The sequence below is a fragment of the Anarrhichthys ocellatus genome, unplaced genomic scaffold (assembly GCF_004355925.1).
Source record: "Anarrhichthys ocellatus isolate YVR2014 unplaced genomic scaffold, GSC_Weel_1.0 scaffold244, whole genome shotgun sequence".
Lineage (NCBI taxonomy): Eukaryota > Metazoa > Chordata > Actinopteri > Perciformes > Anarhichadidae > Anarrhichthys > Anarrhichthys ocellatus.
Window position 1 is genome coordinate 47,796 of NW_022280274.1, and position 64,679 is coordinate 112,474.

At 44.7% G+C, this 64,679-nt stretch overlaps 1 protein-coding gene across 2 annotated transcripts; it reads right to left on the reverse strand.

Annotated features, from left to right (window-relative positions):
* Window positions 1–33,427: 33,427 nt before the first annotated feature.
* Window positions 33,428–58,665, reverse strand: LOC116401085 (whirlin-like). Of its 2 annotated transcripts, none has more exons than XM_031879308.1 (7): window positions 57,737–58,665; window positions 56,910–57,101; window positions 54,902–54,976; window positions 51,077–51,794; window positions 45,407–45,579; window positions 43,333–43,461; window positions 33,428–35,291 (listed from the first exon to the last, which is right to left on the reverse strand). In XM_031879308.1, the coding sequence occupies exons 1-7, from the start codon at window positions 58,022–58,024 to the stop codon at window positions 35,115–35,117; spliced, it is 1,752 nt and encodes a 583-aa protein (XP_031735168.1). In that variant the 5' UTR covers window positions 58,025–58,665; the 3' UTR covers window positions 33,428–35,114. The 2 variants fall into 2 exon arrangements, with proteins under 2 accessions (XP_031735168.1, XP_031735167.1); XM_031879307.1 differs by having other exon boundaries at window positions 43,333–43,464.
* Window positions 58,666–64,679: the final 6,014 nt, after the last annotated feature.

Genomic DNA, 64,679 nt, shown 5'->3' on the forward strand with positions numbered 1-64,679 from the left:
CTGTTTACGGCTATACATTTGAGTGCATATGTTCTGTTGGGTTGGATTATCTTGTCTTTCAGTTCCATCACCCATCCAGATGTCTTCGGTGCCACCCTCACCCCACACTCAACAGTTTTCCACGCTGACACACCGGTGACATTATTAATACTCCACCCACACAGCTCATTCTGCTTCTCTTCACCCTCTATCATCTCCAATACATGGATTTCTCTTTTCGCTAAGTTAACTGTCACCCCTTGATATGGGATGCGCAACTTTATGTTGTTGTTTACCAATCCATACGCTAGTATTATCATGGGTTTAGGATCACCATTATCCACTCGTACTAGTTCATAAGTCATTCAGACTCCTTGTGAAGTGTCAATGTTTTTTATTTCCACATGTACATATTCGACATGATTTGGGTTCCACAGTCGGCTCGTTCTGACCTCAACGTCAAGCTGATCTCCTGCCGTTATGGTAATTAAACACTGGTCCAATCCCCACTTTAGTGCTTGCTTACCTTTACTATGCCTGCACAGTTTTGACACTTCTACTTTATACTGTTTTTCTCCTTCGTCGTCTCTTTCTACGTGTATTAGCGTGCAACTGTCTGAACGCTGGATAGGCCGGTTTGACCTTAAATGGCAATGCTGGCATAGGTCCTGGGCTAGCATGGGTTGTAATATGTGTGGTTGCATCGTACTCATCTGAGTCATGGCTTCTGGATCTCCTCCAGGATGGCTGAGTCACCGTCTGGGAGCTGACCTGCATGCTCTGTGGTGTCACAGGTTTCAGCACCGTCAGTCTCTCCTGCCCCACGCTTCCTAACAGCATCCACATCAGAACGCCCATTAGTTTCAACACATGTTCCAGGCTTACCGTGTTTGTCATTTTTTTTCTCACTTCGCACTGCCCTTGGTTTTGTCCTGGACTTTCGTGCAATGACTCAAGTGATACCATGTTGTACTTCTTTCGACCTGGACCGCTGTTGGCATTGCTCGCACCACTCTATAGGGACCATCCCGCCTTGGCTCGTGCCACTTTCGTCAGAAGACTTTAACAGTTTCTCTGGCTTGTGGTCGGACCCTGGCTCTTTTCCCTTCTCCTGCAAGTAGGTGGATCTATGTATGGCAGTGAGTTGCTTCATATAGTCCTTTAACTTTATTTGCAGCTGCTGTACTGGGGGTTCCTTGTGGTGGCCTCTAAGTTGAGGTGTGGGCACAGGTCTACCTGTTAGCATTTCATGTGGTGTTAGGTGCATGCTCCTGTGAGTTTGCATGCAATAACTCATTAGCGCAAGTGGCAAAGCATCCACCCAGTTTAGCTTCGTGCTTGCACAGATCTAATTCAACTTCGCCTTTAACGTTGCGTTAATCTGTTCCACTGAACCTTGACTTTGTGGGTGGTACACAGCCCTCAACTGTTGTAAAATCCCCGTGGCTACTTTCTGCACAAATGCTGAACCATTATCTGAGCTTATTTCTGATCTTATGCCAAATCATGGGACGACTTCCTTTGTCTGAAACTTGACAACAGTTTCAGCTCCTAGGTTTTTTGATGGAGTTGCTTCCACCCAGGGACTGAATTGATCAATTACCACTAGCATGTAGCACTTTCCATATGCTGATTTTATCATGTCTACATAGTCTATGACTAAGTGTTTGAACGGCCCTTCTGGGACTGGGATATGTCCCATCTGTGTTTTTATGCTTTTCCACACATTGTTTTGAGCACAGATTTCACTTAACACCGACCACCATATCCAGTTAGACGCTATAGGGCAGCCTAGAGGGATTGCAGAGGAGTTCCAAGCGTGAAATGAGATTAAGGCTGGATTTGAATCTATACTGCCCTTAAGTACTATTAAGAAGAGAACTAAGGTATAAAAGTCAGGCGTAAAAACTCTGACATTTTGGATCTGTTGTGAACTTGTCATTGTGAGTGTTAGGGCCGCATCTTTTGAACACAGCGAGAAATCGCCCCCCTCCCTGCCTCCATGTGCTCTCAATCGCCTCCAAAACACAACAGCAGGTTTAAGTCAAAATCTTAATGGATTTATTATCCAAGAAACATGAAAACAGTTATAAACAGTTACAAACCAAATCACACTATTAATAACAAAATAAACATATATATATATATGTTGGGAATAACATAGCCTCAAAAAGGGGGCAGCATTATGTTGGGAATAACATAGCCTGACATGGGTTATCAGCAATATGTTGGGAACGTAAAGGAGCGTGTTTGGGTTATCAGCATCTAAGAAACTAAATTCTTGACATCAATAGAATTATTAATGTCAGTAACAATTATTAATAATTATTAATAATAACGGGGCACCACCCTGCGAACAGGGACCAATAACCAAACGATAAAACTAAGTCTCATAATTAGTGTTCACTCACAATGTCAACAGTCTGAGTACTATTACACATTCAGAGTGAAAGTGAAGGTTTAAGTTCGAGCACAGACCACATATACAGCTATCATCACAATACATGCACAAAGTAATCACAGACAGCTGCTCTTTAAAATATAAGTTTATTACGTTCTAATACTAATGATCTAGTCAACTAATATCTAACACTAACAACAACTATACAAGTATACAACTATACATTCATGAGCAGGGTGAGGAGGGAGGGAACAGCTCAGCGACGTATGACGTAGTTGGGACGTGGTGACGTCTCTCATGCGCGAGACTCAAAATGGCGGATAGCCAACAGGAGACCCGGCGTCTAGTGCCGGTAGCCGTTTAGCACGTAGCTACATTAGCTCAAAGCTATATGTGTGTGTGTGTGTGTGTGTTAGTAAGAGAGAAGGGAAAGGAACAAAACAAAATGAAATAAAACAAAAGATTAAGATCCTCTGCGCCGCGCGGGAGTACGGAAGATTGCTCTCTCAGCCAGGGGAGCAAGAACCGCGACTCTTTGTCTCAGCCGGCGGTTCTGACCTCCTGAACTGATGAGAAGCAACTTCGACCTCACTAGGCGGCTAGCTCAACACAGATCACGGTAGCATGAAATACACTAGCTTCTCCACAACCCCAACGATCTCAGCGACCGTTAGTGTCGGCGATTATTAAGCATACACCACGTTATAAAAATGAACAGTACTTTAAGCACACAAACAAGATAAAATAAACACAAATGAACCCTCTAACTCTGCCCAGAATCTATTTCGCCTTCCGGTACGATGCAATCGTGGTGATTGAGGGGGGTCCTTCTGAGGGGTTGTCCTGAGCTTTGGTGGGCTCAGGCAGCGTGGCTGCGGGCCGCGGGAGGTGTTCTCTCGGTGGGAGAGAATCGCTTCGTCTGGATAAGGGGCGTTCGCGTCCTTATGACCGGAGAAAACGAGGCGCTTGGTGGAGAGTGGAAGTTCTCTCTCTCTCTCTGAAGAAGTCTTGCTTCTTCACTTCTGCAGGAATAAAAGGGTTCGCTTCGTGGATACGAACAAAGATAAAATAGACAGTTTGGTGAATTCGGCCAGCGAATATAAACTGTTAGACCTAGGATTTGGTTAAAAGGGGGAAACAACGTTGGTGTGCTCCCTAGCTCGACGGAGGTCGAAGGGAAAAAGCATTGAGGTGGGGGTTGCAGGTAGTTTTGTAGAACGGTGGCTGAACCACAGGGGTCCTGGGGTGTCTTGGCTCTCGGCCAATTAGATTGCAGCGCTGCTTTCAGGTAACTTCAGGAACACAGTTTTTTTGGGGGGAGGAAACTCACACCCTAATGTGAATTTCTTCAGAGCTGGGGGTTTGGTGCTCAAACTACAATCAGGATGAAACCTTTGCTTGCAAAAGAGAAGGCCTGACTCTCTGTTCCACAGCACATGTCGAAGCCATATAGTCAGATCCCAACATATATAATGAAAGTGAGGCCCCGTCCGCATCACACGACAGACTGCTATGTCTGCCCCATGGTACCGAGGAGGTCTGATGATCTCCGGGGATTCACAGTTCCTTTTCCCCCCCAAAGTCTCTGAAAAGTCTCACATTACATATCGATCAGCTCAATGATTGGCTGAAGTCCAATTAGCCCCTCCTTGGTTCTTGACCTATTGTTCCACTCTTAACACCTCACCCAGCCACTTTCCAACCCCCGCTCTAAGCACATTCCTTAACCTGATCACACAGACACTCAAACACACTCCTTGGTTTAAAACTTCCTAAGTAAATATACTGTATCACATAACATCCATAATTAGGAGTGCTTTAAAACTTAAATTCCTCACAATTCCCCCCTTACTCACTTTTCACAGTGAGTATATTAAACAGTTGTATCTATCAATACATCATCTACTCATAACTGGTTGCCCTGTATATTTGTTTCACTAATTGTCAATTAATCGCTTCAGGAATCCACTTGAACATCTGCATTAACAATTCATGAGGCTAATACATTTAAAAGCATTTTTAACAGTTCTCGTGAAGCATTACTAAATAAGTACAAGCTGTGGAGGGAAAAGGATCATTCTTTACACATAGGTGTCATCATGATGTATAAGAAGAATAGGTGTTACAATTTACATGCTAAAAAAACAGTAGACAACACATTGTGCCTCTAAGGCCACATAGTTCTGGGTGTTTCATCGTCGTCCAATGGTGGTGAATTTGCTTTTCACTCGTGTAGGTGTGTATCACTGTCAAAAAGTTCAGGTGAGTCTGTCAGTGCAGTGACTGTTCAGGTAGCTCGTTCTCGTGTGGGTGGTGAGGAGAACTGTCCATGCCACCGCTCAGCTTGCCAGCGCTTTGTACTTTCCAAGATGGATTTTCCGGTTGGAGGGTGTGGAGTGGTTTGGGGAAAGGGGGGTTAACACAGCCGCTGTCTCAGTGGGTGTAACTAGCTCTGCTGCCTGTACTGAGAGATGATACACTAAGATATTGATAACCTGATGAAGAAAGGGATTATAACCTGCATGGTACAGTTACCAAAGTAAAAGTATAAGATTTAATCTCCTTCCTATCCTATTTTCTATATTCCTAAGGTCCTATCACTGAGTTAGAAGACTTAGATTTTGCCGTATTTTAATTCAAAAGTTGTGGTTTATCATGACGTTACTAAATACCAATAAAAAATGTGAATAGCACATATACTAAAAACTGTTCTAAATGTGGATCTATCTCTACAACAAAATTACACATTACATATCCCCCCTTTGCCACGCTATCTCTGCTGTAAACTACTGTAGCGTAACTATGGAAGCGATCATGTGGCAATTGTCTAGGGTTATTCATTCATAACTTTATAAGAATTGAATATCACAAATAAGGTATATTTCTGCAGGCACACTTAACCTAACAAAAAATTGCCTGCATAGTCACAGCATCAAATGCAGCATTCCCCTTGTTACTGTCCAGATTACTCAAACACACAAGTTTTAAACCACACTTGGTTTAAAACTTCCGAAGTAAATATACTGTATCACATAACATCCATAATTAGGAACGCTTTAAAACATAAATTCCTCACATGAGCACAAGAATAAACGGTCCCCGCTGGTTGCAACAACAATTGCGTCTCTCCTCTTCATTCTGCCACAACACCTCCACCAGGGTTGTCCCTTGTCACCAATCCTTTGTGATTTTCACGGACAGGATTTAAAGGCACAACCGGGAGAAAAGAGTGTTTGGTTTGGGGACCTCAGAATTGTGTCTAAGCTCTTTGCAGATGATATGGTTCTATTGGCTCCTTCAGATCGTGATCTTCAGCATGCACTAGGCAGAGCACCTCAAAGGGCAGGAGGAGGCAGATGTCACCAGGTTCCTATTCAATACTGTGCTTTTGAAGATTGAAGATGACGATGAGATACCTCAGTCTTCACAGCTTCATCATAGTCAAAAGGAGGATAACAGAGAGGCAGAGCCTCCAGCCAACAGCTCAGCTACTGATGGAGAGGACTGTGGAGGATTAGGACCAGCTGGGAACCTAGATCCAGATTGTCTTGCACAACCGAATGCTAACAAATTGTTGGAATGCTTAACAGCATTCCAACAATTTGTTCTTCGAATCTTTATTGTTGGAATGCTGTTGTTATCCTGTTTCTCTTTATTAAACTTCTTATATTTCTTCCGCCCGTATTTTGCTACTTAACTCCTTCCACATTTTTTAAGCTACTATTAAGGACACGTGTGCTATGACTTTTCATATTTCTAACCTTTAGACTTTTTGAATTATTAAGCTTTTTGCACAACCATTTGGTTGTGATGTTTGTAGGAAAAAATTTACAAAGCAGGGACATCTGAAGACACACGAGAGTTCACACAGGAGAGAAACCATTTGGATGTGATGTTTGTGGGAAAAGATTTACGGACTGTCACAGCTCTGTCACTTCTATCCACCTTTCACTCACCTAATTAGTTCATTCAGTGCACCTGCCAGTCACACTCACCTCATCAGCTCATCACTCTCACCTGCTCACTCTGCCTCTTCACTATTTAAACCCCTGCCTCAGACACACTCACTGCCAGATCGTTCTCTGCATTCATGCTCAACTTTCCCGCACTCACCCTGTTGCCGACCCTGCCTGTCTCGGACTACCTCGCCTTGCCTCTGCCCTGGTAACTTACTCAGCCCTTCTGTCCTTGACCCCGAGAAACCTGTCGTTGATTCTTCCAGAGAATATTCTGCCTGTCGTGCGTTGCAAATAAAGAACTCAAATCATACCAGTCCTGGTCTTGTCGTACTGCTCCTGGGTCCTAACTACACCCGTAACAGTACGATCTGGCCTCAACATGGATCCAGCAGACGACGCCATGGCATGGGCCCGGCTCGAGGCGATGCGACGAACCCAGACCATGGTGGCCACCAACACCACCGAGGTTCGCCAAGACCTGGCGAATCAGAACCAGGTTCTCATTACGTTGATATACCAGGTACGACAACTCACGGCAGCCACAGCTCTGGCCAACGTGGCTGCTTCGCCGCAACTCGCTCCGGTTCAGCCGGGAATGGATCCAACAGCATCTACGGCGGTCTCGGAGCCCCGGGCGGGGGAGCCCGAACGTTACGCCGGGGACCCTGAGGGTTGCAACGCATTCCTGCTATGCAAGGTTTTCGGGGCAGTTTCCGGAGGACCGGACGTCACCGGAGGGCTTATGAGGCTCCAGCAGGGCCACCGATCTGTCACGGACTACGCCATTGAATTCCGGACCCAGGCTCGATTAAGCTCATGGGGGATGGACGCCCAGTGTGACATATCTGCTCGGGTTAGCGGATTACATCAAAGATGAACTCATCTCGATCGAGCTACCCATGTCCCTGGATGGACTTATCGAGACTAGCTCCAGAGTGGATCGCCGCATCCAGGTCAGATGGCTGGCAAGGCGCCAGGGACAGCCAAGTCAGGGGCAACCGTCTTGCTTTCCTCGTGCTACGGCTCTGGATTACACGCCGACGCAGCCGCTTCCTCAGGCGAGCGAACCCATGCAAGTGGGACGTACTGGGCTATCCACGGAGGAACGGGAGCGACACAGACGGGGAAACCTCTGCATGTACTGTGGTCAGGTGGGTCATTATGCTTACAATTGCCCGTTAAAAGACCGGGCTCACCAGTAAGGAGGGAGGTACGGGTGAGCCGAGCAGATTCCCGATCCTCCGCCTGTCAACGACCACTTTTCCACGCCCAACTACTATTAACCGGGGGCTGCCATACTATTTCCACCTTCCTGGATTCTGGAGCAGACACGCCCATTATGGACGAGGACCTTGTTACCCAGTTGGGAATCGACCGGAGACCTCTTCCACAGGCTGTTCCGGCCAGCGCCCTGGACGGTCATCTTCTGGGAATGGTGACTCACCAAACCATCCCGGTACACATGCTGTTATCCGGCAACCACCACAAGACCATCAGCTTCCACATCCTGCAAACCCCTCGCATCCCCCTCATTCTGGGATACCCCTGGCTGCGTCGACATAATCCGCACGTCGACTGGACTACGGGAGCTTTTCGGGGTTGGAGCCAGGCCTGTCACCTAGTCTGCCTGAAGCAAGCCGCCGTTCCACAAAGTGCCGCGCTCTCCAGGTTCACGCCTGAACTTACGGGGGTTCCTGCGGAATACTTGGACTTTAGGGAAGTATTCAACAAGTCCAAGGCCCTGTCTCTGCCTCCTCACCGTCCGTATGATTGTGCCATCGACCTCCATCCTGGTACATTTCCACCTAAGGTGTGCCTGTATTCCCTGTCAGCTCCTGAAAGGGAAGCAATGGACAAGTATATTAACGACTCCCTGGCTTCCGGTATCATACGCCCCTCGTCCTCTCCCGCAGGGGCTGGATTTTTCTTTGTGGAGAAGGACAAGACTCTCAGACCCTACATCGACTACCGGGGCTTAAATGAAATCACGGTTAAGAACCGCTACCCCTTGCCTCTCATCGCAACGGCCTTCGAGCTACTTCAAGGGGCCACCATCTTCTCCAAGCTTGACCTCCGCAATGCCTATCATCTGGTCTGGATCAGAGAAGGGGATGAGTGGAAAACAGCATTCAATACACCTAAAGGACATTACGAGTACCTTGTGATGCCCTTCGGCTTAACCAACGCCCCCGCCATCTTCCAGGCCCTGGTTAACGACGTGCTCCGAGACATGTTGGACCGGCACGTATTCGTCTACCTCGACGACATCCTGATCTTCTCCAAGAACCAAGAGGAACATGTGCACCACATCCAGTCCGTGCTTCAACGCCTACTGGAAAACTCCCTGTTTGTGAAGGCGGAGAAGTGCGAGTTTCATGTTCCCACGGTTTCATTCCTGGGATATATTGTCTCCCAGGGCAGCATCCAGATGGACCCTGCTAAGGTTGCCGCGGTCACTACCTGGCCTGTCCCAAGCTCCCGCAAGCAACTTCAAAGTTTCCTGGGTTTCGCCAACTTCTATCGGAGGTTCATCAGGAATTACAGCGCGGTCGCTTCCCCACTCACCGCCTTCACCTCCTCCAAGACCCCTTTCCGTTGGACTTCTGCCGCTGAAGAGACCTTCCAGAACCTGAAGTCCAGGTTCACTTCTGCACCCATCCTCTGAGTCCCGGATCCTGACAGACAATTTGTGGTGGAGGTGGATGCCTCCGACATAGGAGTTGGGGGTGTCCTGTCCCAGCGCTTGGCCACTGATCAAAAGCTCCATCCCTGTGCCTTTTTCTCGCGACGGCTTTCCCCCGCCGAGAGAAACTATGACATTGGTAACCGAGAACTACTAGCAGTGAAGCTGGCCCTGGAGGAGTGGCGGCATTGGTTGGAGGGGACCAAGCTCCCATTCCTTGTTTGGACCGACCATAAGAACCTGGAGTACATCCGCACAGCCAAGAGACTCAATTCCCGACAAGCCAGGTGGTCGTTATTCTTCACCCGGTTCCACTTCACGCTCTCCTATTGCCCCGGTTCCCGCAATGTCAAGCCTGATGCCCTTTCCCGTCAGTTCCAGGGGGAGGAGGAATCCACCTCTGGCTCCTCATCCATCCTCCCTGCCTCATGTCATTGACTTCCTCTCCCCAAACTCCCATCTGCTAAGGAGACGGCTGAACTCATCTGTCTGCATATCTTCCTGCTGCATGGAATTCCAGTCGACATTGTCTCCGACCGAGGTCCTCAGTTCATCTCCATCTTTTGGAGGGAATTCTGCACTCTGCTGGGGGCCACTGTCAGTCTGTCTTCGGGGTTTCACCCTCAGTCCAACGGTCAGACGGGGAGGAAGAATCAGGAGATGGAAACAGCCCTTCGCTGCATGGTCTCCCGGAATCCTGCCTCCTGGTCCCGCCAGTTGATGTGGGTAGAGTACGCCCATAACACTCTGACCAGCTCCGCCACAGGCTTGTCACCCTTTCAGTGTGCTTATGGGTTCCAGCCACCCCTGTTCCCGGCATTGGAAAGGGAAGTTTCTTGCCCATCTGTCCAGACATTCATCCGCCGCTGCCACCAGACCTGGGCTAGGGCCTGAGCAACCCTGCTCCAGTCGGCGGACCGCGCTGCTACAGTGGTGAATCGACACCGCACTCCAGCCCCCAGCTACCAGGTGGGTCAGAGGGTGTGGTTGTCAACCAGGGACCTACCTTTGCGGGTGGAGTCTAAGAAGCTGGGCCCACGGTTCATCGGGCCGTTCGAGATTGTGAGGATCATCAACCCGGTGGCAGTAAGGCTCAAGCTCCCCAGATCCATGCGCATTCACCCCACGTTCCATGTATCCAAGTTCAAACCGGTCTGGGAGAGCCCTTTGGTGCTGGCTCCTCCGCCTCCTCGCCTCATTGGAGGAGGTCCAGTTTACTCTGTTCATCGCCTGCTGCGCTCCCGCCGCTGGGGGCGAGGGCTTCAATACCTGGTCGACTGGGAGGGCCACGGTCCGGAGGAGAGGCAATGGGTTCCGGCTCGGAACATCTGCGACCCTCGACTCATCGCCAGATTTCATCGGCAGCACCCAGAACAACCGTCTAGGACCTGGACGACTGCCAGGAACCCCCAGCAGGTCCCCGGTGCGGATGAGGGACCTTCCTCCGTGCCCAAGAAACCCTACCACCTGAACCCCTCCACCCACCCGGATGGGGATTCTGACTCTGCGGCCTCGCCTTGCCTCTGCCCTGGTAACTTACTCAGCCCTTCTGTCCTTGACCCCGAGAAACCTGTCGTTGATTCTTCCAGAGAATATTCTGCCTGTCGTGCGTTGCAAATAAAGAACTCGAATCATACCAGTCCTGGTCTTGTCGTACTGCTCCTGGGTCCTAACTACACCCGTAACACAGACCAGGGAAATCTGAAGACACACATGAGAGTTCACACAGGAGAGAAACCATTTGGATGTGATGTTTGTGGGAAAAGATTTACACAGCAGGGATATCTGAAGTCACACATGAGAGTTCACACAGGAGAGAAACCATTTGGATGTGATGTTTGTGGGAAAAGATTTACAGTGCAGGGATATCTGAAGAGTCACATGAGAGTTCACATGGGATAAAAATGCGTCTTTTAACTTTTTTGTGAAAGATGAATTACCTAAATTTGTTGGTAGGAACCACTGTAGTTTACAGTGTCTTATATTTTCATCTTTGTTTGTAAATGAGAAGAAAGGGGAAGGTTTTTCCAAACATATATCTTAATTACATTCCAAGCAATGACAACACACAGTAGGTCTGTGATGGTGGAAATTAAAAAAAGGAACCAAAGACTTTATTCATCAGGGGAAATATGTCTATTTAAAATTGAGTTTAATGTCTAATCAATACATATTCAAACTGATTGTATCTTAAAAGTGTAATAGGGGGAATAGGAGACCTTCTGTTTGCTTTTTCTTTGTGTTACTGAAACTTCTGTAACATTTTGACAGACTCATAACTTTTTGTATTTCCTAGAAATCTGATGAAATATAATTCCTGTGATTCTTTAAACCAGTTTGTGTGTCTTTGTGCAGAGCTTGTTACATTGTTTGGCTTTGGTTTTTGACTCTTTACTCAACGTGTGTATTACGCTGGATGCCTGTTTTGCCTTGTTTGAGACCAAGCCTCAGTAAAACTTCGATTTTGTCTCCACCCATTCTCTACTGCTTATTCTTTAGCAATATCATACAACTGAAGTTATAACTTTATTATTTAGTAAACTGCTAAAATATGTATTTGTGTGACATTAAAGTTACTTTTTGAAGTCCCCTTCCGTCATACTCATTTTGCTTCCTAGCAGCTTTTGTTTCACAGGGACAGTTATAAGTGTAACGGTGACTGTGAGAGGGAAGGTGGGTGTTTATTATCTCACCTACTTGCTTTGTTCACTGGAAGACAAACTGCAGCCGTGACCACGATGCTCACAGCCAAACAGCGCCTGAAACTGTTCAGGAACTTTATATAACTTCTCACCTCAATAGACTCAACCAGTTGTCTGCTTTTGGGTGGAGACAGTATGTAAACTTTGCGCAGTTTGCAAACTTCAATGTATCCCAGAAGATGTTTGTGTAATCACATGAATTCATCTTTCATTATTGTCTTTCTGAAGTGTCTCCTGGCTGTCCACATTTAAAGCTGTCATCGGGTACACGGTGAAATCCCTTAAACACCACTAGAGTTATTGTTCTGGTTTATAAGTGAGCAGGAGAAGCAAAGCAAATTGTATTTGTATATTTAAACACAAGAGACAATTTCAAAATGTTTTATATGAGGCAAAAATGCACCAGAACAACATTAAAACAGAAGGATGAGGAAATTAAAATACGATAAATAACTTCAATAAAATAAACCTCGGTCTTCACAAAATGTTTAGGCAACACAACCATTTAGTGAGTTTTAGGTAAAGAGTGTGGCTGACGTTAACGTGTGTTGGTTTCAGTTGCCGAGTAGCATTGACCGAGCTGCTTTTATTTATTATTTATAGATTTAGTTCGGTAGATAGAAAATAGTTCTGACATAAAACTGCTCACAACAATGTCTGTGGATCATCTTCAGTAACTGGTTCATGACTTCTAGAGAGAGGCGACTGTGGCCAAGTGGAGAGCAGGGCCGTCCTTCAATCAGAGGATCGGCGGTTCGATCTCCTGCTATGCTAGTCGCATGTCGATGTGTCCTTGAGCAAGACGCTTAACCCCAAAATTCCTCCTACGGTGTACGAAATGTGCTAGAATCTGAATTGTAAGTCGCTTTGGATAAAAATGACTAACGTGAGATGTTATATATTAGAGAGACGACAGACATCTCTACGGATGATAATCTCCAATACCAAAGGTTTACTTTAACAACAGGAGCAACAATCTAGACAATAAATATGAGAACAATCACATGAACAGGAGCGCCACGCGGGATATCATCTGAAATGATAAAACACAAAACAGCATTGTATTTATGTTGACGTGAAATAAACAAAAGCTGCTTCAATACATGTTTAGGTGTGCAGTGTTTTCTACTTACAAACAGAAGTACTGGTGAACCGCTCGGAATACAGCGCCTGTATGCGCCATCATCGTCAAGTTTCAGTGAAATGTTTCTCGGGTCAGGTCTCGACAGCTCCAGGGACACGAAGACAGCATCCTCGGAAGGTTCCGGGAGGCATGGCAACATGATGTCATTGCCCAGCGTCACCTGAGATGGACCGATGAGCTGGGACTGACCTAAAGGAGAAACAGGATTCCTCAGTGTGAAAAGTCTTTTCACTGGCGGCTCAGAGAGATTAACGCAATTTAACCCTTCACCACAGATATGCTATACCTAAGAAAAATAATGCGCTGTAGGAGCGTGGAAAGAAACAAGGAGGCGAGTATTCCCTTTGGCTGCACCTTGTGGCCGTTTATTTCCATCCATACAAACATGTCTTCACATTCACTTCCTGCCACCCTTTAACCCCCCGTCACCAGGGTTATGCGCCTTTCCTTAAAGGGGCCCCGTGAATTCGGTCGTCCCCTACATGCCTCCCCCCAGAATTCACCAACTCCTGAGATTAGTCCCAGGTTCCGCCAACCGTACCGGTTGGTCCAGGTCTAGATGTGCTGGTTTAAGGCAGTCAACCGCTACGTACTCCAGCTTGCCACCCATGTCGACCTTGCAGGTTTTGTCTCTGGTCTCCAGCACCCGAAATGGCCCAACGTAGGGGGGTTGAAAGAGTCCACGGTGGCCGTCCTGGTGAATGAACACATACTCCGCTGACCTGAGGCTGGACGGGACGTATGACTGCGGAAGGCCGTGCTGCGACGTGGGCACTGGTTTGAACAGCCTGGCTTTTTCCAGGAGCGTTTCCCGCTGCTGGGTTGCAGACCAGGGGTCTGTGACTTTGGGGATAAACTCCCCCGGGACCCGCAGTAGCTGTCCATAAACCAGCTCAGCCGATGAAGCCTGCACATCGTCTTTGGGGGCTGTCCTAAGCCCCAACATGACCCACGGAAGCCTGTCCACCCAACTGTTGTCTTTGAGGCTGGCCCGGAGAGCAGCTTTCATCGACCGGTGGAACCGCTCGCATAACCCATTAGCCTGCGGGTGGTAGGCGGTAGTGCGGTGGAGCTTCACCCCTAGGCTTTCTGCAACTGCATTCCAAAGCTCTGATGTAAACTGTGGGCCTCGGTCTGAGGAAACGTCAGCTGGGGCTCCGAACCTGGCGACCCAAGCCTGAATAAATGCCCGTGCCACCTCATCCGCCGTTGTTGATGACAACGGGACAGCTTCTGGCCAACGAGTGGTTCGGTCTACCATCGTGAGGTGGTGTGTGAAACCACGGGATGGGGGAAAAGGTCCTACTAAGTCCACATTCACATGATCGAACCTCCTTTCTGGAACCGAGAACTGTGCTAAAGGGGTCTTTATGTGACGGTGCACCTTGGAGCGCTGGCACACCACACAAGTCCCGGCCCACTTCCGTATATCCTTTTTCAGCCCGTGCCAGACGAACTTTGCTGAGACCAACTTCTGAGACGCCCTCTTGCCAGGGTGCGACAGTCCATGAATAGCATTGAAAACCTGTTGTCTCCATTCGTCGGGAACAACCGGCCGTGGCTGGCCTGTGGAGATGTCACACAGGAGCGTAACGCCAGTTTCGCCAAATGGGACCTCCTCCAACTGCAGTCCCGTAACTGCCGTCCTCAACTCCTGGACGCCAGGGTCTGTAACGAGATCCTCTGCCATCTTGTTATAGTCCAATCCTAACTGGACAGCCCCGGTGACTGCCCTGGAGAGACAGTCTGTGACCAGGTTTTCCTTGCCCGCTACATACTGTAGATCCGTGGTAAACTCTGATATGAAGGAGAGCTGGCACTGCTGGCGTGCAGACCATGGTTCGGTGTTCTTACTCATGGCAAACGTCAGTGGTTTGTGATCCACAAACGCAGTGAACGGCCGAGCCTCCAACAGGAACCGGAAATGCCGAATGGCCAGAAAGAGGCCGAGGAGCTCCCGATCGAAAGTGCTGTATTTCCGCTCATTCGGCCACAACTGTCGACTGAAGAAATCAAGCGGTTGCCACGCCCCTTTCACCCACTGCTTGTGCACCGCGCCCACCGCGTAGTCCGAAGCGTCCGTGGTGATGGCAATCGGAGCCTTAGGCGACGGGTGTGCCAGCATTATTGCGTTTGCCAGAGCCGTTTTCGCATCAACAAACGCAAGTTCCCTCTCTTCAGTCCAGTCCACAGCCTGCTTGATGGCCTTGCCTTTCAGGGCTTCGTACAGGGGCTGCATCACTTGCGCTGCTCGGGGAATAAAGCGATGGTAAAAGTTCACCATGCCTAAAAACTGCCTCCACCTTTGCCGGAAGGGGAACCGCCCCGTCCTTTGTGATGCGGTGACCCAGAAAGTCAATGGTGGTCAACCCAAACTGGCACTTAGCCGGGTTGATGATCAACCCTAGCTGGCTGAGTCGCTCAAATAGAGTCTGGAGGTGAGACCTATGCTCCGCTCTTGACGAACTGGCCACCAGGATGTCATCCAGGTAGACGAACAGGAAAGGCAGGTCCCTCAGCACCGTGTCCATTAGACGCTGGAACGTCTGCGCTGCATTTTTTAGGCCAAACGGCATCCTCAAGAACTCAAACAGGCCGAACGGAGTGATCAGCGCAGTCTTGGGAATGTCCAGCGGGTGAACGGGCACTTGATGGTAACCTCGTACCAGGTCCACTTTCGAAAACACCACGCTATCCGACAAGTGGGTAGAAAAGTCTTGAATATGTGGAACCGGATAGCGGTCCGGGACTGTTGCCTCGTTGAGCCGGTGATAATCTCCACACGGGCGCCACCCGCCCCCAGGCTTCGGGGCCATGTGCAGGGGTGAAGCCCACGGACTGTCGGAGCGGCGAATGATGCCCAGGCGCTCCATGTTTTCAAACTCTGTCTTGGCGATGGTGAGCTTTGCCAGATCTAGGCGCCGGGCCCGGGCATGTACCGGTGGGCCGGTGGTAGAGATGTGATGCTCCACCCCATGCTTGACCGTGGAGGAGAATGTGGGCTGCGAGAGGTCTGGGAACTCTGCCAGCAGATGCAGAAACTCATCCGCCGCTGCAAGCATGCTAGTCAACCTGGGCGAGCCCGCTCCACTTAATGTACATGGGTAACAACAAAAAGTCACAGCATTTATCAGGCGGCGGACCTTGACATCCACCAATAGTCCATAAGCTCATAGGAAATCCGCGCCAAGCAGGGGAATGGCAATTTTGGCAGGAACAAAGTCCCAGCTGAAACGCTGCCCCATAAAACACAGCTCCAGGCACCGTGTCCCAAAAGTGCGTATGGGGGTACCATTCGCGGCTTCCAGAGGGGGGCCCTGCCCGTTTGTCAGCATGTCCACCCGCGATGCAGGCACAACGCTCCTCTGCGCCCCCGTGTCGCAGAGAAAGCGCCGCCCGGAAACGTCGTCCCGGATGAACAGCAGCCTGCCTTCCCACCCGACGCTCACGGCAGTCACTGAGCGCCGGCCCTGGCATTTCCCGTCCTGCCGAAACTGCATGGTGGACGGCACCTTGTAGCCCGCGGCCCAAACCTTGCGTGGTAATAGCACAGACCGGTAGATCCCTGCCGTTGACTCGCTGCTGCTGCTGCTGCTGCGGCGATGATCGTTGTCTCCCCCGGCCACGCCGTGGCTTGGGCCGGCCTCAATGCGGCCGTGTAGCTTTGTTGGCCAGCCAGAAAGAACTTATCGGCCTCCTCGGCCAACTCCCGACAATCGGTAATCCTGGTGTTGGCCAAAGCGGCCCGCACCTGCAGCGGGAGCTGCTGCAGAAAAAGTTCAGTAAACAGAAACTCCGGCTCGTGTTTACCTAGCAGAGCTAACATTTTGTCCTTTAGCTCCGACGGCTTGCTGTTGCCGAGGCCATTCAGAGCAAGCAACCGGCGAGCCCGCTCAGAGTCCGAAAGCCCGAAAATGTTCAACAGCCGGTCTTTCAAGGTATCGTACTTGTCCCTCTCTGGAGGATTTTCAAGAATGCTCACCACTCTGCCTGCTGTCGAACTGCCGAGAGCCGCCGCGACATAATAATATCTTGTCGCGTCCGCTGTAATGTCTCTGAGGGCGAACTGCGCCTCAGTTTGAGCGAACCACACTGCCGCTTGCGTCTCCCAAAACTCCGGCAGTTTCAGCGAAACTGCGTGCGTCGACATCCTTTCTTCTGGAAACGTCCAGGAGTGTCAGGGTCACCAATGTAGGAGTGTGGAAAGAAACAAGGAGGCGAGTATTCCCTTTGGCTGCACCTTGTGGCCGTTTATTTCCATCCATACAAACATGTCTTCACATTCACTTCCTGCCACCCTTTAACCCCCCCTGTCACCAGGGTTACGCCCCTTTCCTTAAAGGGCCCCCGTGAATTTGGTCGTCCCCTACAGCGCCCTAATTTGTAGATATCCCACACAATCAATTTGTATGTAATATATGTGTAGTGTTCTCGTTCAGTGTGTCGAAACTCTGATTTATTAAACACCGAGCTAAACCATAGTTAATGAAGACAGAGTCGTAGTAATTTTCACTCTTTTTGTCACTTTGTTTCTTTAACATGTGTTGTGAAAACTGAAAATACAAACAATACAAAATATTCAGTCTGATTGTAAATACAAACATACATAGATCATTTGTACATCATCAAACATTCATGGCTTTGTTCCAAATTTACATATAATACAAACCTATTTAAGTGACCCATCCAACCCATTAGTCAAGAAACGCTTTTAAAGGCAACACAATATGTAATCATCAGCCAGGAAGTTTAAAGAATACAAAAACCCATATCGGATGGGTGGGGGGTTAGGTGCATGGGTCTAACACAAAAAAGCTTTTTCACCCAAGAGACCATAACACAATGCAGTTATTGCTTGTAGCAGATTCAATAAATTATAATATCAAAATATGTACTGATTACTAAAAAATTCAATTATGAGTCATAAACGCCTAAATTTAGAATAGAAAGATTAGGTGCACTATACACATGTAAGAGTATTGATAATTAATGAATGAATAGCTGGATAAATATTGTGTGTGAGAACATCTTACCTGCAGAAGAAAGTACGAGAAGAAAGAAAATCACAGTGTGACAAAAAAGCAAATCTCTGAGGTCTGAAGTCAGGACTTGAACCATCCTGGAGATCTGAAGATGAAAACAAGATCACAGAAAATCTAAACTCAAATGAAGTAACTACAGTGAACAGCTAGAAGAATCTTTAGCCTATATACAGTGTGTACTGACACTATGAGCTTCACACTGTCTCTCTCTCTCTCTCTCTGTGTGACGTCTCTCACTCTTTGACCTTCCTGTTTACCAACTGCACGGAAAGACAAACTAAAGCAGAGACCACGAGAGTGTTCCAGTTACAGCTTCTTGTACTTTCCCCACAGTGCTACAGTTTATTGGGGGGCTTTTGACTTAATAAGCATTACATTGCATTTAAAAGAAGATGGACACGACTCATTAGACTTCTTAAAACACACTTTTACAGACTGACTTTTATGTCATGTCGTCACTTTTCTGTTTTATTTGTATTTGTTGATTTAAATTATTTTACAAATTTAATTTGATTTAATTATAATTTATAATCTTTTTTAAATTTGATTTATTTATGTATTTCTTACTGTCTCACTGAGCTTTCTGTTATTAGTATTATTGCTGCTTTGTCTGTCAGAGCACTTTGTAAACTCTGTTTTTAAAGGTGCTATATAAATAAAGTTCTTATTATTATTGCTATTATTATCATCATCTTCATCGACCATACAATGTACAATTATGACAATGGTTTCGTACACTAAAATAAAGGAGTTAATCATCTACAGATGAACACATTATAGTTGAATCCCTTCATTGTTATAATCAGTCGTTACTGTGCAGCTTTACTGGAACACACACTCTGCAGAGCTCAGCATCCTCCTCACAAGTCAGTCACTTGAACTTCATAAAAGGATCCGTAAGTTTCACTTTAGTTTTTTTTGCAAACATTATGCGAGCGAGAGGAAACAGCGCTCATTGGGGACCATTACTCTAGTGAGCATCTGTGGCAACATCTCAAAAACAAACAAGCATTTAAAGGGTTAACATTTTGACTTGTGATCAGGCCTGATGATGGTTAAAACATTGAACTTGATAAAATTGGAAAATCTGATGCTGCAATAAAAACATAATCATTGACACAACCCAGACTGATAGTCCAGCACCAGCTCTACTTCACTAAACAAGGAGGCGCTGGAGCATGAACGCTGAGGCGTTTATTGCAGGAAATGAAGAAGCTTGTGTTTGCAGGTTATCATGAAACCAACTGATCCACCTGCAGCACAGCTGCTCAGCTGTCGACGCTGATGGGAAATGTGAAAGCAAACATCAGCTGGTGACGATCACATCTTGTTGGCGCGCACACGTAGCTCTTCCATTCTAAGCAGCTAGAAACAGAAAACACCCCATTCAGTGGCATCAGGAGTGCAGAGTAAAACATCCTTTTAGTGGTTTAATAAACACACTGTCAGCATTTTTAACAGACGTTTCCTGCTTTGAACAGACAGAAAATGGACCTCATGCAGGAACATTTCAGTCTTAAAGTGATTGTTTCAACTTGATTACGGTCACCTTTTCAGCAGTAGATGCCTGTTCATGTTAAGTGATGAACTGTACAACTTTCAGGTTGTCCTCAAGGATTAAACTGAACTCATAATGCTCTCGTATGTTGCTGGACAACCGTCTCAGCATCTCACCTCATCTTTCCCGGGTTCACCCTGTCCTTGTTTGCACTCTAACCGTCTCCCCTTTGTGCTTCCCTCAGTGTTGTGTGTGTCAGAGCTGAGCGTCCCTGTGGACGTGCCAGCACTGCTGTCACAAATGTTTGAATCACAGCGAACAGAATTCAGCGGGGAAAATATTAAGCTGTGACTTTTTGGCGCTCAGTCACAGTGGAATTAAAGAGGTTTCAATGATGTCTTTACCAATCATTTGGTACACGTTCATAAGTACTTAATATAGTATATACAATGTTATGTAGTGAATAAATTATAGCATAACTAATAAATAGCAAACGTTATGAATGATCATTTCATTGTTTGTTAATAGTGAAATAGCTTTTAACTGAAGTTTAATTAACTGTTACCATTTATTAATGATTGTTTTTATAGAGTAAAACAGAAATATGTATCAGAACCCAATAATCATCTCCGGACCCCTCAGATTTATCTGGTGACCCTCCGGAGGGGCCCGACCCCTAGGTTGAGAACCACCATCTGACTGTATATGAAGTAACTAAAGTAGCTGCACCCGGAACAGTGACGCTTCAATATTAACTATCTATTAATGTCACATATAATCAGATATCTGTCATAAGGGGAAAACACACATTATGACTATACTTCTGTACCTTTACTTCTGAATGCAATACTTTACTTGTATTTACAGTATTGAAATAGTACTTCTACTGAGTGTGTAAGAAGAATATGAGCAACAGCAAACCTGAGGCAAAACATGATTGACAGTGTGTGTGTGTGTGTGTTGGGGGTTTATCGGGGGTTGGGTGTTCATAAACATCACAAACATGATTTAATCCCACCGGTCTGTAGAGTCTGAAGATCCTCCACCCGTCTCCTGTTTAACTTTAAATGATTAATATTAATAATAAATCACTAGTTTCTGCTGACTCAAGTCAAGAGATGGATGAGGTAAGAGTTCACTATTATTTGTAAGAAACAGCTTTTCTTCTGTGTATAAAACCCTTTTAAGAGAATTGTTCTCTTATTTTCTTAATTATTTGATCTCATTTATGCGGTTTTATTGTATAATTGTCACTCGTTTCCTTTGTTATAGTTATTATTCTCGTTATATTATCATCAATGGTCATTTTTCTAGAAACACCCAAATATTCTACACAAATAAATTACATTTAAATTATTGAGATTATTGATTTGAATTGTTAGAGTACACACAGTACACACATTCTACATGGTATTTAAACTATTGTCTAAAGATGTAGATAATGTTACAACTATTACTTAAAAATAAATAAATTAATATGATTGATACAATGACTATAAATAAGTTAATATATTAATATTACACTGTAGGTTATTTTTTGTAATTGTTTGTTACTTTTAATTGTGTTTTTGTACTTCACTTTTTTCACTCATCTTTAAATTGTCAGATTTGTTATATTGTAAAGCTCTTTTCTAAAATGACTTAATGACTATTATTATTAACATTAAAAGAATATGACTCATTATTTCGCTCTGCAACACAACCCTGTTTATTAATCGACTCATTGTTTCATGATTCAGTCAGGTGACATCTCTTTCTGTGCGTCGGTGTTCATTGAATTGAACTATTGATCTTTCAGGAGATCGGACTGATGAGCAGAATGAATCAGAACCCTGCAGGTCCTGTTAGGTATTGTACGTGTTAGCTTTGTGTGTGCTTCTCTGCTCACCTTTTTTCCACAAATTGACATTTTTAGTCAGTTTTAACCACACGCCCACTCCCTTATTACATCATCATAACAAACAGCATGTGAATCCAGCCAACCTTATAACCCTCCCCAAATCCTCACAACCAATCACAATATACTCCATGAAACTTGCTCTGTTCAGCACCCGGTCACTAAGCAACAAAAGCCCAATCATCAATGAATTCATTCCTGACCACAACCTTGATATTACAGACAAACACCCGCGCACCATCACTGTCTGTAATATCAAGTCTGTCTGCCCCTCATCCCTGTCATCCTGTCTCACTGACAAATTATCCACCAAAAATGGCTTCACAGTTCACACTCTGGCTTACAAGGAATACATACAGCAATACAAACTGGCTCTCTATATCGCACGCTCCACCTACTACTCTGGCATCATCCACTCCGGTTCCGTTAACCCCAAGGTCCTCTTCTCCACTATAAACAAACTCCTCAAACCTATGGACAATCTCTCCCACTCCTCCACAGCAGAGAAATGCAACTCCTTCCTGACGTTCTACAAAGCTAAAATTGACACCATCTACAACCAACTGGCCACTTCCAGCCCCGCCACCCCAACCCTGTATCTGTAAATCCTCCACTAACTGACCGGTCACTCTCCTGATTCTCCCTGATCTCCCCCTCAGATCTCAATAAATCACTTTCTGGCATGAAGACTCTGACCTGTGACCTCGACCCTATCCCTTCCACTTTAGTCATGACTTGTCTCCCGGCCCTCTGCCCGCACCTCCTCTCTGTCATCAACTCCTCCCTGTCTACTGGCTCTGTCCATCCAGCCCTCAAACTGGCCTCAGTCACACTAATCCTCAAAAAGCCTGGCCTTGACCTCGACATCCACAACAACTACAGACCCATCTCCAACCTCCCTCTTCTGTCCAAAATACTGGAACATGTGGAAAATAATCTTTTTAAGCTCCCTGTGAGAAATGACCGAGATGAGAAACTTTTTAAAGTATTAAAATCATATTTAATGAACAGACACTTGTAATAATAATTCAGCTGAATAGACAGAGCTCTTTCCCCAAAGTTGGTTTGGAGGTCTAACAACAATGAATAGTTTAAAACAGAGTATATATGCATATTATCTCGCCCCCCCCCCTTTGCAGACGTAGTCCTCCTCTGTCTGCTGATGCACCCACCAAGGCCAGGTTCCTAGCCTTTTCGTGGGAAGAGGGTTAGGTGGTGAGATCAGGATGACGCTACAGCAAGAAGGAAATGCTAAAATACCTTCGATATGAGATCGTTTATCATTAACTTTTAAATGAGTCTGGTTGGCCTCGTCTGCATATATGCAGGTTTTAAGCGATACAAGTTATAACAAATAGAAGGCATGATAAATTTCTCCAACAGAACGCACTGTTGACCACCAACTCAAAACTCACCAGGACTCGAACCAACTGCATGAACCATTTCAATCTGTATGGCTCCACTGTTCCTGCTTCCACACATGTCCGTAACCTTGGAATCATCTTTGATCAAACTCTCTCCTTTGAACGCACCATCAATCACATCACAAAAAACGCCTTCTTTCATCTCAAAAACATCGGCCGTCTTCGCCACCCCCTCTCCTCCACAGGCGCTAAAACACTCATTCTCGCTGTAGTGACTTTAACAAATATCCATTTTTATATATTAAAGCCACTGGGGGGCGAACGTAAGAACTTGTTCGGACGCGTGTTCCACAAACATTTCAATGTCCAATGCGCTGTGTTTCTTTAGATCCGTTGATCCATTTATTCAAATGTTATTGACACCTTAACAGAATACCACAGGTTACTTGACAGGATGATATAAACCCTTGAAACTTCTAACTGACATGCCGGTTGACACGCCAGCTGCCACGACACGTTGACACGGTCAAAAACTGTTAGCTTCCCGTCCACACACACACACCAGATCCTCATTACCAGGCACTTACATATATGCACTTTTAGGTTAATGTGCCACCCACTGTTCAATGTCAGAACTGCATGTGTACACACCCCATGTTTCCCTCAAAGACATAAGAAAACAACAAAACCACATTATGGCTCCAACACTCGCCTCCATCACCTCTCGACTGGACTACTGCAACATCATCCTGTACGGCTCATCCACCAAAATCATCACCAAACTACAATACATCCAGAACTCAGCTGCCCGTCTGCTCTCCCACTCCACCAGAGACCACATCACCCCAGTCCTTCAGAACATCCACTGGGTCCCCATACAGCAAAGAATCCAGTTCAAGATTCTTCTCAACACATACGAAGCCCTTCATAGCATCACCCCTTCATACATTTCTGACCTCCTGCATCGACACACTCCCACCCGCAACTTCAGATCCTCTGCCGCCAACCTCCTTACCCCCCCTACTCTGTCCACGCATCGGACCTGGGGGGACAGGGCCTTCTCCATCGCTGCCCCCTCCCTCTAGAACTGCGAGAAAGGTCACCTTTTCACCCGGCACCATGTCATCTTATGCGGTCATGAATGAGAACTGGATGATCCTTTCATGGGTGATGGTGCAGTCTGAGACAGCGAAGTCCCTGAAGCCCATGTACGAGGGAATACCACACCTTTGACAGCGTTAATAATGCTGCTAATTCATTGGCTGCCGATGAAGGCAAATCACTGTCAAAATCCGAGAGCGCAAATGAGATCCACGCGCGCGTATATTACTTTGACGAGCGCTTTTACATCACTCAGTGAGCAAAATTCGCTCTCGCGCTCGCGAAACTTTACCCTGCTCGCTCACGAGTCTTTTACCTGCTCGCTCTCGAGTAGATTTGCTTTTTGACAGTAAGTGGGCGGACCCAGTCACCATTGTATCTCTACATCTAATTGGACTACAGTTGCTAGTAGGCAGTATAAATGTGGTTTGCGATCGGCCTATAATTACAGAAAGCGGGGGAGCCAGTACTAAGCATGGCCGACCACAAAGAGGTAACGTATATCTTCTAAAAGCTATTTATTTAGTGCGTCATTGGTGTAACATAGATTATCATGTTCTTTGCTTTACAGTTAACTAAGATTATTTTAATATCATACATTAACTAGTCATCTTCTGACTACACGCCATCAGAAGACTGTGCAACGGCTATCTGTCTGCAACATGAAGCTAGCAAATCTGCGTAAAACGACGTTAAATAGCTAGCTAGGTAGCTAGCTATTACGGTTGGGCTTACCTAATCTTAGCTAACCAGCGTGTATTTATGTTGTGATTGTAAAAGTCTACTATATTTTGATTATATCCGTATAACAGGCAGAGTTACAAAATGCTGCCAGGCGTGTTGTAGACTTGTTAAGAAGTACCTTGGCTAAAGTAGATGAGCCGTGAGTATTTGGACTGTGACGCTCTTACACAACTCCAGTGGGTTTGAAACTAATCAGTCAACATGTGGATGAAGTGAAGACTTTCAGCTTTAATTCAATGGATAAAACTCAAACATCACAATAACCGTTTATGAATTACAGCCACTTCTACACAGTCATCTACATGTTCAGAGGCTCAGAAGTAATTGGACAAACTAACATAATTGTGAATATAATCATTATTTTTAATACTTGGATGAAAGTCTGAAGTGTGGCACCACAGACATCAGCAGCAGGGGGACATGCGGGACGCTCCTCTAATGTCCTCACCTGATGATTGAAGACTGTCTCAGCTTCTACACGATGTCTCTGCTGAACGAGGAGCTTCAGCTGAGGCTCAGCCAGCAGGATGGAAGTCAGACACATTATATACTCTAAATATCTCCACCGATGTCACATTAATGCAAATAAGCTGTTTAATGTAGAATTATAGGACAAGTTCCATCTTGCTGCCTCGTTCTAACATAACAGAACAAAAGTAGACTCAAAGTATATCTCGTCTAAATGAAGCAAATATCTCAAATGATCAAATACTCTAAAAACAATCAAATAAAACCACAAACATGAATATCTTCTACACCTTCATCACATCATCTCTCAAACACTCAAATAACTCTCAAACAGTCTTCATGCTGGACTGAAGAACATGTTGTGTAGAGCTTCTAATTGATTAATAAGGATTTCTTTTTGCTTTTCAACTAATCATCGTCTTTGTTTCTGTCTTTTCTTTTTAATGAATCCTGCTTTCACACACGTCATCAAACAGACACTTGCATGGTTTCATCTTTCAGCATGTGTTACACTGTAACAATGGTCACCGTAGGTTACTCTTCATTATGGTTATTGTGAATAGAATAAGAGGTTATGAAGTCACATCCTGTCTCATGGTTCACAAACTCATTACACTTTTCAGAAGCCAAGCTAGGAAGTCACAAGCAATACCTCTTATTATATTATGAGTCTTATTCATGTTTATATTCATGCACATTTGTTCTTTGATGGTTTAAATGTTTTCTGTTTCTCTTTATGTTGTTCAATGATAAGACAGGTTTGATCCTTATTGTCAACAACAAATCACATGAAAAACTGCTTCAAATATAAAGTTTCATTATGTTTAAAAACAGCTGCAGCTGTTTAAAGCTAAACTGTATCACATGTTATCAGGCTTTGGGTTGACGTGGATTTGTTGTTAATGAGAATAAATGGAGTTTTTCCTTTTAAATGCCGTCAAAAAGTGCAACGTGTTAAAGGATTATTAACCCGTCAGCCCGTCAACAGCTGTACAGTTCCACCTTCTTCCTCTCAGAGAAATACGAGCTTGTTCTTTCCTTCTTTAACCCTTTAACCCTTTAACCTTTTACAGATCTAGAGTCCAGGCTGCTCCTCTGTTGTTGGTGGATCAGTCGTGTGAATCTACAAACCTGAAGTATTCTAACGAGCTCAACAATTCTCCAGCAACTCCTCACAGCTTATTACTTTTCAAGAAACATTCAACATAACATGTTTCCTTTAGCTTTATAAGACTTCTTTATTGTGTCTCTGGATATCTCTTCAGGGCATATTTGGAAGTATTTCATCTTTATGCCATGTGGAAACAAAGTGTTAAGAATCAAAACAATAAGAAGTGAGTTGTTCAGAGTGATGTGTTGATAGGATGGGGAAAGGAAACACACAGAAGATGTTAGCAGTTAGGCACAAAGGGGTTACATGATTGTGCTTAACAAGACGCTCTAACCTCTCAGCATATATATACAGTAGATATACAGTAGATATACAGTATATATACAGTAGATCTACAGTAGATATACAGTACATCGCTATAAATGCTCGGCAAGATAGTAAGGTCTGCCATTTCTTTTCTTAATTTTGATTTAATTGTACCATTTGTTCTTTCAATCAACCCTGCTGACTGTGGGTGATAAGAGCAATGATATTTCATGTTTATTCCAAATACCTCAGCCAAATGTTTTATCACCTTGTTTACAAAATGTGTATCATTTACCACACTAAATTCTTTCGTAACATATCCCAAAACGTTAAACACACGTATTATGTCTTTAGTCAAAGCTTTTGCTTCCGTAATAGCATCTCGATCTTTTTAGAGTATCTGTCAATTATTGTCAAACAATATTTCTTCCCTTCATATTAGTTTAGTTCAATGAAATCCATGCAAATATGTTGAAATTAATTATATTTTGCACATACAGTGCATGCTAGACCAAAAAAAATTTTAAGTAGCTTTTTGCAGCTATATGCTGCAAAGACCCTCTTTACCTTCCCACCTGTTGAGCCATGGTTTACCCATGGCTCAACAGAGCCGTATATCTATATAAGGTCTTAATTAATATTAGTTTGCCCTCAGGTCATTCCCAGAAATGTTGTTGTTTATTTTTTGCAGTTTTGTTTTATCCAATAACTTTTTCTTGCTGTGCAGCATTTGTTTGAATGTCTTTTAAGATCTCGTGATCTAAATGTTGCACTTCAAAAGAAAATTGGTCATTTGGTATCAATTCTCTGTGTATAATAGGTTTGTTAGTTGATGTCACCATCTCTCTATTTTTCCACTGCTGAGCAAACACATGTAAGCATAAGTATGCATAGTTACTATCTGTATAGATAGTGATGACCTTGTCTTTTCTCAGTTTGCCTCTGTGAGAGTGATTAGTTCTGCAGCTTTGTGCTGAAAATAAATGTTTGAGATTCAAATTTTAACACTTTATTATTTGTCACTACTGGATATCCCATTGCATTTGTACCATCTAAATTATTTTTACACGAGCCATCAACAAACAGTCACTTCTGCATCTTCAAATGGAATGTAAAACCCCCTCTGCAGTCTACTGTTTGTGTAAATGACTTGTCATAATTTGGCAATCCCAACACTGATGAACTTGTTAACATCTTTTTTAATATCATTAAAGCTTCGTCTGCTTCTAGAGTCCAGCACAATTTGTGTGCTGCCATAGGTTTATCATAAATCAATTTTGATAAAGGTTTAGCTAATTCAGCGTAATTAGGAACCAAACTTCCTAAGAATGACATCATTTGTCTTTTTGTTTCCTTTGAGAATGGCTTCTTTTCTTTTGTATCGGCCATTCTTAGATAAATCATAACCCAAATATTTTACTTTTTCTTTCCAGAGCTGGAGTTTGTTCTTGCTTACTTTATGACCTTGTTCATCCATATAAAGTAAGATTCTTCCCCTGGTGGGTCGAATTTAGCTATTTTAGTTGCATTAATTGTTTTCAAAGCCTCTTCCTTTGCAGAGAAGAGAGAAAATGTCTCCCTTATTTTGTTTAAATTTAGATAAGAGCACGGCCTTTGCTGTGACCGTGACCCAGTTTATCAAGACTAGTAATAGTTTGGTGAGTTAGAAACCTCTTGCACACAACAGTCAATTGTTTATTCAAACCACTTTCATTCTCCGAATGGTACCGATAGATATTTTGTTTGTACATGCTCCAAAATCACACAAAAAATACTACCTCACACCCCTCAATAACTCTAACCCCACAATTCTATTTGATATAGTTCTAATATTTCTATCCATTATTCTTTACCGTCAGTTTGTGTCTGTGCATCAGTGTGTGTGCGTGTTTTTACATGACCTGCATCTGTTGAATGTGGTGTCCAGACGCCCCCCTCCTCCGATGTCCTCCAGACGAAGCAAGCTCCGCTCCTTCCTCCTCTGCTCCTTCCTCCTCCGCTCCTTCCTCCTCTGCTCCTTCCTCCTCTGCTCCTTCCTCCTCCGCTCCTTCCTCCTCCGCTCCTTCCTCCTCTGCTCCTTCCTCCTCTGCTCCCTCCTCCGAACCCTCCTCCTCCTCTGCTCTTCCCTCGTCCTCCGCTCCGTCCGCAGAAGGCTCCACGTCTTTGATTATCTTGGAAATACACATTAGAACAAACATGTTCAGACACTTCATCATTACCATCATCATAGTCAACAACATATGTGTCAGCATTCTGTTTGCCTTTTTTCTTTTGGTTATTCAGCACTGTTGCTGAAGTAGAAACTGATTCGTCTGAGTTTTGAGTACAGTCCTTGACTATTGCCAAAGTTAGGTTTTCTGTAGCATTTGGATTGTACGACATTTGTAAAGGTGGCTTACCGTATGTTATGCCCCTTCTGGTGGATTCTGGCTCGTAGAGCGGTCTATCAAAAGTCTCGCTCATGACTTTCCTCAGTACCGTCGCGAGCTCAGTTGTTGTTTCTGTGTTTTGTCTGAGAGCCTCCGGGACAGTGGGAGGCGGGAGAGAGAGGAGAGGAGTCTTCGGATGGTTGGGAGCCCGTGAAGTCTGAGCAAGCTCTGCTGCCTGTGGAAGATCTGGGGGTGAAGCAGAGGGTGGGGGAACATCCGGAGGAGACCGTCTCGCACACACCTCACAAAGATGTACGCTTGGATACAAATCAGGAGAATTAGTCACTTCAACACTTTCCTCATTCTTCATCTTCATGTATTTAATCTCTCCCCTATAAGTCTCATCTTCACTGTCTTTGCTAGCACTTGACCCCATTCTTCTCAAAAGTTTTAATTATTATCTTTACTTTATAGGGAAGGAATTGAGTAACTCTCTTTTAGCTTCCTATTAATTTATTTTTTATTTTTGTAAAAAGAAGACTAATCTCAAATCCCCCCCCCTTTTTTATTTATTTTTTTAAATTTATAGTAAAAAGAAGAAGGAATCTCAATCCTCCCTCAGTTTACTTATTTTTACACACTCTCTTTTTAGTTCTAGTCTCATAAAAAGGAATATGTCCAAAAGAAATGATTTTCACCAGTCTGGTTCACCAAAAGGATCTCGTCACTCCGTCTCCTCCTCAGCAGATCCTGGCCTCTCAATTTGCCAAACTATTCTCGTGTGAGAATAGGGCAGAGGACTTTCTCCGAGAGACCTCGGCTCGCCTGTGCACAGTTTCAGGTTCAAAGCTGAAGAGATCCGGCTCTCGAAGGACCATTATTTTAGAAAAATTCAGGCGAGACTGGTGTAAAAATCATTAAGCAATGGACATTTATTCTTGCAAGAAGGAAGAGACTTGAAACACAAACAGGTTATGCATCAAGGCTGCTCGAAGATCTGTCTCCGAGTCTCTGATATTTATACTAAGTAAACAACATGCAGTGGGCCGGCACAGGGCAACGCACACACATCCCGCACCCCACACAGGCGTCCACACATCTGGACACCCCAACAACTCGTTCTAGTACAAAGGTCACTTTCTCGTAAATCATGGTCGCAAATCAGCCCTGCGTAAGTATTGACGCTTTCTACAAGTTTATTATCATTCTTATTCAGGACAAACAGCTGAAGTGTTCTTTCGGCAATCAACTGCTTCTTAATAGACTAAACATCTGCTGAAGACGCCTGGTGTCCCAGACAGTTCACACAAGGACACAGGCCTTAAACAATACAGAGGACTATGTTAAATGTATAACATTCCTTAATCATTTGAACGCATACTAATTAGTCATTTAGATTTTTCCCAACAATAAATATGTTTCCATAAAATATATATAATTATTTAACATTTGGCATTCACAGAAACAAGCCAAAAACACATAGTGTCATTTACACATCATTCAATATTCTCACCATCACTTCATCCCTCGTTCATCTAATCAGTAAAGTCACAACTATCACTGTAGTGTGATTATGTCAGAGTAAAAAAATATAGTATGACCATTGTAGAATATAATCATAGAATCTGCCCAATTTACACTTTTGAAAGCATGTTCTACTGTTGTCTCACATAAATAGTCTCTCCTGTGGATCATAGTTAAAGTAAAGAACAGTTACTCAAATATTTGTATCATATCGAAGAAGCAAAAGCTTTTGTTGGAACAGACCAAATAAAAGCCGACTTACCGAAAATACGACTGACTGTTGAAGCCAGTCCCCCCCCCAACTCATCAACTACTGACCGTTGCCGCTCGGCGTCTGATGCCATCGCACCCAAAGATGAGCAGGAACTTTCAGTAAGATATAGAAGAATATAAATGAGGACAAGTTGTAATTGTTGAAGTTTGATTCTGAAATATAAATGCTGTAGAAACAATTGTTTTGACACATTTCTTCAGATTGTTGCAGCAGCGACTGATATCCTGAGTTTAGTCCGTAGCATGGCTGAAGCTACAGAAACATATGTCCCATAATGCAACAATATCATATTTCTGTTGTAAATGTTCATTTACCTTTCATGGTGAACTTCACCTCTGCATTCTAAACATTTTATCTTGTGATCATATATCTGTAGCTGAGATAAACCCGATGACGCAGCGTTCTTTCTTATACAGCGGTGTGACTAACAGAAAGCATCTTGTGTGTGAGATCGTTGGATTTAACTTGATCTTCTCCGATGTACAACTGCAACACTGAGAATGATACACATCCGTGTTCTGCATCTACAGATCAACACATCTCTGCACTCCAGCTTTAAGATGTTTATCTGTGGATTCATTGTGAGTTAACGTGCACATTAATGCAGCAGCATAATTAGTACACAATCAGCATATATAACAGTAATACTATGACGGGACATTTTACTGCACAATCAGCACTTTTTCTTTTGATGCTTTTTATTCTTTTGCTGATACACTTCTATATATAACTTCTGTTTTTTTCTTAAGTTGTGGTTACTTGTGCTGGACTATTTTCATAGTGTGATATTAATCATGTTACTTTATGATCTGAATACTTTCTCCAACACTGCGTGTCTGCTTGAGTTCCTGTCTGTGTCAGATGGTTTTTACCGGTCTCTTGTGATCATCTACGTCTCCATATGTTGTTGTGTTGAATACCATGTTTGTGTTTTGTATTGATGCGTTGCTCGTTGCTCGTTGCTCGTCTCATTTCAGTGTTTCATTCTCTGTTTAGCTGATCTGTTGTTGGTGTTACATGTTTACATGTTTACATGTTTACATGTTTACATGTCTACATGGATAGCATGATTTGAAGGTTCCACAGTTGGAAATAAATACTTGACTGAATGTAGGATTTACTGCAGAGTTGTTATATTATAATAAGCCCCCCTAAAATGTTCTTCAGCCCCCCCAAATAATTTGGCATTATTGGCTTTAAAAACAAATATATAAATAAAAAATATATATATTTATTTTGGTGATGTCATTAAATTAAACTATTGTTTCTCACATGGACAAGTTATTTATAACTCTAACATGCTACATACGTATGTGCGTGCGTTCTGGTTTGTATGTTTTCTCCCCCTTCAAATTACAATCCAGCAGCCTATCATCATACTGAACAATATAGACCCGGGCACTAGGACCTTGGGGAGGCTGCTGCGCTGGCTTTCTCACTCTGCCAAGTAAGGTCTCTCGTCAACGACAGCCAGGATTATAGCCAAGGAGTTTAGCTCAAAGTACATGATGCACGGAGTGACATTGTAAGTACAGGTAGTTACAGAATGTGTCTATCTGTAGTTGTTAACGGTTGTTACCTGCTTAAATTTAGGTTTACTTGAGGCAAATGAAAGGGAGTATTGTAGTAGGCTATGTTAACACTAAGCTAGCTAGCTAGCTATTGTGTTAGAAACTGTCTCCAGTGAGCAAGAGTGTGAACGAGCGAATTCGAAATACAAGAAATAACTATCGACATCTCTCTATTCTTTGCATTAATATATCTCTCTAGTATTTTGAAACAATAATATCAGTCCCTATAGAATGTTGTTGTTTATAATCAGTTAATGCTAGTGAAAGCTAAATCTCATAGTGTCCCTCATAACGCTATTGTACCGGTATATCATCCAATTCATTGACCAGATGGATATAAGAAGATTCCTTCCATTTCAGCACATCATACAATATTTATCATTCGATAATTAAGATGTACTTGAAATGTGTTTTTTTATTTTTGTTATTCATGTTTTTTTTTTCCATTAACTGAACTAGTTCATCTTTATCTCAGTGATAGTGTCCAAATGAGCATAAAATATCACTGGTATGTAAAAACTACACGGACAACAAGACAGATGTAAATGTTGATCAAAATCTTATTCCCTTCTGCTCATAATAAAACAAGTAAACAACTCAAAGGTTGACACTGTCAGGTCCATTCTCCATCCATTGTGTGCGGTCCCTTTAAGAAGTAGGATTTGGGAGTGACGCGGATATGAAAGCTAGTTTATCCGTCTTTCCTTTACAAGCAGGAAAATTATTTCTCTCTTTATTTGAGAAAAGTTCATATTTGTGTTGTGAAATTTCACTATGACCCTGAAATTCTGTCTCTTGTGTTATCATATACTGAATGCAAGCAAAACTACAGAGCAAAATCACACTCTTTCTGATTGAACCAATCTATGAACTGTCTGAAACAATGGATATCCACGGCCCCAAATGGGCCTCAAAACAAATTGCCACTCCCCTTGGGGCTAAGCCCCCCCTTTCTTTGAATCCTAGAAACGCCCCTGAGCTGCATTAGCTTCAGCCAGGCAGATCTGATAAAGTGTCATTTTTATATGACCACGATGGGCCCCCAGCAGATCCACTTTTATTTCTATATTATTATTTTACCAGAGTTGTTAAGACAGTGAATGCTGTCTGAGCTGGTCGTGTCTTCTGCATATTAAGATATGAAAACTCTACAGTCGTGTCTTGTGCACACATCTGAATGAGAGACGGACTTTCTGCCTCTGCTGCTCATAGTTGTGCAGAACAAGTCTCAGTCCTCGGCCGCTCCACAGAGAGCAGCACCATCGTTCATCTGCACTGTGTTGGTGTTTGCATCTGGTTCTATAGAGAACACGGGACATCAGTGATCTGCACTGTGTCGGTGTTTGCATCTGGTTCTATAGAGAACACGGGACATCAGTGATCTGCACTGTGTGTGTTTGCATCTGGTTCTATAGAGAACACGGGACATCAGTGATCTGCACTGTGTGTGTGTTTGCATCTGGTTCTATAGAGAACACGGGACATCAGTGATCTGCACTGTGTGTGTTTGCATCTGGTTCTATAGAGAACACGGGACATCAGTGATCTGCACTGTGTCGGTGTTTACACGTGTTGAGAGAGAACATGGGACGTCCTGCACTTCAAGCTATTTGGGGAAGACATAAAATATGAGCATGAAGTCGTCTTAACTTATGAAATATAAATTATATTCTATTGTAAACTATTTAAAATTATAAAAAATATGTAGAGTAATATTAATCTACATTATATACAACCTGTCATATAATGAACAGTTGTGTTGTAGTTATAAAGTACATATAGCACTAGAGAGATACTTTGGTCACTGTGAAGGAGCTGCTTGTGTATAAATCTGTTTGATTGTTCGTAGATGAATTAAATTAAAGAATGAAAGGCAGAATTCTGTCGATCCTCTTAATAACTCTTCTCTTAACACTGAACAATGGGAGACAATGTAGTCTTGTTAAAACATTTCCCAATAAATGCTGTGTGAGATATGATAAATGCATGAATGTGTGTTTTAGTTTGTCGGTCAGGCGTCAGACGTTCACGTCCATGTGAACTCATCAGAGGCCGGCGGCAGAACATCTTCTGTTCTAATGAACCGTAAAGCTGCAGTCGAGCTGCCAGTAAATATAATATAATATCTGAAGCTCAATAAACAGAGAGCAGCACACAGGGAAGCTCATATTATGAAATATTATACTTTTAGTAACTTGAAAAATACATAGTCGGCACATTTATCTATTATATATATATATCATCTTTCTGCTTGATATTAATATTTACACTTCAACCATAGCTCTCAGAATATGGTGACATCACAATAAGTGTTACAGTTGAGTGGTGAGCTCATTAGAAGCTGTTTAGGGAGATTAGCTTCCGCTTTATTGGGACAAATTAAAGTGAACATACTCCGAATGTTTTCAGTGCGATGACAGATCTCTGCTGCTGTTTAGGGTGTTCTCTCTGTTAATGTCATCCTCAGAATGAATGAGTAGCTAATCTTCCTAAACTGCTTGTTTTCAACACGTGTTGCCCTGTTTGCCTCATGCTCACAGATCACAGTATTTAACTTGTGGAGTACGATGTTATAGATAAGATAAGATTCTTGCTGTAATTTACACAATTTACACATGAAGAGATGTCTTTCTTCAGAGCAGCTCTGCCCCCCCCACATACCGTCTCAAGAACAACAGATACGAGACACTTGAAGACTGACTTCACTGACTGTCTGTGTTAAAATGAGTTGTTGTGCCACCCACAGTATCAGTACTAATTCAGTCCTGTGGAAAACATACAATAAAGTTCAAGGTTTGAAGACGAGTGAAACAAGAAAAACAGCATTTAATTCTCATATGACTATTGTGGCAAATATTAATGTAATATCCTTCTCTTGCAATAATCAAATATCTTTCCTCCGATCAGAACGAGGAGTTGAGGAGTTGATAAAACATCATCTTTCTTCTAAGGCCGCATGAAGTGCAGAGTCCTCACGCTAGAGTCCTGGCTCAACAACCAGGAACTCTATCTGGTCCTTGTCTTTGGTCTTGAACGCCTCAGCGATGATCTGAGCAGCATCCTTGTGCTCCCGACCTCTGAGGGAAACACCATTGACCTCCAGGATGACCTGACCCACCTTCAGCTGACCACAGTTATGAGCAGAGCCTCCTTTCTGTCAACAGGGACATAAAGGGAAGGGAGATCATCAGAGACATCATTTAGGAGGACAGCACCATTTCATGATATGACAATAATGATGTGTGAATAGTCAGTAGAACCCTGTGTCCCTGCTGTCGATCTGACTGTACAAGGCAACTTGCTGAAGTTTAAACATGTTCGGGTTGAAGGTTTATTTTAATTACTTTCTTGGGAAATTTCATTCTTCCTTTTTGTTCTTGACTGTTTACTGTTGTAGAAACATGAGAATACCTTCTGCGCTTGATGCCCCACCTGTTGACACGGCCATAGGTAGCAGATAGGTGCTGCAGTCACTGAGGACATGGCAGTGTTTATGGGAATTGAACAGAACTCCACTGGTGTCATTGGTGCTTTCACAAGTTGCCACTTTTTTAATCAATATCAACCATGTTACAAGCGTTTCCATGGTGTTTCAAAGTGTGTCCCCTAATGATTTAGAATGACTTCTGTGAGTGCTCTGATACATATATTCTTTAAACAGTCACCTTATGTTGCTGTTATTTAGTCTTTCTGAAGCTGTTGGATGTGGCACTGGGCCTGTATTTGTCATGATTATCATGCCATGGCGCTCTCCAAAGGCCTGATCCTGCTGCAGGATGCAGCTCTGGAGCTATCCGGCATCTTGGAGAGCATTACGGTGCACAGACCTGACAGTAGCAGTGAGGATAAATGGATAAAGCCCTTCTCTGTTACATTCTTTTGCAGTTCCATAGAGTGATGGAAATGGAAAAGGTTTCAGGTGGGGTTTTCTTTCTATACAAAAAGACAAATGGAGTGAAAGGAAGCTGTTGATAGCAGTGTTGTATCCGAGAACAAGTCATGACCAAGACCAGAGTGTTTCGAGACTAAAACAAGACCAAGACTTTGAGGGGTTGAGATCAAGTCAAGACCTTCATTCAATTTGTCTTCTCACTTTTCCAGGAATCAGGTAATCCGAGTCATGGATATTTCATATTGCTAATTGACTGTAAATGCATGTTACGAAAAAAAAGAAGACGACTAAAACACATAACAAAATTGTCATGGTCCTGGGACGTGATAGTCTGTTTTATTCTGAATGTCTACACTCCTCATGTGCCATGTTTGGTTTGTCTTCCTGCCTGTCTTCTACCATACCTGTGTTTCATTGGTTGATTAGTCTCTGGTGTATTTAGCCTTTGGCTACGGTCGAATAGTCAAAAACATTACCTCCTAATGTCTTTTCCTAACCACTTCTCCTTGACCTCAACAGAAAACATTGTGAGGTTAAGAAAAGATGTGAAGGAGAATTCCTCAGGATTTAGGAAAAGGAAACCTCATTGTTTAGAGAATCTGACTCTACTTTCACGAAGCTACGTAATTATAATGCGACCCCGGACGTTATTGACGTGGGGCTTGCATGATAAAAAAATGTCGTAGATGGACTACAAAAAGTGTATCTCACACTTCGCCAACCATGCAGGTTGTATGTAAATCACCTTCAGTGACAGGCTGATTCACTCAGGGTGCGTAAAGGAAAGATAACACAGGTCCTTCCTTCCTGCTGCTGTCACACAATCAACACTGCTTCCCGTACATCACACAAACCAAAACTGTTAAACTGTTTAATATCATTATTTCCTATTAGCATAATGTGATTTCAACCGTTTTAGTTATATTTCCACCCTGTGGACCCACCACCCGCAGGGACAAGCATCGGGGTCGGGTGCAATCCAGACCGGGCGGCAGGCCAGGCCGGAGGCCTGGGCATGCCGATCGCCGGCGGCATAGACTAGCTCTAAGGACGTGGAACGTCACCTCGCTAGCGGGGAAAGAGCCGGAGCTGGTGCATGAGGTGGAGCGGAAACAGCGAGATATAGTTGGACTCACCTCCACACACAGCACTGGCTCTGGAACCAAGATCCTGGAGAGGGGTTGGACTTTGTCCTTTTCTGGAGTTGCCCAAGGTGAGAGGCGCTGGGCGGGAGTGGGGATACTCACGAGCCCCCGGCTGAGCGCCGCTGTGTTGGAGTTCTCCCCGGAGAACGAGAGGGTCACCTCTCCAGCGCCTACGGGTTGCGGGGAGCAAGGCTCTGACTGTTGTTTGTGCTTATGCACCAAACAGCAGTTCGGAGTATCCGGCCTTCTTGGAGTCGGTGGGAGGGGTCCTGGAAAGGGCGGCGCCTGCCGACTCCATAGTTCTCCTGGGGGACTTCAACACTCACGTGGGCAATGACGGAGAAACCTGGCGGGGGGTGAGTGGGAGGAACGGCTTGCCCGATCTGAACCCGAGTGGTGTCTCGTTATTGGACATCTGTGCTAGCCACGGTTTGGCCATAACGAACACCATGTTCGAACATAAGGTGGCTCATAAGTGTTCCTGGTACCGGAACACCTTAGGCCGGAGATTTATGATCGACTTTGTAATCGTATCATCTGATCAGCGGCCGTATGTTTTGGACACTCGGGTGAAGAGAGGAGCAGAGCTGTCAACTGATCACCACCTGGTGGGGAGTTGGATCAGATGGCGGGGGAGCCGTCAAGCTGAAGAAGGAGGCCTTTCAGGCCTGGTTGGCTCAGGGGTCTCCTGAAGCAGCTGAGAGGTACCAGCAGGTGAGAAGGGCTGCAGCTGCGGTGGTCGCGGATGCTGAAACTCGGGAATGGGAGGAGTTCGGGGAGGCCATGGAGAAGGACTTTTGGTTGGCCTCAATGAGGTTCTGGCAAACCATCCGACGGCTCAGGAAGGGACAGCAGAGCCTACCCCAGGCTGTTCTCAGCAGGGGGGGGGGGACTGCTGACCTGGACGGGGGACATCGTCAGGCGGTGGAAAGAGCACTTTGAGGAACTCCTAAACCCGACCAACATGGGGGTGCACCCATGTCCCTGGCAGAGGCCGCTAAGGTAGTCAAAAAGCTCCTTGGTGGCAAGATGTTGGGGGTGGATGAGATCTGCCCTGAGATGCTGAAGGCATGCTGGACACGGTTGGGATGCTGAAGAGATGCTGGACACGGTTGGGCTGTCTTGGCTGAAACGCCTCTTCAATGTCACATGGGGGTCGGGATCAGTGCCCATGGACGAGCAGACCAGGGTGGTGGTTCCCATCTTCAAAAGGGGGACCGGAGAGTGTGCTCGAATTATCGGGGTATCACACTACTCAGCCTCCAGGGGAAGGCTTATGCCAGGGTGTTGGAAAGGAGGCTCCGACCGTTTGTCGAACCTGGGATTCAAGAGGAGCAGTGCGGATTCCGTCCCGGCCGTGGAACAGTGGACCAGCTCTTTACCCTCGCAAGACTACTGGAGGGATTCTGGGAGTTGGCCCAACCAGTCTACATGTGCTTTTGGACTTAGAGAAGGCTTTCGACCGGGTCCCTCGGGGGTTCTTGTGGGGGGTGCTGCGGGAGTATGGGGTGCCGGACCCGTTACAACGGGCGATCCGGTCTCTGTACGACTGCAGTAGGAGCTGTGTCCGCATTCTCGGCAATAAGTCAGACACGTCCCCGGTGGGTGTTGGCCTCCGCCAGGGCTGCCCTTTGTCACCGGTCTTGTTCGTGACTTTCATGGACAGGATATCTAGGTGCAGCCTCGGGGCGGAGAACGTCAGGTTCGGGGGTCTCGGGATCGCCTCTCTGCTGTTTGCAGATGATGTGGTCCTGTTGGCCTCCTCGGATCGTGTTCACGAGTGAGGGTAAGATGGAGCGGGAGATCGACAGGCGGCTCGGTGCGGCTGCAGCAGTAAAGCAGGCGCTGCACCGGCCCGTCTTGGTGAAGACTTGGTGAAGACTTACTGAAGACGGTCTGACCAATTTACTGGTCGGTCTACGTTCCGACCCTCACCTATGGTCACGAACTCTGGGTCGTGACCGAAAGACCAAGGTCGCGAATACAAGCAGCCAAAATGAGTTTCCTCCGTAGGGTGGCTGGGCTCAGCCTTAGAGATAGGGTAAGGAGCTCGGACATCAGGAGGGAGCTTGGAGTCGAGCCGCTACTCCTTCGCGTTGAAAGGAGTCAGCTGAGGTGGTTCAGCATCTAATTAGGATGCCTCCTGGATGCCTCCCACTGGAGGTTTTCTGGGCATGTCCAACTGGGAGGAGACCCCGGGGAAGACCCAGAACATGCTGGAGCGATTATATCTCCCAGCTGGCCTGGGAACACCTCGGGATCCCCCACAATGAGCTGGAACATGTTGCCGGGGAGAGGGAGGTCTAGGTCAGCCTGCTTGGCCTGCTGCCACTGCGACCCGACCCCGGATAAGCGGAGGAGAATGGATGGATGGATAGTTATATTTGAGCTTTTTACTGTTTAATTATTGATTTTAGACCTATCGTGTCCTTCTTAACTGATGCTTGTAGTTATTGCACTAACCTTTTGCCTTTCTGCTGTAACACCTAATGTTCCTACCATGGAATTATGTCATCTTAACCAGTTAACCACTTTCACTGTTAGCAACCTTTAGCAAACACAGTTCATCAGTGTTAAGCATTCCTGGCTTTTTGGATTGTCTCATTACATTACATTACATTACAGTCATTTAGCAGACGCTTTTATCCAAAGCGACTTACAATTCAGATTCTATCACATTTCTACACCGTAGGCACAGCTACGGGAGCAATTTTGGGGTTAAGTGTCTTGCTCAAGGACACATCGACATGCGACTAGCAGAGCCGGAGCCGGGGATCGTCTCCTGTTACCTTCCTCTTTTCAACTTCCGGTTATAACATATTTTTCTTCATTAAATGATTGAATTGTTCCTGCTGCCTCTTCATCTCTTCGTCTACATTTTGGTTTTAACTCTCGGCTACCTGGAGTTGTGACAACAAGAAAAAGATATAAAAAATTAAAGAACAAATCACAATTGAGGAGGAGTTAAAGACACGGTAGCTGCACCTCTACTATCATATAGAACTAACAGTAATAAATGTACAGTTTACTGAATATAGGCTGTTTGATATTTCTCTGATGGTTTTGTCTTGTTAAACAAATCTTGAATAATAGTGAATTAAAAAAGGGAGAGACTAAATTACAACAAACTCAATAAGTTGAACAAAACAATATTTTTTTTTACATTACAAATGACGATGTATAATGTGAGAAGTGTTACTGGTTGTTTCAAACCCACAGATAATTATCACTAACTCTGCAGTTCCCCTTCGCTCGACACAGCTTTTCAGTGGGATTTAGCTAATTGTTTTAATTGCTTCAAAACTGGGACATTTTTCAGAAATGAAAATAGCAATCATTGACCCCTTACACACTACCTGCAGACATGCTACTAGCTGTTTAGAAGTTCAGCTAAAGAGCAGGTGTGTTACTCAGGAGCTGGTGGAGACCAAACCAGAGGTAAAAGTGACATTAAAATATAAATTTGATAAGGTGATAATATGTCAATGTTGTGTTTTCAGCTTGCTCCACTGCCACCAAAAAGCCAATACAAATCAATTAATACAGCTTTAAAATACTAAACAATGAAATATTGTCAGTATTTACAAATCACAGTCCATTCTTTACGCCTACTTGAAAATGATGTTTTCTTTAATCAGTTAGCTGCTTTCATACTTGACATTTAGAAAGATTAGTCAGCTATTTAAGAAAGGGAAATATCTGATCTATGACTGAGGTGATCTATGACTGTGTTTGTGTGTGTGTGTGTCTCTCTGTGTGTATGGTGTCACATTACCATTTTCTCTTCTTCAACAGGGCCATTTAACAGAGCCACATGGGTTAATCCAACCATCTATTCAATGATCCTTCCTCAACTCAGGACAAACAGGAAAACTGCCAACGTTCTATCCTCAGCGCTGTTTATTTACATTAACATTCAATAACAAAGAAGCAGCTAAAAGCGTTACTGCTAGGCAAACAAACCAATAATAATGAATTATGCAGACTGGCCAAGAAACTCTTTGAGTTGTGTAGTGAATCATATACACCTCCAGCTGCTTTTACAACCATCAGCATGATCAAGGCATTAAGCCTGAGCTGATTCAACTCAGCCACAAGGCTGAGGTCTAGTAGCTCCCTCTTGTAAAGCCCTGACATGTTAAAGGGTTTCAGCACCCCAACAGGCAACATCAGTGTTCCGTTAAGTTACAAGAGTTCAGTTACGCTAATACTTGACATTTATGACATATTTCAAATCAATGTTATTAAAACAAAGGATTCTTAAAGATGTACATGTGTGAGTCCAGGAAACTTGAACACATTTTGATGCCAAACATTTGATTTCCGAACACGACACTTGGTCAAGCATCAGACCACCTGCCAACACTGAGGATAAGTTCTGAACCGACCAGAACTCAGCAGCCTGTGGTTATAAAGCTTCCATCAACAGCATTCTACTCCCCTTCTGCTCTCTGCGCTATCTATTCTGCAATGGCACCATGACTGCATCCTGCTTAGCACTGCCCAGGATTGGTTTTAAGAAATACAAACCAGTGTTTTGTCCCCTATAGCAGAATGATAATGGTGTTTGTGCTGACACAGCGCTGTGGAGTAAGGTCTGGCTCTGCAAGACTACAGCCTGGCAAAACCTGGCCTGATCGCACACCATAACAAATGTTGTTACGTTAGCATGCACATTTTCTCTTTTGTGTTAACTCTTGTCATATTAAATTAAGACAATAACAGAATGAGCTCAGAAACTCAGCAACTGAAACAAGCAACAAAGAGTCTTCTAGCCCAGTGATTCTTAACTGGTGGGTCATTAAGGGGTGATGGTGGGTCCCGCAGCCAGACCAGTTGAGAACCACTGTCCTAGCCTGTAAGGGGCACACAGACACAGTGTAAACCAACATGCACTTTTAACTGTAGTTTACAAGCCAAGAGCAGACTGCAGTGTTAGCAGTGGTATTGAAGAACAAGGACCATAACATTTAGCATCTCAACTGTCTGATGCCACAAGTAGCAGCTATATTTTTAAGCTGTTTATTGTACCGACTGTCCGAAGCAAGCAAACTATTGTATTCAACAACTGTATTTTGACCAACTAGCTATTGCATATTCTAAGCTGGCTAATCACTACTTCACCAAACTTCTACCACCATACATGTGATATTGGAAACGTATTGGATGTGTAAAACATTGTATAAAGCCTTTTGTGTCCCCAAAGGTGTCACATCTCTCCCTCCTGAGATACTGTCCATGAAAAACACAAACAGATTAGGTGACAAGTGACAACCCTGGCCGAGTTCAACACCAACTGCAAGTGTTTGACTCTGTGCCGAGGACACGGACAAAGCTCTCCCTTTGGGAGGTTCCCTTCACAAGAACCGGATGGCTTGTAGCAATTACCTCACATCCCTGCAGTACCCCCCACAGAACTTCCCGGGGAAACCGGCCATGAGTCTTCTCCAAGTACACAAAACACATGTAGACTGGATGGGAAAACTCCCAGGATCCCTCCAACAACCTTGCAAGGGTAAAGAGCTGCTCCAATGTTTCACAGGAAGGACAGAATCCACATTATGCCTCCTGTATTTCAGCTTTAAAGTCAGAACCTTGTTTCCAGCACCCTGGAATAAACTTTACCTGGGAGAATGTGCAATGTGATACCCCGATAATTAGAGCGATAATTGGTCCTCCTTTTTAAAAAATGGGAATACAAACCTTGGTCTGCCACTTCACAGGCACTGACCTCCATTTAAGAGGCGTGTCAGCCAAGACAGAACAACAATGTCCAGAGCCCTTAGCATTCTCTGAATATAAAGACGGGGGACTCTGTCGTGACACCAATACTCAGGAAAGAAATATTCCACATAACATGTGATTTACAGAACAGGTCTATAAACACATGCTCTGCCTTCTTTGTACATAATGTGAAAGGTGAAGGAGAGACATATCAAGCGGAGGATTTATATTTGCAGATGGCATTAGAATCCTCTTCACGCAAAACAAATCCAAGCTATTGATCATAAGCTGAATGAAGACTGATTTTATATCAAAGCAAAAAGGAAAAACTTAAATACACTGGAGTCATTTACAGTCTCAAACCTCTGAACATTGGAACAAAACAACGGCTTCAAACCATGAATCAGCCAAACCCAGTTGCATCATTTGCTCACCTGAATGGTGACTACGCGCGGCAATGGTTGGCGTGTGTTGGCTCCGCCCTCTATAGCAATGCCAAGGGTGTTGGCATTTTTCGCCACTCTTACCAAGGTAGCTGTGGGAACTGGGCCCGGTGAGCCAGTCTGCTGGGACACAAACGGAAGAGCAGTCAGAAGAAAGAGAAAGAGAGCTCGGTTGAACCTCATATTGTCACCATTGCAAAATTTAAAGAAGTAGATCAGACCTGCAAACATGGAATCAGAGATTTACCGACAATACTTTTTGTAACAATGCTGAACCGAAAATCCAACAAATGAAAGTGTGAAAATAGGATTAAGCTTCATTCTTCACACGACTGACGACATCACACTGAACGCATTTGATTACAAACCGTCCAGAAATAAGTGTGTGATGTTATCACCATTCTGTACAATACATTGTGCCTTACCCATCTCTATGGCAGCGGGCTTCGGCCCTGCCTTTGAGTGTGGCTGTTCATGAGATGTGTTACATTTGCTACCTTTGCCTGTCTACGTGGTGAATGCTTCTCTTTGTGATGCATCAGTGTTTGTGCACTAAGATTATAGAGTTTCACTGAAGTGCAGAGAGGAGAGAAGTGGCTTTGGCACAACATAGTACAGCTGGACAGAATTACTCAAGTCTATAACTGTGTCCTAAATTCATACTACATACTCATCACTTACAGTAATGTCAGTTAAAGTTAGAATAAAAACACAAACTGATACAATATGTGCAACATCAGAAGTCCATCAACTGCGACTTTAGAATATCACTGCCAGTTAAACTTCTGTTAGTGTGCATCTGGTTTGAGTACACTTTGTTTTGTCACTTTTCCAATGTGAATACACTATAGTATAGTGACTATACTACAGTACAAACATGATTAGAATGTACATGCCGTATGTCTGCTCAGCAGGATGGATGTGTTGACAGGCTTGTGTCACTGTCATGTTCTTTTAACTGTTACAACATACCCACCACAGCTTTAAGTTCAAAAACTAAAAGAGCTCATCCTAGTGTATATCTTTATTCTCTTTCTTCATCTCAGACTTCAGCCCAATGCTTCATTTACAGGACATGTCAAGAGGATTCGTTTATTTTGTAGAAAGATCGTAGAAAAGTATGAAAGCATAAAAGTACAACTATTATAACCTGTAACCTGTTTGATTTAAAAGTACAACCGTTGAAACATATAACCTGTTTTATTTCATGATAGGAGTGATGAAACATATAAACTGCATATAAAATAGTCACTCAAAACTTATATAATCCTCCCTGTACAGGATCAAACTAGTTACATTCTGTGTCTGAGCTAGAAGCAGGAGGACTCATGTGTGAGTGACTCATGAACCTGAGGGATGTACCAGCCTCAGACCAGCATAAGAGGAGCCAGCAGAGCTGAGAGAAAAAGCGACTTCCAGCGTAGGGTCTGATCATACTTCTTTAACAAGACGAATAGGCTTAAAGGTCTAACGCCCTGAGGGGGACTAGAAGACCCTTCTGCTATCAGAAGACAGCATGGAAAAAAGAACAAAGAACAAAGTCACAGCGAGAGCTGACAGAGAGCCTGTTAACAGCAGGAGTGTCAGCATTAGCTGTTGTAGCACTGAGACTGTTTCATTGAAGTGAAATTGTTGTATGTGATTGTTGTGACCTTAATAAAACCACAGCTTTACCATTTGTAAGTGTCTGAAACCAAACTAAGTACTCTGGTTTTTAGACTAGTTTAACCCTCTTCCCCTGTCCCTGAACGTGTGATACAGAAGTGATGACTGACTCTACCAGAGGAGCTTAAGGTAAGTTCCCTGGGTGAGGACTTGGCAGCGTTAGTCAAAAATGGAGAGAAACTTAAAATAGGCAGTAGTAAGGTACAGACGATCTACGTAGCTACTCATACGGGGTGTTAGGGACATCTGTGCCATGCATCTCTTTTATAATCTGCTCCTTTTTTTTTTTTGAATTCATACCAATTTCTGCTCATCAGTTCATCTGTTGATTATTTGATTGGATGAGTGGGTTGAATGAAACATGGTGAAGTGGTTATTTATGACAATGTGAAGCCCTCACTTGTCTGGACCCTGGAAGAAGTGCATGGGTCCCTGGCTGTTCCAGAGTGCCCTGCTGGTTCTTGCTGGGTCGAGGGCTGCCATGCTTACTGAGGCCTCCTGCTTCAGTGATATCCACCCCGCTGTCCTCACTCAGAGTCTGGCCACTGTCTGACAGCTGGGACAGGGTGGACCCTGGAAGAGACACGATAATGTTTACAGTGTACAAACAATCACTACATACAACAATAGATAGTGTCAGTTCTCGGATAGTGGACTTTATCTTCTCAACTGAAGAGAGAATCTTTATTCTAGACCAGACATAGTACATTCTAAATGCTGAATAGTCAGTTTTCTACAACATAGCCGCACACTGCTTCATGATTTCTGCATCCTTTATAAGGTGTTGTAACTTATATATTGTATAGATTGTAATGGTCACTTGAGTCCAATCTTTTTGAATGGCAGTTGGGATTGGGATCCTTTGTGTGTTATTTTCTTTCCCACATGTAATGTTCTGTACTTGTTGGCGTTATCAGTGGCCTGGTATGTAAAGACACGATGTAAACATGGACTTTTATTATTGTTGTTACTCTTTTCATGTCCCTCTTGAGCACTAAATGGGACATTTGTAAAGCGCAATACGGGAGCATGGAGCGCGCAGACAAGCGAGACCGTCGGCATTGAGTGGCCTTGGCAAGCATGATTTCCAGGTGACCCTTCAACCAAGAACTTTAACCAAACTATGTGGTTTCTATGTTGTGAAAACATTGGGCTAATGCTAGACAAGACCCATCATCTGAAAGGACTGTGGTGAGATTGCGTTGGTTCTACAGCTTATTGAACAAAGGACAAAGATTGATTTGAGTTATAATAATATATGCTGGTATACGCAGGAAACTGTCTCTTTTGTTTCCATATGTCATTTGTGGAGTGAAGTTGTGTTGTGGTCTCATGAATAATTGAAACCTTTAGGAGGTTTAGGTAAATGTAATACGCTGCTTAAAAGTATATGCAGGGGGCAGCCAACACATAGCCGATACACTCAACACTACATTGCATACAGGTACATCCTCCCTGCCTGCATGACTATTGCTGCACGCACAAATGTCTACCACAAGCCAGCAGGGGGCAGCCATGGATAGCAGTACACATAAAGAAAACACACACCCTCATCCCACCTTCACGCCACAACTAGACAAAATAAAAGTGACATCAGCGATAAAGCAGCCTGTTCCATGTATCTAGAGCTGTCTGAGGAGGAACAACAACAGTCTGATGAGTATGAGGATGTTGAGGCAGTCACATTTACAGAACTGCTTCAGGACCTTCAATTGAGGGTTGAGACCTAAGAAAATCAGCACACTCAATCGTTTAAGGGTCTTGAGGAGACTAAAGTCCTCACTAAGACCAGGAGGGTGGATCACATCACTCCAGTTCTGAGGTCTTTGCACTGGCTTCCTGTCAAACAAAGAATTGACTTTAAAATCCTGCTGCTGGTTTATAAAGCACTGAATGGTTTAGGGCCAAAATACATCTCTGATCTGCTGCTACCTTATGAACCATCCTGACCCCTTAGGTCGTCTGGGACCGGTCTACTTTCTGTTCTCAGAGTCAGAACTAAACATGGAGAAGCAGCGTTCAGGTTTTCTGCTCCACATATCTGGAACAAAGTCCCAGAAAGCTGCAGGTCTGCTGAGACCCTCAGCTCCTTTACATCAAGATTGAAGACTTTTCTGTTTGCTGCTGCCTTTAATTGAACCAGATTCAAGGATATTAATCAATTTCCTGCATTTCTGCATTTTACTACTGTATTTTATTTCTTACACTGTTTTTATTGTTTCAATGAATGTTCTTAATTGTTTTTAAATCTCCTTTTATTTTGCCTTATGTTTTGATGCTTTTAATGGTTTTATGTGAAGCACTTTGAATTACCTTGTTGTTGAAATGTGCTATACAAATAAACTTGCCTTGCCTTAAATAGTGTATCAAGACGAGGCTGTTACTTTCCCATCACTGCCTAGAGCCACAATCAAATGACGTATTAAAATAGAGTTTCCCCTGTTTAGTGAGTTAAGGAGTTCGACTGATGTCACAGATTTCATTGAGCAGTGTGAGAATTCTCTCACTGGGTGTTCTGTCAATAGGAATACAAGGCTCAAAGGGTCAAGCTGTCCTTGATTCAAGGTGCACATACTCCTTGAAGAGTAGAACCCTGTGCAGTGACATAAGGAAGGCAGGTGAGGCACTGAGTGTGAGTGAGATCCCAAAATGTATCATGACCAAGGGGCAAGAGAGCGAGGCAATAAGGAAGACCTTACTTCTCACCCTCCACTATGCCCCCAAACTGTTTGCAGACTGTCTGCATACATGAACTCTGTGACGACCAACTTTGCATGCCTCTATTTCTTGGCCTGGACTTCATATGTGCTAGCACCTGAGGAAATATGTTATGCCAGGGGGGAAAGAATAAAAGTCCTTATCAAATGCTCCTGATACACTGCAGTGCGGTCGTGCAGAGCCTTCAGTCAACTTTATCATAACTTAGTGTAATGGAAGATTCCAGGGTCAAACAGCCTGCCATTACACTCTTGGAAGCCCAACCTGACGTGGTCAGACCAGTGCTGCAGAAGTGATCTATAGTTTAGACACTGGCACAACTGCTGTCGTAAAGCACAAGGTTTCAACAACAGAGGAGCTGCCAGTGCGAAGGAGAGCTTTCCAAGTGTCACTACAACAGCAAGTTCAGGAGCAACTTAAGAAAATGCTCAGCAATGGTGTCATATAACTGTCCTCTTCTGCGTAGGCTTGCCCAGTAGTTTTGACCCTAAGAAAGGCTGGGACACCCTGCCTCTGTTTGGACTACAGGGGAGTTAATGCTAAATCACACCACCATGCCTCTCCAATGCCACTGGTGCATAAAAATGCAAAAGAATGTGGTCTCAGGTAAAGGAGTTGAAGTAGACCCAGAAAAGGTTGATGCCATCATAGCCTACCCAGCACCCACTGCCCATCTTTTTTTTGTTAGAAAAGGGGGTATTATGAAAGTGGCCTGCTCACTGTTAGGCTGCCTTTTGGGCTTGTTGCAGTCACCACCTGTGCTAGCTCAGCCAAGGCCATACCTTGTTTTCTTTTCAGCAATGTGGGAGCTGTCTTGATGCAGACCATTGAGTGAGAAGAAAGATGCAACGCCTTTGCTTCAAGAGTTCTCCAACTGAGGTATTCCACCTCAGAGAAATAATTCCTTCCAGTAGTGTTGGCAGTGAAGTGGCTGCATTATCTAGAAGGGGAAATGTGTGATGTAATCACAGACCACAGTGCTCTTAACTGGGCATTCAACTGTCAAGCATCATCCCGTCTCACCATTTGGACTCTGCAGCATTGTGCTTCCGGGTCCATTATAAGAGAGGTTGCTGTAACGTTCATGATGCTTTATACTGCACACGTCAACAACAAGAAGGCAGTGTGTGTATGACTTAAATTGCACTGGTCTGATCTACCCTTCAGGACATTGAAGAGGCTCAGCAGAATTTCTCACTTACTTCCACATGATCCATTTTTGAGGACATTTTGGAGGATGAAGACACTCCTGAAGAATGTGGCGTGTTGGCCAAGGATTCACAAAGATCTTTGCAGTCATGTCCGTGCATGCCATACTTTTCAGCAATACAAAGGTTCTAATGACAAGCCAGCTCAGATCACCAGGTGAGATGATAGGAGAGGACTTCATGGGGCCAATCTCACGCAGCAAAGCCCGGAATGGACCTCCTGGTGTTTAGCAGTCAACAGCCTGCCTGGCCTGCCAAGCGATGATCAAGATTTAATGCAAGCAGCCATGGGATCACTTCTGACGCTTCAATGTGACGCTTTGCTGCCATGATAGCGAGCCTGATTAATGCTGATGCCTCTGATCATCCCTGCAGAGACACCAGATCCATGTCCGCCAGATTATAATGACGAAAGTATCGGCGACATCTGTGTTCAGTACATCAGCTTCCTGCAGAAGTCCAGCAATAAGACTGTTGTGGGGCATGTCGGGTTACCAATGCCATTCGTCATCATGATTAAACTCTTCAGATCGGTTTCATGTGTCATTTAACGCTTTAAATGTGTTGAGGAGGAGGAATCATCTGCCACTCGTCTCCGGCTCAGCCATTTGTTCTCCCTCACCAATCTCCACACTGGAAACGGGAGGTATTAGATGCAGTGCCATGATGACTGCTGCATCTTTTGCAAGACAGCCAAACGTTGATGCATTCAGGGACTTCAACTCCTGTACAGACTTTTCCATATCGGTCTCTCATGGGCTGGCCATTAGGGAAGGTCTTGCGGCTCTGAGGTCTGAGACAGGATATCACAGCATTTTTGCTGGTCCTCTAACACAGTTTTAGGAGGAGTGGCGAAAAGCATCGGCATGTTAATAGCTTGGAAGAACAGGACACTGAGACTTTGTTATTTTTTCCAGCTCTACAGCATTCCTTCTTCGTTCATGGGCATCAAGGAGATGAAACTATCCTCCCAGAAGGAGATGGGTTACCTCTCAGCAGCGATGCAAGACCTGTTACAGAAACAAGCTGTGCCTGTAGTCCCCATTCACGAGAGACAGAAAAGGTTTTACTCTAACACAAACCTGTGTTGGCACTTCGCAACACATTCCATATGTTAACCAACAGGCGGTTACTTGAGCTGGGCAATTGGTTCACCACTGTTGACTTACAGGTGCATTCATTCAAGTAGAGTAGTGGCTTCAAAACTTTGCAGGGTATAGCCTACAATAGCAAATACTGGGGGTTATGGCAGCTGCCCAACCTTCGTTTGGATGATAGGAAGCACAAGCCACGCTAGCTTACCATTTCCCCCTCACTGATGGTAGGTAGGTAGACTGGTAAACGTTGTGTGGCCTCCTCAAGCTACTGGCAGTGTTCATGGTCAAGTGTATGCACCAGCCATTTCCGCCTGCCACAAGGGTTTTGGTGACAGAACGGTCTTTGGTCCTCTTGTGAAGCGATTCTTGCAAGGGGTCAGGAGACAGTGCTCCATGATGCATGCCTCCTCCCTGCAGTGGGACTGCCATTGGTGGTGAATTGGTGAGGGGTCCCTTTGAGCTGCTGATGCGCCCTGCTATGAGGGAGTTTTCACAGCGGTTTCAACAGCTTTACTGCTACAACATAGTAATTTGCTTTCTCTCGCGTTTTAGTTGGTCTCCATGCAGTCTAACAATGATGTTATGGATTACGGAATGAAAAGATTAAACATCAGAGAGCCTGGTAACAGGTAAAACCTCAACAGCTCACATCAAGGTCTGTGGATTATCTTGAGCAACTGGGTCACGATTTCTGAAAAGAGATATTGCTGTTAAGTTTTTCATATGTATATTTTCGGGACTTTTTACATCACAAGCCGAGTGCCATATACTCCCATTATCTTTGTGAGAGAACGCGGATAGCTGGTATCTGCAAAACTAGGCAACTCAAACCAAAACAATTTAGAGTGCTAAATAGCATTACAGATAAGAGGAAAATATGTATTTGTTTATGTAATTGTCCTTTCAATACCATCCCATAAGTAATGTTGTTGTTATTTGTAGGAAATTACAATTTTGCCCAAATAATTGTATCTTATGTTGAGGCATACATTGAGTCAACACCCACAGCCAAACACAGACACACTCACAGACACACAATTTATGTACCTCTTTGCTGTTGTGTGGAGTCTGCAGACAGCCGGTTCATGTTTGTTATGATGACATTCTGGGTGAGGGCAGGTGAGCAGGGACGGTCAAGACTACAGGGTGGAGCAGTAGGTGTGATGAGAGAGGGGCAGGGGGAGGGACATGGCGAGAGATGGGGTGATGGATGACGGGATTGCATGGGAGAGGCTGCCTTGGAAGAGGACGCAGACTTTGACAAGTAGGTGGACTTCTCATAGGAGCTGGATCTGGAAGCGAGTTTGACAGATGCCTCTGGCTTTGCAGAGCTGGAGGAGTCTCGGTGGTGTAGGAAGCCTGGACAGGTGTGGTGTCCTGAACTGGGCTGGCTGTGGTGGGCAGCATGGTGGTGGAAGTGATGAGCAAAGTGGGGGTGGTTCTGGTGTTCAGATTTAGAGAGTTGAAGGGAACTCTGGCAGGTGTGATGGAGAGCATTTAGCGAAGCATGGTGGCTTGCACCAGAGCATGTGTGATAGGCAGAGACTGGTGAGGGCTGGTGGGTGGTGGGGAGGGCTTTGAGTGACTTGTGGAGGCACTCCTGGAGCAGCCAGGTGGGGCCAGTGAAGAGCAAGCTGGAACGGGGCTGCATCCGCCAAGCTGAAGGCTTCCGGCTATGCTCCTTCTCTTTAGACGGCTTGGTCTGAGCCTGGAGAGGGGCAGTCCTGAAGAATGGAGGAGATTCATTTGAAGCCTGCCTTTCATCCTGTCAATGAAAATAAGGCAACAGTATACATGAATCCCACATGGAGGGTGTAGCTCCTCTCTCGGTGCCTAATGAATTACAAAAGAAGAAAAATAATCTTTACATTACAATCTTTAAGATCTCAGTCCTGGATGACATAGCAAAACCTGTGGATCAGTGGATTTTTTTTTCTTACATGAAACAGAGACAGGCCAGTTGTTTCCCACTGTTTTCACATCCTAAAAAAAATGCAGACAATAATAAATACTTTAATATAGGGCCCTAGCCCTATTTTTAGGCCTCTGCTCGAAAATTGCATACCCATACTAAAGAGAGTGTAGATCTCTAACTACAAGGTATATTTTAATAATTTTGATGGTTAAATACAGGTAAAACTTGTGAGACACTTGTTCAGATGTGTAAATATTGTGTATATGTTACTGGTTAATAGTGAATGAAGATGGAACACAGCTCAAATTGAAAAGTTTCAGGTTCACCTGAAAAAAAAGCACTTGTACTGAAAATATTTATTTGAAATAATGCAGATACAAGCCTAAAAATACGCTACAGACAGATGGACCTTCTTCAGTCCCCTCAAATAAGAACGGCCGCTTGTGAGCCTTCTTAATCAGGGTTGAAATGTTCACAAAGATGTGAACACCCAGAAACGTAAAGCTAATGACGCGCTCAACCTGCGTCTCATTGATACTGTATGGGTGTGTGACAAAGTAAATGAGAACTCTTCTTCACCAACTACTCGTACCTTACATGTTCTTCTTACACATTATGATATATTTTACTATAGCGTCCATGTTGTTTCCACATGATAACTTAAAGCTTATGAACACAAAGAAGTCAGAAGAACAATTTCCTAAGTCCCGAAATGGGTCAATCCTACAAACATGTGAATGCACAATAAATCTGCTGGGCAGTCTGTCTTGTCTCAAGTCCGATTCAATCAGTCCTTGCTTCTTCAATTAGTGCAATTGCTGCACTACGTAACACTATCAACATTCATTTTAGTCATTTAAACACTCTGAGCAAGGATATACAACATAGGCTGTCTCAACAACAATCTTCTGCGTCCACGTTCAAGACAATTATTCTTGCTGGGGTTATGGGCTCGTTGCTGCTCCTACTTATAGCAACCACATCAGCTCACTCTAGCCATGGCATCTCCCACAGGGATGCCAGCGCCCCCGCCGCCTACTTCCAGCAACCACAGAAGCTTGATCTAGCCAGTGCTCCTAGCCGGTGCTCCATTCCCGCCAGCCACCGGACACCAGCGGTCCACCATAGCTTCCCCCAACCTTCTTTCTACGACCCTCTCTACCCTCCTCCCTTCTTCTTCCCTACACCCTTTCATCCCTCCATCCCCCTACCCTACATCCCTCTACCTCGATACCTACCCTACATCCTTTCAACCCTCTACCTCAACCCCTTCATCCCTCTACCTCTGCCCCTACCCTACATCCCTTCATCCCTCTACCTCAACCCCTTCATCCCTCTACCTCTACTCCTACCCTACATCCTTTCACCCCTCTACCTCGACCCCTCATCCCTCTACCTCTACCCTACATCCTTTCACCCCTCTACCTCGACCCCTTCATCCCTCTACCTCGACCCCTACCTACATCCCTTCATCCCTCTACCTCGACCCCTTCACCCCTCTACCTCGATGCCTACCCTACATCCTTTCACCCCTATACCTCAACCTCTTCATCCCTCTACCTCGACCCCTACCCCTTCATCCCTCTACCTCGACCCCTACCCCTTCACCCCTCTACCTCTACCCCTACCCTACATCCCTTCATCCCTCTACCTCGACCCCTACCCTACATCCCTTCATCCCTCTACCTTGACCCCTTCATCCCTCTCGCAATAAACCTCTCGAAACTCATATCGTTGTTGGATTGGTCCTTGTTAGTGAAATTACAATAATGTGTCAGGAATACTTACCCTGCAGAGAGCCATTTGGTAATGTAAATGAGCTAGTGAATTAGTCCAAGAATGTCAGGGATGTCCCTGTGGTATAGCCTGAAGCAGTCTAGGTGTGAACTGGACAACCTATATTGTACAGTTAGATTTTTGCTCATGGAAGGAGAGTAGAGGTGACCTGTGGCACGAGTTATTTTTCTTGTATTTATTTGTTGTTTTCCCTGAGTTACACACGTAATGGAGAGCTGTGTAAATAAACATTATCCTCTGGTAACTCTGCTAAGTTTGCCTACACACCACCTTTGATATTTGAGCTAGACTATTCTACAGGGTGTATGTGCCACCTATGCTCTTCTTGAAGTCGGCGATAAGGTCTTTAGTCTTCTTGGTGTTGACGGCAGTTTGCCTTGTTGTCAGCTTACCAAGCCACCAGGTGATGGACCTCCTGGCTGTAGACCGACTTACGTATCATTGTTGATGAGACCAACCACCTTTGTGTAATCTACAAACTTGATAATGGTATTAGAATTATGTGCAGTCATAGGTGAAAAGGGACTAGATGAGAGGACACAGACCTGTGGGATGCCAGTTTTCAGATTGAGGAGGTGTGGTCTGTTGGTTGCAAAGTCCTGTATCCAGTTGCAGAAGGAGATCTCGATGCCCAAATCATAAGCCTTCTGAATTCAAATTTCATCTCTTGCACAGAAGAATAGCCTAATTGTTTAATTTCAAACTAGCCAGAAACAAAATAAAAGTAAACAGGCATGTTTTCGTTAGTGTTTCCATTCTTCCAACAATCAGCAACTATGGTTTTGTCAAAATGAATCCTTAAGTCACCTAAAAAGATGTGGAAATATGGTTGCTCTACACGCTTTTTTCTCCCCGTAGTTTCTGTTTCTACCGGCTGGCTGTAAAGCAGCTTCCTCTGTGCTGTAGCTCAGAAACAGCTCTCACTCCTTTTACGGAGAAATACGCAAAATACGACGCCAAAAATGGCCCCAAGATGGCCCTGCTGGTCTTTGTTGCCTTTTCTGGTCTATCTTCGGGATCTACTTATCTCGCACCTTCAGGATGTATTTGAACATTTTTAATTTTAAAAGAAGGACATACATGGAAATCATTCACAGACGAAACTGTTTCCCCTGCATAATCATATTTTCAATGCAAATAAAACAAAGAACAACACATACCAGTTCAATGTCTTGTAAGGCATTTGTGTTCTCTTCCTGGTGGTTTTCTGTCCATTCACCAATTGTGCCATCAGTCTGAAAGAAACAGTATGAGGCACTGTAGTACTGTGGGGCTAAACCTGAAATACAAACTTATATTTAATATTATTTAATCCAGCTGCCAGATGGATGGGATTTGCCCCACAGGGCAACACAAGTAGTGCAAGGAAGTTAAGATGGTTAGACATTAGCATCGTGACATCAAAGTATGTTGCTTTGGTTCTGTTATTGATTTGTCTCGCTCCATGTCCACTTCTATTTGACAATTGACAAGGTTTTCATGCAGCATGCAGCTGAGCGTGCAATCTTTTCAGATTTTATTTTCAAATAAAAACGCTCACTCAGCTGTTAGCAAAAAGCAGTGACTTAGGATACAACAGTAAGCTAATCACTACAGTTAGGACTTCTTGAAGTGGTGTTATATGAGGACGTTATTGTCAATACTACCCACAGTAGATGGCGGCCGACACGCTACATTTAGAATATTTTGACCTCTTTACCATCAGACAGCCCTTTACGTTAGGGAACGCAAGCATTCATTCATTCTCTTCAAAGCCGCCAGACTACTTCAACAAAACAACATTCTCGCACAGAACACAGGAGTTGCTGATCTGCCGTTGTCTTGATCGCATGGTTTGTTTGAAGTAACGTGGAGTCCACAGCGGCACATTGCCGGTACTCCTGTCCTGCTTCTCCGAAGTATTTTCAAAGTTAAAGCTTTTATTTATTGTCTTGGCCTCCTGTTTTCTAAAATCAACAATAAGCACCTTGGTTTTACTGAAAAGTGAAAATACTCCACTACACGTAAATGTCCTGCATTCAAAACGTAACTACTTAGTATGTAATCAGCTAAATGTAGTTACGGTAAAAGTATTGACTGTGCAGTAAAATGTTCCCTTTCTGTATTTCACACTCAGCTCTCCTCAGAATGAGCCCGGGCCAGCAGATCACTGTGTCACACAAGAAGAGAAATAACAGGCTTAGAATGGAAAAGTTGTTTCTGGTTATTCAGTTAACACAGATGATTAAACTAAAGGATGAATCAGAACATAAATTAAATATAGTGTGGTACATGTACACTCAAGTTGAATCTGTCTCCACTCAAGTATAAAACCGGAGAGCCGTTTTATTTCATTCGTTGTTCACTCTGAATCTTCCTTCTTTTAGAGAATTAAACACAAACGTGTAGCTTCATTTATGTTATGGTCCTAATCTACCCTACAATATCATAGGAACCCTATTATTATTATTAAAATAATAATACAGGCTTCAGCAGCGCTGCTCTGAGCAGAGTCATGTGGAGGTGTGGCTACATGATTCCAGAGCTACGTCTGGCCTGCTCACGTGTGCTACCTGCTAGCTGTTGGTGCGCACTGCAGCTGTTCGGATTGAATACATAAGGAACACCACTGGGAAGCTACAGAATTATAGAAAAGAACTCAAAACATAAGGATGCAGAGGAAGCTGTTCAAGCGCAGATGAAACAGTGCTGTCAGACTGACGTGCAGTGTTAGGTCTTGTAGGCCCAAACTGCTGGAGGAAGTAGATGAGAAGCAGACTGTACGCTGGCACAATGAGGTCTCTGTGGATCGATGCGGGCGACAGTTAAACATCAATACATAGTCGCTGACTTGCCACTAAGACAAGTTGCTCTGTGTCAAACACTGATGCCAGGAGACTGGAGGAGAGGGAAACACATGATATGTGCAGTGGCACACACACACACACACACACACACACACACACACACACACACACACACACACACACACACACACACACTTTCAGTAATCTATGTGGGTCTTATGAATAGATGTCAAATAATGCAGTGCAAGAGACGAGCAAAGCGGAGACATAATGACCATCATGCCCATGTACAGGACTGTGTGTCTTCATCATATAAACACTGCAAGTTATGTACACAATATTACAACGGGTGTCACATCTTTGTGTATAGTAGATGATCTACCGTAGCAGGGACGGCTTGGTCTGTATCATGGATCACACAAGGGAAGTGGTGACAGTGGCCCTGTGGATGGAGCACTCCCAGGCCTCCATGCCAGCTCTGGTTGGCCTCCCTCTCACGGTGCAACACCAGCCTGTCGTACAACTCAAGGTCCTGGTGAGCAACCAGACTCCTCACCTCAGACAACATGGACAACTGCAGGATTGGAGAAGTGAAACCAAAGCAGTGATAAGATCACGCATGAGAGAAAGAGCAGAGAGTTGCTGAGCTCAGGTTGTTTAAAAGTTACTATTGAGGTTAAATATGTATATTAACTATAAAAATGTACCAAAACAATATTAATAACGATACAACAATGAATTTTATAACAATTAATGGTTTATAACTGATTTTCATAAACCATCAATAGAGCATTTTGTTACATCTTAAACACCATTAATAAAGGGTTCCTTATATTCTTTTAAATTCTATTGTAAATTGTAATATGTTTCTATTTCTTGCACTGTTGATTGTTGTTTATTGTTCAATGTTATTGTCTAATGTTATGCACCACCTGCCATGACAAATTCCTTGTATGTTACATACATTGGCAATAACCGGTTCTGATTCTGATTCTGATTCTGATCCTTATTAGAACACCTTTCTGTAAAAAAGCCTTGTTCAAGACATATGAGTTGGTCTTATTATCAGGTTATACGTATATTCCCACTTTCTGAAACATTCAAGCCTTTTTCTGAACTTTATTTTACAAGCTCAAACAGTGCAGCTCCTTTTAAACCCCCCATGGACCAGCGGTAGAGTCACCAAGCTGCTGCTGCAGGCTGCTGTACCTTTGCATGTGTGTTAAAGAGCTCAAACAGAGCCATGGCCAGCGGCTCCACTTCTATGTGTCCCTCCTTGTACTCCTGCAGGTAGTAGGCCATGGTCTGCCTCTCTGGCTCCGTTAGCAGCATGTAGGCCTGCTGCTCCAGAGACACCTGAGCACCTGGCGGGCCTACACCTCTGTGTACTGCTGGCTGGAGGAACAGGTCGAAAGACAAATGAAGAAAGAAAGAAATGAGGTTCACACACAGACACAGGATAAGAAGAGTTATCTCACACTGCAAGTCCAGCAGCATGCAGAGAGAAAGTATTCCGATGTGTGCAGACCTTCCATCACCCTTCCTCTCATCCTGAGCTCAGGGAACATGCACCACCTGAAAGCTGCAGGGCACGTCAGTCACCATGTGTCTGCATTCAGGACTCCATCATTGTTATCTCTCTAAGCTGCTCAACTTGGAAACAGTTCTTCTCACTGTTAGTAGATAGATTGAGTGTCAGCGAGGTTCCATGACTTTACACAGATTGTGAAAACTGTTGTGCAGTCTGGAATAAATAGATAAATGCAAAGAGGAAAAGCTGCTGGGACTTTCCATCCTGAACATGTTTAGCTGTAAATGGGGCAAAAACAAATAAGCAGCTCATTAGATGAAATGTGTAAAAGCTTACATGTTGCTACTTAAACATCTCTGTGCTCACGTAAGACATGACAAAATAAAGGAGCCATCAAGGTCATCAATGAGAAGGCTTTTCTCTGCACTTAAGGTTAAATTATGTGCACAAGTGAAGGTTGGTATGCTTAGAGGCATCCGGAGAGACAGAATAGAATAGAATAGAATCCAGGGATAAAGAGAAGATAACTTGATTGTTGGATTGGAATGTAAATATTTTATAAAACTCCATCCATCCATCCATTTTCCTCCGCTTATCCGGGGTCGGGTTGCGGTGGCAGCAGGCTGACCCAGACCTCCCTCTCACCGGCAACATGTTCCAGCTCATTCTGGGGGATTCCGAGGCGTTCCCAGGCCAGCTGGGAGATGTAATCTCTCCAGCGTGTTCTGGGACTTCACCGGGGTCTCTTCCCAGTTGGACGTGCCTGGAAAACCTCCAGTGGGAGGCGTCCAGGAGGCATCCTAATTAGATGTCCGAACCACCTCAGCTGACTCCTTTCGACGCGAAGGAGTAGCGGCTCGACTCCAAGCTCCCTCCTGATGACCGAGCTCCTTACCCTATCTCTAAGGCTGAGCCCGGCCACCCTACGGAGGAAGCTCATTTCGGCCGCTTGTAGCCGCGACCTTGTCCTTTCGGTCACGACCCAGAGTTCGTGACCATAGGTGAGGGTAGGAACGTAGACCGAGTGGTAAATTGAGAGCTTTGCCTTCCGGCTCAGCTCCCTCTTCACCAAGACGGTCCGGTGCAGCGCCTGCTTTACTGCTGCAGCTGCACCGATCCGTCTGTCGATCTCCCGCTCCATCTTACCCTCACTCGTGAACAAGACCCCGAGATACTTAAACTCCTTCGCTTGAGGTAGGCACTCCGTCCCCACCTGGAGGGAGCAATCCACCGGTTTCTGGCAGAGAACCATGGCCTCAGATTTGGAGGTGCTAACTCTCATCCCCGCCGCTTCACACTCGGCTGCAAACCACCCCAGTGAATGCTGGAGGTCATGATCCGAGGAGGCTAACAGGACCACATCATCTGCAAACAGCAGAGAGGCGATCCTAAGATCCCCGAACCTGACGTTCTCCGCCCCGAGGTTGCGCCTAGATATCCTGTCCATGAAAGTCACGAACAGGACCGGTGACAAAGGGCAGCCCTGGCGGAGGCCAACACCCACCGGGAACGTGTCTGACTTATTACCGAGAATGAGGACACAGCTCCTACTGCAGTCGTACAGAGACCGGATGGCCCGTTGTAATGGGTCCGGCACCCCATACTCCCGCAGCACCCCCCACAAGGACCCCCGAGGGACCCAGTCGAAAGCCTTCTCCAAGTCCACAAAGCACATGTAGACTGGTTTGGCAAACTCCCAGAACCCCTCCAGTAGTCTTGCGAGGGTAAAGAGCTGGTCCACTGTTCCACGGCCGGGACGGAATCCGCACTGCTCCTCTTGAATCCGAGGTTTGACAAGCGGTCGGAGCCTCCTTTCCAGCACCCTGGCATAAGCCTTCCCCGGGAGGCTGAGTAGTGTGATACCCCGGTATTTCGAGCACACTCTCCGGTCCCCCTTTTTGAAGATGGGAACCACCAACCCGGTCTGCCATTCCATGGGCACTGATCCCGACCCCCATGCGACATTGAAGAGGCGTGTCAGCCAGGACAGCCCAACTATGTCCAGCGCCTTCAGCATCTCAGGGCGGATCTCATCCACCCCAGGCGCCTTGCCACCAAGGAGCTTTTTAACTACCTCAGCGACCTCTGCCAGGGATATGGGTGAGCCTCCCCCTAGGTCCTCAGGCGCTGCCTCCTCTGCAGAGGACATGTTGGTCGGGTTTAGGAGTTCCTCAAAGTCCTCTTTCCACCACCCGACGATGTCCCCCATCCGGGTTAGCAGTTCCCCCCCTGCTGAGAACAGCCTGGGGTAAGCCCTGCTTTCCCTTCCTGAGCCGTCGGATGGTTTGCCAGAACCTCCTTGAGGCCAACCGAAAGTCCTTCTCCATGGCCTCCCCGAACTCCTCCCATGCCCGAGTTTTAGCATTCGCGACCACCGCAGCTGCAGCCCTTCTGGCCTGCCGGTACCTGTCAGCTTCAGGAGACCCCTGGGCCAACCAGGCCTTGAAGGTCTCCTTCTTCAGCTTGACGGCTTCCCTCACCTCCGGTGTCCACCACCGGGTTCTCGGTTATAAAATTCTGTAAATTGAATTTGACTGTGAACCTCCCTCTGCCAAGTTATAGAACTGACTTTATGTGTATGTACTTGATAAAAGGGTGAACAGATGACTTTATAGCTGATCTGGTCTATGCTTGCATCAGATGAGAGGGTCTTCTAGCTGGGGACAAAATATAATGAAGCAAAGTCAATTGAGTAATATGATTCCTGTTAAAACATTAAACTAGACTACAGAAGGATCATCTGGAGGAATTCTACAATCTGTGGTGCTCTTGTTTGATGTAATGTCTCCTTATGACCTTTACGTGAGCAATGTAGTCAAGTGTTAGACTAACTGTGCCAGGATCCCTGTCTGACCCGTTGTGTGTTACCTCTGTTTCCCCTCATCTCCTCTCCTCATGTGTTCTGTCGTTCCCCTGTTTGTTATTGTGTGCCATGTGCTCTATGTTTGTCCTCTGCCTCCAGACACCTCCCATGGCCACACCCCTGATTGGTGCACAGCTGCGGACACTCCAGCCGATTACCTCCTGCAGGCTAACACACCAGATCCTGATCCCACTAATCATCCTCCTGGCACTATATCAACCCTGGTCCTGCAGGCCGTATCGTCTGCCACCGTCTTCAAACCTGCTATCCTGTGTCGGCCCACGGGTACCACACAGTATCTCCTGCCTGCTATCCTGTGTCGGACCACGGGTACCACACAGTATCTGCTGCCTGCTATGCTGTGTCGGCCCACAGGTACCACACAGTATCTCCTGCCTGCTATCCTGTGTCGGCCCACGGGTACCACACAGTATCTCCTGCCTGCTTTCCGGTGTCGGTCCACAGGGAAACCACACCGCTCCTGCCATCTGTCCGGTGAAAATAAAGTCTGTTCTGTACCGGATTCTGCATCTTGTGGTTGTTATTGGGTCCTATCCTGAACTCCCGACAAACTGCTATTCGATACAAATCCTTAATCAACAGCTACAGGCAAAGACGGCTGGCTGCTCATTCTTGTATAATTGACAGTGTGTCATCTTTTCTGCTTGTCAGGCTAAGCTGAGGAGGCGGTTGTATATTTATAGATTAATCCCTTATTTGCAGGCTGTGTCTAAAAATGGAATTTGCTGTCGTTGTTAGTCAGTCATGTTTCTCACCAGTGCATTGACATTGTTGATGGATTTTTATTTCATAGCCTAAATGTATGCCTTTACCTGAGCAAAGCTTTACTTGTGTAACACTATAGTGATCTTTGGCTGATGGACACAGGTGAAAGTCAAAAGCAAGATTTTGACACCCTTACTTTCCGCTTCACCATCTACTGAATCTGCAGCCAGCACTTTGTTTGTTTTCATTTCCTGTTTTGTCTCAATTTCTGTTTTATGGTAAATAAACACAGCCAACTACACGTCTCTCTGAACCCATGTCCACATTTAAGAGACGCTCAATAGACCTGAGAACCGTATATATTGGATTAAGAACTGATCTTCACAGTTAACAGCCTAACTACTTAACTGTGTGTTTCAGTAGCAGGCTATGTTAGCTTGATGCTTCTATGGTAAAGAGTACTGATGCATAACTGACCAGTACAATGATGGTTGTTGTTACTATTAATACAACCAATAATTGATATACATTTTATTACTGACATGGCTTTGAATGATAAGCTTATTAAGCCTATATTATACTATTTACTTGACATTGATGGGGGGGGGTTGAGTGGTTTTGGGACTGCGGTGTTCATTGGTGGTTGTGTGTGTGTATTTTTATCTTTTATTTTATTTCATTCATTTCTAAGTTATTTTTAACGTATCCAACCGTCTCACTGAGCTTTCTGTCTTTTTTTAATGCTAAAAAGGTGCTGTATAAATAAAGTTATTATTCCTGAGGAAACAAAGGCAACACAACCAGAGGGATAATAAAACACTCTTTAGAGAAGCTGACAGATTCATTTATGTATGCATACTGCAATCCCAAGGTTCATGGAACGCAGCACTAATGAGCTACAGATGACATCAGTTATTGATTTAGGTTAGGGAGTCTAAGCAGCTAATTAAACGATGATGGTGCTGGTGTGAAGTATAGTCCCTTCTCACATCACTCACTATTCTGAGTCCATGCTACAACATGTTGCTAATGCTGGACACAATATGGAGTGGTGGAGAAATGTGAATGATTCATTCAACGCCATGTTTTGATTCCATTAAACCACATATGAAAGAAAATGGATATGATTGGCATCCTCCTATAGCCAATATACAAACAGACCCAAGCCTGCCCCCCATAACCGACCAATACCAGAGGAATCAAAGTGCATCAACCCAACAACAACAAAGTGAAGCAGAATGAGCTCAGTCAAATAATGCAAATATCCTCTGGATGGACTAATCTCAGCATGTTGGCAGCAATAACTTACTGCAGCATTGAATGCTTCTTTATGTTTCGGTTGTCAAACACTACTAAACATGCAGCGGAGCTCCAACTCAACAGTCAGCAGGGTCAGTAGCCGCACGGCTTCCTGATGTGCTTGTTGGCAAAGTGAACTGAGGCAACATCATCTCGATACACTAACCTATTTAAAAATATTAACTATATTATTATATACTGTATATATGATGTTCTAACAACTGAACTGGCGAGAAGCCGGCTCCCCGAATGTGAATTAATGAGCAAAGGTGATGGTCTGTCTGCTGGTCAGTGATTGAGTGATTCAGAGTTAGGGGTGGCAAGATTCTCCACATCTCCTCAACTCTAGCAGCTATACCGTTACTATGGAGACGAGATACATTTACATTTTTAATTGTTCTTTACAAAGATTATTGGTGCTGATAATTGGTGTCAATATTTGATATTTTGATACATCTCATACATCAAGATGGCGCCACGGACGGCTGCCTCGATGTGTTGGTGCTCATTGTTTGTGTTGTTTTTTTGTCGTTAATTCAGTTTTGTGCTGCGATACCCGGAGCTCTTTCACCAGAGATGAGCTCATGAACATCAGGGGTACAACTACAGCGGACTTAGTCCCAACTTTTCTGATAACTTCTGTGGAATTACTGGACATTCTAGTCAAAGGTGTGCTCGCCTTAGCCCATGCAGTGAGACGCCGTAGGAGAGGGAAACGGGCTGGCGTGCTCGTGCGTCTTCGCACACGTGGATTCCGCACACCGCTGCCGGGCATATTTCTCTCAAACGTCCGCTCACTGTGCAACAAACTGGACGAACTTCAGCTACTGGTGAGGAGAGACAGAGACTTTTCTTCATCCTCCGTTTTGTGCTTCACTGAGACCTGGCTCTGTGGATCCATACCCGACTCTGCGCTCCAGCTGGCTGGCTTCCAGCTGTTCAGAGCGGATCGCGATACGGAGCTCTCCGGCAAATCGAAGGGTGGAGGAATCTGTTTCTACTCCAACAGTGGCTGGTGCAACGATGTGACAGTGATTCTCCAGCACTGTTCTCCTGATCTGGAATATTTTGTCATTAACTGCAAACCCTTCTACTCCCCCGTGAGTTCGCTTCATTCCTACTGGTCGGTGTTTACATGCCGCCGCAGGGCAACGTGCAGGAGGCACAGCGCGCGCTCGCCGACCAGATACTGTGTGTGGAGCGGACCTACCCGGACACTCTAGTTATTGTCCTTGGTGACTTTAACAAAGGAACCCTCAGCCATGAACTCCCCAAATACAGACAGTTTATTAAATGTCCGACCAGAGAGGAGAACATTCTGGACCACTGTTACACCACAATCAGCAGGGCCTATCACGCCGTCCCTCGTGCTGCACTGGGTCTCTTTGACCACGTCATGGTCCATCTGATTCCTTCAAACAGGCAGAAACTCAAACTCTGTAAACCTGTGGTGAGGAAATTCAAGAAGTGGACCAGTGAAGCTATGGAGGACCTTCGGGCGTGCTTCGACTGCACAGACTGGGATGTATTCAGGACTGCTACCAACAATCTGGATGAGTACACAGAGGCTGTGACTTCATACATCAGCTTCTGTGAGGACAGCTGTGTTCCATCAAGCACCAGGGTGTGTTACAACAACGACAAACCCTGGTTTACAGCGGAGCTCAGACAGCTAAGACTGCAAAAGGATCAGGCTTTTAGGAGTGGGGACAAGGACTTGTACAAAGAGTCAA

Coding starts and splice junctions, on each gene's coding strand:
- LOC116401085 (XM_031879307.1), bottom strand. CDS start 58,024: ATGCTGCTGGACTTGCAGTGTGAGATAACTCTTCTTATCCTGTGTCTG. Junction 43,465..45,406: donor TTCTTCCAGGGTCCAGACAA/GTGAGGGCTTCA, acceptor TTTGTGTCCCAG/CAGACTGGCTCACCGGGCCC. Junction 35,292..43,332: donor CGCGCGTAGTCACCATTCAG/GTGAGCAAATGA, acceptor CCCTGTTGACAG/AAAGGAGGCTCTGCTCATAA.